At 36.3% G+C, this 71,107-nt stretch overlaps 5 protein-coding genes, 1 long non-coding RNA gene and 2 pseudogenes across 15 annotated transcripts; 4 read left to right on the forward strand and 4 right to left on the reverse strand.

The window, feature by feature from the left end:
• The first annotated feature begins 3,630 nt into the window (after positions 1-3,630).
• LOC103443978 (probable LRR receptor-like serine/threonine-protein kinase At1g53440) lies at positions 3,631-12,768 on the forward strand. 2 transcript variants are annotated; one of them, XM_070819349.1, is made up of 25 exons: positions 3,631-3,728; positions 3,822-3,913; positions 6,158-6,332; positions 6,419-6,490; positions 6,579-6,647; positions 6,742-6,807; positions 6,898-6,969; positions 7,162-7,233; positions 7,315-7,386; positions 7,907-7,978; positions 8,071-8,142; positions 8,237-8,308; positions 8,465-8,536; positions 8,653-8,718; positions 8,878-8,937; positions 9,051-9,086; positions 9,173-9,216; positions 9,471-9,838; positions 10,465-10,663; positions 10,757-10,930; positions 11,246-11,364; positions 11,479-11,689; positions 11,802-12,030; positions 12,140-12,278; positions 12,410-12,768. In XM_070819349.1, the coding sequence occupies exons 2-25, from the start codon at positions 3,835-3,837 to the stop codon at positions 12,761-12,763; spliced, it is 2,964 nt and encodes a 987-aa protein (XP_070675450.1). In that variant the 5' UTR covers positions 3,631-3,728; positions 3,822-3,834; the 3' UTR covers positions 12,764-12,768. The 2 variants fall into 2 exon arrangements, with proteins under 2 accessions (XP_070675450.1, XP_070675449.1); XM_070819348.1 differs by having other exon boundaries at positions 3,642-3,913.
• Positions 12,769-21,994: 9,226 nt separating this feature from the next.
• Positions 21,995-25,237, reverse strand: LOC108173161 (uncharacterized). Of its 2 annotated transcripts, XR_011579500.1 has the most exons (7): positions 24,977-25,237; positions 24,636-24,675; positions 24,315-24,381; positions 24,038-24,219; positions 23,615-23,671; positions 22,410-22,475; positions 21,995-22,126 (listed from the first exon to the last, which is right to left on the reverse strand). It is a non-coding gene; the product is annotated as an uncharacterized lncRNA (long non-coding RNA). The 2 variants fall into 2 exon arrangements; XR_011579499.1 differs by having other exon boundaries at positions 22,410-23,671.
• Positions 25,238-26,560: 1,323 nt separating this feature from the next.
• On the forward strand, positions 26,561-29,713 carry LOC103411687 (NADH kinase-like; annotated as a pseudogene).
• Positions 29,714-30,167: 454 nt separating this feature from the next.
• Positions 30,168-34,026, reverse strand: LOC103411694 (E3 ubiquitin-protein ligase CCNB1IP1 homolog). Of its 8 annotated transcripts, none has more exons than XM_070819357.1 (11): positions 33,802-34,026; positions 33,562-33,704; positions 32,657-32,733; positions 32,421-32,528; positions 32,235-32,307; positions 31,763-31,808; positions 31,616-31,646; positions 31,198-31,453; positions 30,938-31,104; positions 30,425-30,662; positions 30,168-30,350 (listed from the first exon to the last, which is right to left on the reverse strand). In XM_070819357.1, the coding sequence occupies exons 4-11, from the start codon at positions 32,488-32,490 to the stop codon at positions 30,344-30,346; spliced, it is 888 nt and encodes a 295-aa protein (XP_070675458.1). In that variant the 5' UTR covers positions 32,491-32,528; positions 32,657-32,733; positions 33,562-33,704; positions 33,802-34,026; the 3' UTR covers positions 30,168-30,343. The 8 variants fall into 8 exon arrangements, with proteins under 8 accessions (XP_070675458.1, XP_070675453.1, XP_070675452.1 ...); XM_070819352.1 differs by having other exon boundaries at positions 30,425-30,695; XM_070819351.1 differs by lacking the exon at positions 32,657-32,733 and having other exon boundaries at positions 30,425-30,695.
• Positions 34,027-35,936: 1,910 nt separating this feature from the next.
• Positions 35,937-37,708, forward strand: LOC103411688 (B-box zinc finger protein 22-like). Its single transcript, XM_008350323.4, has 3 exons — positions 35,937-36,228; positions 36,339-36,776; positions 37,246-37,708. The coding sequence occupies exons 1-3, from the start codon at positions 36,052-36,054 to the stop codon at positions 37,525-37,527; spliced, it is 897 nt and encodes a 298-aa protein (XP_008348545.3). The 5' UTR covers positions 35,937-36,051; the 3' UTR covers positions 37,528-37,708.
• A 1,282-nt stretch (positions 37,709-38,990) lies between these two features.
• Positions 38,991-40,534, reverse strand: LOC103411690 (protein ROOT INITIATION DEFECTIVE 3-like). Its single transcript, XM_008350324.4, has one exon. The coding sequence runs from the start codon at positions 40,331-40,333 to the stop codon at positions 39,092-39,094; it is 1,242 nt and encodes a 413-aa protein (XP_008348546.3). The 5' UTR covers positions 40,334-40,534; the 3' UTR covers positions 38,991-39,091.
• A 1,229-nt stretch (positions 40,535-41,763) lies between these two features.
• Positions 41,764-47,762, reverse strand: LOC103443970 (protein VTE6, chloroplastic). Its single transcript, XM_008382873.4, has 5 exons — positions 47,308-47,762; positions 46,555-46,808; positions 43,007-43,130; positions 42,803-42,907; positions 41,764-42,241 (listed from the first exon to the last, which is right to left on the reverse strand). Exons 1-5 carry the CDS (start codon positions 47,752-47,754, stop codon positions 42,155-42,157), a joined length of 1,017 nt encoding a protein of 338 aa, XP_008381095.3. The 5' UTR covers positions 47,755-47,762; the 3' UTR covers positions 41,764-42,154.
• A 966-nt stretch (positions 47,763-48,728) lies between these two features.
• Positions 48,729-57,787, forward strand: LOC103419116 (large ribosomal subunit protein uL13c-like; annotated as a pseudogene).
• Positions 57,788-71,107: the final 13,320 nt, after the last annotated feature.

The raw sequence follows: 71,107 nt of genomic DNA on the forward strand, positions 1-71,107 counted from the left end.
GAACATCCCTATATTTTTAGAAAAAAATTTCATGACCCCACGTACAGGCACGTGCCTGGCACACCAAACGGATTCCCTAATGGCGTTAGGGAATATTCTGTTAAAAACAAGCATATGCCGTTAAAGTTACCTGACGGCGTCAGAATATTCCGTCAAATTTGACGGAATATTCTCCTCCTTCTTCCTTGGTTCACCGGAGTCCGGCGCCGGTGCCGCTGCTATCGCCGGAAACTGGAAAATTAATCAAACCTTCATATCTTCTTCGATTCTCAACCAAAATTCATGAATTTTATACCAAATTGAAGCTTACAACGAGTAGAACAAAACCTTACCAATTTTAAGCCCTAAAATCCACGGGATCTCGCCGGAAAAACCTCGATAATCCGGCCAAAACTTGAAACTTGCGAACTGGGACTTCCCGACGTCCAAAACACTCCAACTTTCTTCCCCGAGCTTCATGAAGATATTTCAAGGCTTCCTATGACCTTAAAACTCCTTGAAAACTTCACAATCACGAGTGCATGAATAGTGACCCAAATCTGAGATTCTGGGTTCTTGGGTTTTACAAGTTCTCACGTTCTAAAAATGGCATGGATGTGTTCCTGAGCTCATAAGGAACACGAAGATGACTTCAAAAACCTTGATCTGTGAAGAAATGATCTAGTTTGAAGTTTGTCTGTACAATTGTAAGGAAAATGGAGAAAAACCGAGAGGGAAGGAGAGAGAAAGGTCAATGGGAGTTTGGGTGTGTGAGTGTGTGTGGTCCAGCTTTGGTTTACTAACACAACAAACCACTAACTTTAAGTTCCAAAAACTTAGGAACTAACTAGCTTAGTATAAAACCCAAACTTAAACCACACTACTACACAACGTCTAAGGGTACTTTAGTCTTTCCACACCACCGATAAAATAATTCAGGACGGGCTGTCACAAAACTGCTCCCAAATTGAAGGAAGTTTTTTAGAGATAATATATAAATGATGATAAAGAATATGAATGGTTCTCATATCCTTAGTGTACAGTGCAATGATATCACGTTAGTGAAGAATAAGAACTGTCTTCGTGGAAATGAAGGAGAGTATTGTTCTAATAGTACACAATGGACCAACAAATAACACAAAGGGAAGGAAAACAGGTTCCAACATCCATACCCTATTAAGCAAAGTTCTTAGTTCCACCTTCATATATGCTTGAACTATAAGATTATAAAGAAGCAATACTAGAAAATAAATCAAAACAATTATTTGTCTACAAGACAAGAAAATCTAGACCAAATGAAATAATATCAAAATCCTAATTAAATCATATAAAATTACTAATTAAATCAAATTCTAAAATACTTTTCTTTTTATTTTCCAGCACTCCGTTTATTCACGTTTCATTATTTCCAGTTCTTTTTTACAAAGGCTGGTACAAGTTAGTCAAGTTGGTTTGAGGATTGGTAACAATCACTTTTAGGGATTCATAACGTACCATCATATTGTTATGCATCAAAATAAACATTTCATAGCATACCAACGTATTGTTATGGACCAAAATAATTATTTCATAGCTTACCAACATACAAGTACGTTCCAAAATAAACATTTTATATCGTACTCAAGTTGGAAATATATAACGTATCATTAGTTTATTACGTACTAAAATTAACATTACATAACGTACTCAAATTGGAAGTATATAATGTACCAATAGTTTGTTAAGTACCAAAGTTAGCACTCTATAGCATTACCCAAATTGGAATTATACCAGTGGTTTGTTACGTACCAACAATTTTTTAGACATTCGCATTGCTCAATGTGTATACATGCATTGACCTTTGCTATTTGCTGAATTTGAATGGTATTTGAATTGTGGCCTGATGGCCGGTACGGTGCCTCTATTTGTACATGCCGACTTGAATCTTTAACAGTGCTAGCAATTTGAATCTTTTAACAAGCACAGAAGGAAAACAGGTTCCAACATCCATAACCTATTAAGCAAAGTTCTTAGTTCCAGCTCAATGGTAATTGTAATTAGTTTGGTATGAACTATATGATTGTTATAACAGTTTTTTCTTGCTAAACTACAATGGCTAGATACTTGAACAAGAAACCCTAAAGTGGATTCAAATAAAGTGGCCACGGTCCTTGGAAAGATTTTTCAATATACCCAGAATACGGGCACATATGTCATCTGTCATTATACAAGTGAAAAACATTTGAAAAAAAAAAATCTCCTCTATAATAACATATAGCGTATTGCCTACGAAAATTTATAGCTCACGGAATTCCAAGTTGTGGTCACTTGCTTATCATTTTTGGCAAAAAACAAAAATTAAGTTTCAAACTGCGTTGAATTTCTATTTTTTTTTTAGGCTTATTATATTAACTTCCCTCATATTGTTGAATACACCCCCATATACTTAATACACCACACACTTACGTTTTAAACTAAAAATTATCTCAATACACCCTACTTACTAACCAAATCTACCCTCACACCCCACATACCCCACACCAAAATCCACCTCAAGTCCTCATCTTGTACCCAAAAAAAATAAAATAAAATTTAAGTCTTTGTCTTAAGCACATTTGCAACCTCTAAATAAAACTTTGCGAAAAAGAGGAAGGGGAAATGAACATTTGCAACCTGCACAGACTACTGTATTTCTCTACTTTTTGCTTCTTTGGAGAATCACTTCGATCGAGAAGTTCATAACTACATCATACAAATTAAATTAAGAATAACTAACCAGAGAATATGAGCACTAAGGGAAAGTACAGAAAAAAAGTCAAAATCTTATTAAATGATTTGGGTTGCAGGAAGAAGATAAAGGTTTTTTTTTTTTTTTTTATAAACTTTTTAGGGCTTAAATAATCATTTTATAGAAGTCATTTAACATTAAACATGCAATGAGATGTATTCAATAATTTATAGGGTGCTAATAAAAAAACTTTTTTTTTTTTCTGTTTTCCAAACGTTGAATTTCTATTAACTTTTCTTTTCATCGGAAGCAATATGGACTCGCAACCATGCCCTCCATTTGGTTCTTCGATCCACCACGTGGCACCTACATCACCGTTCGTTCAGCAAGAAGAAGAATGTTGCAATGTGGGTCCCAAGGACAGATTACCAGGTCTAAAAATATATAGGGTTAATTTATAAATGAAAATGGGTAACCAACAAGACGTGGGAAAAATAAAAAAAGGTGTGAAAATGCCTTTGATTCCCACCAAGGTGGCTTTTCCCCGCAACAGATTTAGAAAATGCTCATTATCTGAAAAGTTCCACAGTTTCTTCTAGTAGCGTCGACCGGCTAAATGATCTGCTGTATCTAAAATGGTGTCTCCCTCTATGTCTCCTGTCTATGTATTTGACACGTTTAATTCCCTTTAACAGAAGTTTGTCCTGGGATGGTTGGTATTTTGGAGGTTTTTCATATTTCTCAATAGAAAATAATAAAGCTTACCAGAAGTTTACCACTGTTAAGGTGAACGATACGTGTCAGACAAATAAAAATGGGACACAAAGGGAGACATCATTTTAGGGACAGCAGAACCGGCCTGCCTGGTCCATCCCTTTACGGCTCTTCTCTATATTTCTCTCATGAAGATCCATGACATGCAGAAAAAAAACCATTAACCATCTAAAACAAAAACCCACACACAAAGTTAGCAGAGGTTTTTTATTATTGAGGAGACACAAAGGGAGACACCATTTTAGGGACAGCAGAACCGGCCTGCCTGGTCCATTCCCTTACGGCTCTTGTCTATATTTCTCTCATGAAGATCCATGACAAAGTTACCAACACACTCTCTTTGTTTTCTGTTTTTGTGTAGTGATCGGAGGACAATGTCAAGTTCTGTGATTGTCGTCCTGTTGATCGGGTTGCTGGTTTTGAGTTGTGCTCAGCTTCTGCCTCCGGAAGAAGGTTAGCCCAAAATAAAACCATCATTTTCCTTCTCGCTTTACATTTCTCAAGTTTTACTGCAAACATGAATGATAATTTTGTGATTTTGTGAAGATTTTTATTGCTCTTTTGACGATGGTTGCTGTTGGTTTTGTGTTGTCAGAAGTGCTCAGCTCTGTTTGGTTCCTGAGAATTTTTTCTGGGAAAACAAAGAAATTTGAAAGTTTCCTCATTGTTTGTTTTTGTATTTGTTCATCTGCATCAGTGTCTTTTCTGTTTCAGTTTCTATTTTTAGAATTTTCAGACCCTAGGAGATGGCCATCTTAAGTTAAAGCATGAAGCTTTCAAATCCTCTTCTGTTTCAGGTTCTACCACTTATATAAAACTGCAATGGACATTTTACCCGACACTAATTAGAGTTTTGGGGTTAGGGTTTGTAGTTTAGGTCTCGGCTTCCGTGTCGCCTAAAGCTGGCGACTTTCCACCGATCTGAATATCTCCGACATACCGATTTGGACCCTAATGAATCTGTGATAGAGAAACTTTGGGCTTGCACACTAATGGGCGAGATTATGTCCTCTCTTCAGCTCATGGGTCGAATTCCGGACCTGCTCAATGTTGAATCAAGCAAGCAGATTCAGATCCTCCCAATCCTTCAACCTCCTCAACCCGCTCAAAACCACCATACCCATTTCCTCCGCCGCCCCACACCGTCGTCGACCCGCCTCCGCTTCCGCCGTCTCCGCTATCCTCACCAAGCAAGAAACCTTCACAGAAGAATCCCCGAAACCCACCTTCAATTTCAAATCCTACATGCTCTAGAAGGCCGAGGCTATTAATTAACCAGGCTTTGGACGCCGCCGTCTCCCTCCGTGACCCGATTATGATCCACGAGCGATGCGGTATTCTCTTCTCGCCGGCGGCAAGCGGGTCCGACCCGTCCTCCATCTCGTTGTCGACGACGACGGAGATGTAGAACCCGGATTGAAGTTCGGGTCCGGAACCGAACTGGGCTTCGGAGAGGTCCCAGAAGACGAGAATGTTGGGGGAGAGTTTCTTGGAGCCATGCTTCTTCCAGAAGAGAAAGGACTTGGGTGGAGGTGGAAGGAAGAGGAGGAAAGCAACGGAGGGTGGGGGATTCGAATGAGTGACGAGGAGGTTGAGGTGGAGGGAGCGGCCACCTACTCCCTTCTCTCTCCTCAGACCACCAAAAAAGGTCTACTCAATATTGCAATCATAGGAAATCGCGCGCAGGCTCAATATTGCAATCATATCAAGTTTACGTATATTCGAGTTTTGCCGTTTAGGGTTTCTGGTTTACGAAAATGCACTTCACTGAGCACCAATCAGAAGATCTCCAACCCACACACGACACGTCGATACCAGTAGACTAAAAGTCCGACATTCCGATTTCCAGCCAATAATACTATTCTTATCATATTTTTGTACCACAATTGTATACCAGTGGCAACAACTACATCATCTAAATTAATTAGTATTTAATTTCAAAATGTTAATAAATAATTAATAAAAAAAATTGTTAATTAAATGATGATTGTGGTATACGAGAAGTCTTCTTCTGCCACCTAAGATTATTTAAGTGTTTTAATTAATAAAAAAATTGAAATTAAATGATGTAGTTTGTTCAACTCCTCTCTGACCTAAGATGATAAAGAAATGTGATATAAAATTATGGTAAGAATATCATTACTCTTTGGAGCGGAATGAATCTATGACAGAGAAACTTTGGGTTGCACTCTAATGGGCGAGATTATGTCCTCTCCTCAGCCCATTTGTTACCCAATCTTCTGTTTTCATTTTCTGCTAGTCCATAAAAATTGGAATTGGGCATAGAATATAATATTTATCTTTCATAAAAGTACATGTTTAAACCAATATAAAAATTAATGTCTTTTTCATAATGGTTCTCAAACAATTTATATGAGTGCAAATTGCATAATTTGGCAATAAAGGATTCATCTGTTTGATTTGTGGTACATGTCGATTGCCCCACAAGGCACCAATAATTGCATAATATGGTAATTTCTTATTACCTATACGATGTGGCAATTTCTTATTGGTGTAAACATGTACTTTTATGCTTTTCTGATCAAAATAAGTTGTAACAAGTGAAGGATTTTTAGCATTCTTTTTATTCAGTTAGGCCTTTGAAGGGTTAACATGTATGATTGACCATGTCTTTTTCATTGCGTGTGATTTTTGGCAAGTGATGAACTTCAAGAGCTGTTTTTGTTTATGTGACAGTGAAAACTCTCGAAACAATTTCTAGAAAATTACATAATCCTCACTGGAAAAATATCAGCCAAACTTCTTGCCAAGATGGTGGGGTAGGCTTCTTCAAATACTTCACTGCCCACATTTTTAGCAATGTCACTTGCAAGTGTTCCTTTGCAAACAACACTTGCCATGTCAGAATCATGTAAGGCTTTATGGGCTTCAAATTTTATTGTTTTAAGTACAACTGACTAATAAGTTTTAACTGTTGCTTGAATTTCGGTATCACAGCAAGCTGAAGGGTCTGAATTTAACCGGAGTTATACCTGAGGAATTTGGGGACCTTACTCATTTGGAAGAAATGTAAGTGATTACGTTGTTGGTTTGAATGTGTTATGCACATTAACTGGATTATGGAGATGAATTTCTAATGCTTTTTCACATTAAACAGTGATCTCACTCACAACTACATTAGTGGATCAATCCCTGCCAGCATTTCTCGGTGTCCCATTCGTTCTCTGTAAGTGACTCTGAGGACCTTAAATAATAGCCGCGTGGGTACTTGTAATATATGTTAGGCATGTCATGTAATTGTTGTTAGTGTGTTGCAGCAGATATCTTTTAGGGAATCGACTCAGTGGTTCAATTCCTGCTGGTGACTTTACATTGCTCAGAGAGCTGTAAGTTTTGTATTAATGTTATTTACTTATTGATAATTAAAAGAAAGAAGGAACATGCATAACCTTGATTGACAAATACATTTTTTGCAGGGTGTTGGAAGATAATCAATTTGAAGGGCCTCTTCCGCAGAACCTCGGGAGGTTGACTCACTTGGAAAGACCGTAAGATTGCATTCTCATTTCCTATTTTTGCCAAACTTTTTCAAAATCCAAATTTCATGAAACTTTTGCTATTATGTATGACTTCTCACCGCAAGTGCTCTGTAGTGATTAAACTCTTTTTGTAACATGTAATGTAAAACTGTCACAAATTCATTGGATTATCTTTCTTAACTAAGTCTTTACTTTCAACAGCCTTCTTTCTGCGAATAGTTTTACTGGAACGATACCAGAGTCATTCGAAAATCTGAAGAACTTAATTGATTTGTAAGTGATGCAAAATGGCTTGGTTGTACGAATGTGCATAATTTTTACACTGAATTTCTCATCTTCTTTTAATGCCTGCAGTAGGATAGGTGGGAGCCAATTATCAGGAAAGATACCTGAATTTATTGGAAACTGGAGTAAACTTCAAAAACTGTGAGTGTTGCTCTTCATTGTCGTCATCTCCCATCTTTTACTCTTTATTTCCCATCTTTTACTGTGAACGTTTCTTTTAGGATCATCTTTAGATATATTGTACCGAGTTATTCAACAGTCTTCTAAAATCTTCCTTAAAACTAATGTCATTGTATATATACATCTCTTTTAGGAGAGAACTTACATGGAACAAGTTCGCTGTCACATGACGTTCCAATCGAATATGTGCATACAATGGCATTGTTTTTAATGAGAAGACTAAGAATGTTGCTATAGGGATCATGTTATGGTTAGGTTTACTGCTAATCTGGTACTAAGAAGCTTCTTAGTCACTTTTAGTTACTTTCTAGCCTTATAAGGGCATTGAGCCATCAGGAAAGAGGATAGGGATTAAATGAAATGATTTCTGTTTTGTGTTTCCTTTCTCTGCATTTTCTTTTCATTCCTGCATTTCCTTTCCTTTCAATATACTTGTATCCTATCACTTTTCGGCTGAAGAGTTAACTTAAATTTACTGCAGTGATCTGCAAGGTACATCCATGGAAGGCCCTATTCCTTACACCATATCTTCATTGAAATACTTAAAGGAATTGTGAGACCACTGCTCCTCTATCTTGTAATCATTATGTATTCCAATTCTTCAACCATATAACAAATAAATATTTCTGATCTGTTATGTATCAGGATGATATCAGATTTGAATGGTCCAAGTATGCCTTTTCCTACTTTGAAATATATGAAAAATATCCAGATAGTGTGAGTTCCATATCGCATAAACTTATTCAAATTGTACTTCAGTGTAATCCCTGACGCAATTATTCTAATTTTTGTTCGTATTCCTGTGACACAGGATTTTGAGAAATTGCTCAATTAGTGGTACAATCCCAAATTACCTTGGCAAGCTGACAAAGCTATTAACATTGTGAGTGCTTTTCTAATCAACATAATTGTATAGATGTATACATGTACTATTGCCAAAATGAACAAGAATTTGAGTTTTTGGATTCAATAAACCTTCAAAAGTTCAAAACAAACCTCTGATGTATGTTAGTATGATGTTCTTTCTCCTTTATTGTAGAGACTTGAGCTTTAACAAGTTAACAGGAGAAATTCCACAGACGATTGAACGTGCTCGCCATCTATCTTTCCTGTAAGTCGGTCAAATGAAACATTCATTTATTGGTGCAAACAGTACACATTATTTTTAAATATTTCTCAAGTCAGCCTTATTTACATTTCACTGACCGTTAATTTTTACGTGTGCAGTTGTTTGAGCAACAACATATTGACCGGAGAAGTACCAATTGGGATATTGCAAAGCAAACGTCACCAGTCAGTCTATACTCTAACACTAATCTATGAAGTTTTGCTTTATTTGTGTTTGTTTCTTTAACGCAAAATGCTGGCAAACTTCAATTTCAATTTCACTTTTCTGTTTCTCAATTATATGAATTTAGAGTTGTCATCAATGCCACACAAAATCTGTTGCAGGGACTTGTCATACAACAATTTTACGGGTTCACCTTCCGTCAGTTGCCAACATTTGACCGTGTAAGTCTATCAATATCCAAACCTCTTTTTATGCTATTGGCTAAATTCATTAGGTACTTATTTATGCTCTTTTTCCGTCGGATATTATTTGTTAATTCCCTTTATTATTACAGGAATCTAGTTTCTAGTCATTCGTCTCTAGAAAACTCGTAAGTTCACCAAAACTTGTAATTCTGTGTTTATCAAACATCATAAGACACATGTATGACTGAGCCTTAATTCTTTCAACGCGTAGGTGGTGCTTGAAGAAGGGCCTTCCTTGCTCCTCAAAATCGAAATGTGAGTTTAAGTTCATTTAATTTTTTCTTTCGTCTATCTTTGTAAATTGGTTGGTTGTGTAGTTCAACGTTTTTTTTGTACTTTTGTTGGATGTTGCACGTTGTTAATCGAATTGATAGTTTGAGAACTCTGAGTCAATGTTCGAATGGGGTCTAACAAACATGCAAAAACTAATGAGTTTATCGTCATTATAGGTGTCATACATATGAATTGTAGAGTATAAATTTCTAATAATATTCTTATCACACATGTAGACCATTCTATATTTATCAATTGTGGAGGGAGGAAGACGAAGTTTGATGGTCATACATATGAAGAGGACTTAAGCACTTTCGGACCATCAAGCTTTTTTTCGTCGTCTCAAAAGTGGGGTTATAGCAGCACGGGGCTGTACATGCACAAGCCTAATGCAAATTACATTGCAACAAATGCGCTATCTTTGAATATCACCGGTCTAGATTTTTATCAAACAGCACGCATTGCCCCTATATCACTCAAGTATTATGCCCTTTGCATGCTAAAAGGCAGGTACAAAGTGCGGCTCTACTTTTCCGAAATAATGTTCACAAATGACCAGACATTTAGCAGTCTCGGAAAACGCTTATTTGACATCTCAATTCAAGTGAGTACAAGTGAATTTCACTTACTATTTGTGATTCTTTGCTAGTTTATTTACCCCTTTTTTGTCAAACACCACAATAACTTCAATGGGCAGCATTTAGTTTGTTTAGCGCGTTCCATTATAGATCACACTTTATGTCTTAAAACTGTACATGAGTTTTCTTTTGGTATGATTAGAGCACGACACATATTTGGAAGGTTATATGTCGTCTAGCTGCTTTATTTGGGTGTTATTTTATACGAAGTTTTAAAAGAAATGCAGAACCTTCAGATGTAAACCTGTTTTTTTAAGTTCTCTCATCTGATTGTTTAAGCCTTAAGTCAGTGCTGCTCAATTTTCCTTCTTTGCCTCATACACTTCATGTAGGCTTTCAATCATCATTTGAACAGAAGTTCATCAATTTGATCTTATTACCACCTAATTTTCTTTTCTTTTATTTTTGGGAGGGAAATGGAAGGCAGTATTTAGCTAGTCTTAGGTATATTAGTATATTATACTCATTTTTAGGAAGTTGTATGTCGCAATAGGTTTAGCTGCAGTTGGTACCCTATTGTATGACTTTTCTCGAGTGGAATTGAAATATGAAACTAGAATTAATGTTGTTACATATTGAAATTGGTGTGCAGGGGAATTTGGTCCAGAAAGACTTTAATATTATGGACGAAGCAGGAGGTGTTGGTAAGGGAATTGTCAAAGAGTTCAACAATGTTACTGTTCCTGGTAGCACACTAGAGATCCACTTATATTGGGCAGGAAAGGGAACGACTGCCATTCCTTATAGAGATGTCTATGGGCCTCTTATATCTGCGATTAGTGTGACACCAAGTAAGTTTTGCCTATGTTGTTGAATATCTACAAGTAAACTCTCATCTATTAGATTTACATTTATTCTAATAAAATTATACTTTATATTGGCAGACTTTGATCCTCCAACAGAAAGTGTAAGCACCATACCGCATGGTAGGAGTTGTCTGCCTATAAGCACAATAGTTAAAATTGGAGGGAGCGTAGCAGTTGCCATCATATTAATAGTGCTCGTTATTCTTTGGATCAAGGGATGCCTCGTAGGACTACAGAAAACATTGGAGAATGGTATTTTTTGTTTCTCCGTTATATTGCATTTTCTTTTCATTGTTCCATTGCTAAGAAAAACATTTATCCTCTTTTCTGACTTCTCATGCATATTTAAGTGCACACTCTTAAGACAATAGTTGTTCAGATATTGAACGCTCCGAGAGTACATTATATGTTTTAAACTCATGATGCAAAGTATGTCTGCCTATAGGTCCAAGTAGTTGTTAAATTATAGGCCTTCAAACCGTAATGGGATTTAAGATAAAACAATGATATTGTTCTGAAATTTTTCTTAGACACAACAATTTCTTATGAGTTTAACTTATCATGCAGATTTGAAAGGTGTGGAACCACAAACTCGCAAGTTTACCTTTACGGAACTTAGAGATGCCACAGCCAACTTTCACCAAGCCAATATGATTGGTAAAGGTGGTTTTGGTACTGTTTATAAGGTATTCTTCGAAACAAATAATTTATTTTCTAAATTGATTAATAATAGCAGTCCTAATTATGATTAATTTCTCCATAGAGAAGATATTTGTTTTAACTATCTAAGTCAAATGCAGGGCATTCTTGCTGATAGAACACAGATTGCTGTTAAGCAGCTTTCTTCCAAATCAACCCAAGGAAATCGTGAATTTTTTAATGAGATAGAGAAGCTATGTGCTTTGCAACACCCTAATCTTGTATACCTATACGGATATTGTATTGAAGAAAATCAGTTATTCCTTGTCTACGAGTACATGGAAAACAATAGCGTTTATCATGCTTTGTTTGGTAAGTATCATTTACACCTACATTTCATTTGGTCCATGCATATAGTATAAAAGATTTTATGCACAAAATTATGACTGATTTTGATTAACTTGACAAACTGAGGGGGCAAAAGTAAATCGGTTGGATTTGGATTGGCCAACGAGGCATAAGATATGTGTTGGTATAGCAAAAGGTTTGGCTTACCTTCATGATGGATCAAGCTTGAGGGTTATTCATAGAGATATAAAAGCTTCGAACGTATTGCTTGATAGACATCTTAACCCGAAGATATCGGACTTTGGATTGGCTAAACTTGCCGAAGAGGATAAAACACATATAAGCACCAATCCTGTTGGAACTTTGTGAGTCCTTGTTTTTACTTCTCTTCTTATATTTGTCCTTCCAATATAATTATATTACGGCATATGTCTATAAGTATTGTATTGATGTGATGATTTCATGATTTTGCAGTGGCTACATTGCACCAGAATATGTAAATCAGGGTCATCTTACTGATAAAGCAGATGTTTACAGCTTTGGAATTGTTCTACTAGAGATTATTAGTGGGAAGAAGAAATCAAATCAAGGAGGACTCTATATTCTTCATTGGGTAACTTCCTAATTGAACTCTAATTTGGATTTTGTTGATGTCGTTTACCACTAGATAGAAGGCTTTTTTTTTTACATTCTTCTTTGCTAAAATTTCACTTTATTTTTCTTTTGTTCTTTTCATGTTTCCAGGCGCATGCTCTCAGATCGAAGGGGAATTTGATGAACTTAGTGGATCCAAGGTTGGGCTCAGAATTCAACAATAAAGAGATGATAGCTACAATCAATGTGGCTCTCCACTGCTGTAATTCAACTTCAAGGCTTAGGCCTACCATGTCTGCAGTTATGAGCATGCGTGAAGGTAAGGCTGTTGTTCCAGAGTTCGTCTTAGGCCCCAATCCCTCATCAAGTACTGAGATGGATGAAGTTTTCCAGTCTATTTTGAGAGGGGGCGCTGGGACACTTGAAGGGCCATCGAATGATTCAGCTGCAGCTCTTGATGATAGCCATCAAGTCAATCCTCATTCAGGCCGCCAAGACAATTAAATAGGAAGAAAATGGCACAGTTATTAGGGACTTGAAACATTTGAAATCACTAATGTCTCGGGAAAATATTTACTTTGCAGTTGGACACTTGTTGCCAGAAACATCAGTGATTTCAACAAGAAATTTCAAATAAACTGTAACAAACCTCGTCCATTCCGATTCTGTCAGTTAAAGCTGATGTATATGAAGCGCTCTGGCAGGAGAGAAAATGCACCCCTGTATTCCATAGCTGTTTCAAACATAAGATATATGTTGATTCCAACTTGCTGAACAATTTCATTGAACTTCCCTTGTGTCATTTGTGAACTTCTTACGTGTTTGATATTTCATCGAATATTTTGTATCACCTCTCTCACTGCTTCCAAAACATCGTGCACAATTGAATTTAGAAGATGTGCAGCAGAGCGAATATCAAATAACTGACCATGGACCAAGAGAGGCCTGTTTTGGGAGATCTGGTCTTTGATTCTTAGAACAATTGTCATCATCGGTGGAACAACATCAAATGTCAAGGCAAACAACTTACTGTCAATGTCCCAGTCTATCAGACATTTGATAACTACTTCTGATAGCAAGTCCTCCATACGAGTAGAATCAAGTGTGACAAAATTCAGAATTTTCTTTTGTAGTTTCCAGTCCTCATCAATATAATGTGCCGTCAATTTAAGCTGACCCAAGTTTGGGTCCGTTTGGTTTTAGGGGCAATTTTCATGGTACAAGCAAAATGTAACTAACGTTTTGATGCAAAAGTCGATAACTTTCGTTTGAACACTTTGTGGGTCTGCCTGATTTTTGTTTTCCAATTCATCTTTATAAATAAGAATTGGGAAAATAAGAAAATATTACTTCTTTCAACTGAAAAAATAAAATTCAATGAATGCGAAAAATAAGAAGTAAGAAGAGAGAAAGGATTTGCACATTTTACCAATTTTGTAGGATTTTTCAAGTATTTACTTGACCGTTTGTAATAAAAAAATTTCAAGGTTGATGCATGGATTAATCAAATCTCATCCGTCCATGGATGTTACATGGTTTTGTAAAGGTGTCGTGAATATCGACGGCTTTCACGTCTTCTATTCTATACAAAATGGGGATGCCATTGAGATATCTTCTAAGGCCCCAACCTTGAAGGTTTTCTTGTCTCACCATTTACAGACAACAGTAAAGAGATGTGAGGAAAAATATTTACATAAAAAAGCAGTACTTTGTAAATGCTAGTTGTGTTCATATCACAATGTATAAGTTCAAAAGCATGATTAGTATCAATATGACTTAATCCGAAATCCAATCCAGTTTGTTTTGCCAACAAGGTTTATTCGCAAAATGGAAAATTTCAGGAAAATTTTTAGCTAACATTTGTAGTCTGAAGGGTGAAGGATGACCAAGTCGACGGTGCCACGTGACAAAAAATACCTTGGGAGATGAGGTAGTTGTAAGCGATGTTCGTTCTTTGGAGTCTACTAAATAACAAATCCCATTACGTTATTGGCCCCAACCAATCATCATCCTTGTCTCCAGGTCTTGTAAAATATAAAATCAGGATAACAGGTTACTGAGCATCCCAATGATCGAGTTATCCGACTAACGGAAATTAAATTGAAAAAAAAAAAAAGAACTATTCCAAGAACATTATAAAGTGATATCTTGAAACCAAAACTGTAGGTGCCGACTGAATTTATGGGAACCCAAGTCCCATTAGGTAAGGCCACTAGTGGTAAAGGCCGATTTGTGGTTGCATTAGTCAACGGATGACGAGATATGTGGTCAGTGGAACCACTATCCATAACCCATTGGAAAAAAGAAGGCCAACCTGCTATATTTGCACTTAGAGTCAAGGCCCAATTTTTGGCTCATCATGGACAAAAGTTGACGGAACTGTTCTGTTGTGAGTGGAACGCCACATTGTTGACCGCTAGTTTCCCGCTCAGATTGTTGTCGAGCCCACCAAAACTGCTTGAACCACTGGATTTTCCGTGAAGACGGTGACCCAGCGGATACCCATGGAGCCTCCAACATGTTTCAATAATGTGATGATCCTTATCACAGTAGGAACAGTGCAACGGTTTCCTCTCGGAGGATCTCCCTTTCCTGCCTTTGCTTCTGTGTCCACGAATCGTCTAAGGCCTAGTTTGATATTGTTGTGTTTTGAAAAAAAATTGCTTTCGCTGTACTGTGAAAATAAGCTCATTTTTGCTGCTTTACGTTTTTAGTTTTTTTTCACCTAAAATTGTGAAAATAAGCTGTTTTTGAATGTTTACCAAACATTTTTTTGAGCTTAACTTTTTTTTTATACCTATTTTTTATAAAAGCACCTCAGTACCAAACCAGTACTAAGCCCAATAAAATTTGCAACACTTTGGTTCCCGCCACTTGTTCATTGTTGGATTGAACAACCCCGCAAGAACATGGCGTAAAAGTTTGGTAGGAATCCATCTCATCCCACAAACCTATAAGCTTGGTGAAATACACGTTGATGGGTTGTTGATTATATGCAAGACTTGCCATATCACGATGGATTTCAAAGAGACGAGACACGTTTTGTTGAGAAAAACGTTCTCGAAGATCATCCCAAACGGTTTTGGTTGTCTTCATGTACACCACACTGGTGGCCAGGTTGCCGAAAAGCGTATTGAGTATCCACATGAGGATCATGTCATTGCAACGTTGCCAAAGAGCAGATTCTATGGGCTTCATCTTCACGGATGGTTGTTCGACATGTCCATCAACAAACCCTAATTTGTTCTTCGCACAAAGTGTAATTGACATGGAATGACACCAAGTGCCATAATTTTCACCTGTGAGTTTGGTTGAAACAAGCATCATTCCATGTGTGGAATGGAATAACAAATGCTAACAAGCAATAAGCAAATTCCATGTATCAGAAAGTAATTAGAATGGACAATTAGCTCATTCACATCGTTTATAAAGAGGCCGAATACTTGTTAGAGCAGCAATTTAGATTAGAATAATTAGATTACTCGAATAACAAGTGTAGCTTGTGGTTTGTTACAAAATTACAGTTTTTGTTGGTGCAAAGCTCGAGCCGAACCATCCGAGTTAGTTTTGTTTGGCTTGTTTGAACCTTTATTTTGTTTTTCATCTACGTTCAATGTTTTCTTTATCAGTTATGTTAGAGGTTAAAAAGAAAGACCTGAGACAACGAGAAGAAAGAAGAACAGTTGAGGGATGAGGATGAAAGGGAAGCGAAAGAAATGTAAACACAAAATGAAAAACAAAAAACTCATTTTAAAAATTTTGTTTTTTTTATCAAAACCACATATAAATAGAACTTTAGTTGTTAACCAAAACTGTATGAAATTACTAATATAACCCTCTAATTAAAATTGAATTGAAATAAAAATTATAAGCAATTTAATAATTACATGAACATAAATTTTACTGTTTTTAACATGAATCTCACAGTCATGTAATGATAACAGCCCTTGTTGGAAATTCAACCCTCGCCACATCCTCTGTTCTCTCTCATTGTATCTCTCTATTTTCTTTTTTGTTGACGTCATAGATCGGGATCGGGGTTGGGCTTGGTTGGGATGGGTCTCAGAGGACGGGGCATGTAGGAACAAGATCATGAGTGGTTGGAAGGAGTGGGTGGTGGGTCGAATTGCTGAGATTAGGTCGCATAGGGTGGGCTAGGTAGGTGGCAAGGCTGGCCCAGGCCCAATGCGGGCAAGACGACCTTTTGGGGACCAAAAAAATTAGAAGCTCCAAAATTATTAGTGTGACATATTTATATACGTTTTCATAATAGTATAAATTTATAAAATTTGGTTTAATGACAAAGAAATTTAACTAGAACTGGTGAATTTGTTGTTTGAAATTAATGAGGAGGACTTGGGTTCAAAACACCATGTGTACTTATTTAAATTCCAATTTTTACAAATTTCTTTTCACAACAGTATAATTTATAAAATTTGGCCAAATGATTAGAAATTTAATTAGAAGCAATGGTTTTTGTATTTAAACTTAACGAGAGGTCCTAAGTTCGAAATGCTATGTGCATGTTTATTTTTTTCAATTTTTATGATTTTTTGTTTGGTTGTTAATTTATTTTTAATTACGAGCTAGTAACTATGTATGTTGCTATTTTTAAACATATCCCTAAAAACTCAAAAATATCATTTTTTGTTTTGTTTTATATTGACGAGGTTAGTAAATAAGAAAAAACACCTCACGATTTATACAAAAACACTTTAAAAATTCAAATGGAAGACAAAACTCATAATTTATCTACTTGTAAGCCTGAAGTTTTTTGTTTCCTTTTTTCAATACAAAATAAATTAGTTTTTCTGTGTTTCTAAATTACTGAGTCTGAAGTGTTTTTCTAAATATAATTTAATCAATGTCTTACGTGTAAAAACAAATAAAATTTTTATATGAAGTGAGGGCATATTTTTTGGCATTGTCCCGAACCTCAAAAATCTCTGAACTAGCCCTAGTAGGTGGTGGAAGGGTGTGCATGTGCGATGAGTGTTCAATGAGGCCACCCTTAGATATGTTTCACTAGGCACTGTAACATCCCACATCGCCCAGGGGAGTAATCCTTAAATGTATATTCACATCTCTACCTAGCACGAGGCTTTTTGGGAGCTCACTGGCTTCGGGTTCCATCAGAACTCCGAAGTTAAGCGAGAAGGTGGCCAAAGCACTCCCATGATGGGTGACCCATTGGGAAGTTGCTCGTGAGTTCCCATAACAAAACCGTGAGGGCCTGGTCAGGGTCCAAAGCGGACAATATCGTGCTACGGTGGTGGAGCGGGCCTGGGAAGTGATCCGCCCCGGGTCGAGATGTGTCAGAATGATATCAGAGCCAATCCCTAGCCGGAAGTGTGCCGACGAGGATGTCGGGCCCCTAAGAGGGGTGAATTGTAACATCTCACATCGCCCATGAGAGTGATCCTTAATATATTATCATCTTTACCTAGCACGAGGCCTTTTGGGAACTTAATGGCTTCGAGTTCCATCAGAACTCCGAAGTTAAGCGAGAATGTGGCCAGAGCACTCTCATAATGGGTGACCCACTGGGAAGTTGCTCGTGAGTTCCCAGAAACAAAACCGTGAGGGCGTGGTCAGGGTCCAAAACGGACAATATCGTGCTACGGTGGTGGAGCGGGCCCAGGAAGTGATCCGCCCCGGGCCGGGATGTGTCAGGCACCGTTTGACAGAGGTGATGGGGTGGAATGATGGTATTTTGGGGGTTTTTTTAAGCTTATTAGGGTTTTATAAACTAAAGAATAAATGGATACTAACAATCCAGTGAATTGAGTGACAAAAATGAAAAATTGGCGCGCACACACATCAAGCTTAAAAAAAATATGAGTATGGCAGTAGATTTGATAAAAATAGGCAAGAAGGCTTCCCACCGTGGGGCTACAAAGGGCTTTCACACTTGTATTGCGTGTGCCAGTCAGCTAGTATCTAAACTACATATTAATAAAACTTTTTTTGTCAATAAAAAAAAGGTAAAAAGACAATTTTGCTTTCTATCACAACAAAAAAAGTTAAAGAAAATAAAGTAATTTTACAAAACAAATCTTGCCTTTTTTTTGTTTATGTCTCAATGACACACCCCGACCTGGAATGTCCACTAGGACTTCGAATCGAGATGTGCTGACCGACACCTGGAATGTGACGAAGCCATAAAGTGTGATGATGATGTGGAAGAATGTGAATAAATTTAAACCTAAGAGTGCTTAAATATCAGAGTACACCTGTGAGCGGGAATGAACTCACTTCACACGTGACGTTAGAGCATAAGCAAGTACAGAAGAATGACTTAAGAATCGTACCCTCAAAATAATCTCCAATACTAAGGATCGCCACGAATCTTCGACGATAAGGAAGCTCAGCTAATAAGACCTAGAGGGTAAAGACAAGACAAAGGTGAGTGGCTCTGTAAATAAAATTTTAATAGAACTCATATAAACATTATAATCCCTCGCTACAACACCTGCATAATTTCAAGAAAATATCGTAAATATACCATAATACAACATCTCATCAGCAATATCTAATAATTATGTGATTAATAAATCATACTAGTACGCAAGTCGAAGTCATCTATGGTGACCTATACGACTTACCCATCTCTCATCACATAGACTAGTTCATCACATATTCATCACATATTAGTCGTGTCTGCTAGCTCATCACATATTCATTACATATGCTAGCTCGTCACATATTCATTACATATACTAGCTCATCACATATTCATCACGTACACTAGCTCTTCATATATTCATCACATATTCTTTGTGTATGCTAGCTTATCACATATTCATTACATATGCTAGCTCGTCACATATTCATTACATATGCTAGCTCGTCACATATTCATCATGTATGCTAACTCATCACATATTCATCACGTATGCTAGCTCATCACATATTCATTACATATGCTAGCTGACAAGTCGGAGTCATCTCTAGTGACCTATACGACTTATCCATATCTTCTCATATATCTCATTAATCATTGCTAGCATACAAGTCAGAGTCACTTATAGTGACCTATACGACATATTCATATCTCATCGCATATGCAAATGATATGTCAGCCGGACCCATCTCTTGTGGCATGTACGGCTAAGTCTATAGCTCATAGCTCATTATAGCCGGAATCACTACAATGACCTATACGACACTACACTGCACACAAGTCGGAACCACTAAAGGGTTTGTACGACAAGACTGGGTGTAATATAATTATGCTCAATACTATGCTCTCATGATAGCTGGGCGATAAATCTCTAGTCACCTACGAGTCGGAACTATCTATGATGGTCTGTATGACAAGACTGTGCACTTAAATTGGATCCAATGTGAGCATAGGGTGCAAGAGGTGACATTATAAACAGACTAGTGTCATATCTCTGGCTAAATCACAATCACCCTAGGTGCAGGTTTATGAGCTCAAAGTGCATTTAATACCACATGTACGACTTATAAGTAACCTGTACGACAATATGCCGGAGTTGCCTACTATTGCAACTTGTACGACCGTGTCGGAGTTACTTAAAACATAAATGTAGTCATACCATAACCCCATCAGTTCAACTAATACCGTATACTTACTTGAACTTACCTAAATTACTTGAACTTACATGTGTGTCCTGCATTCACCTTTGCATTTCAGAGCATTCACTATAATTATGTGCAAAGAATATGTGTATGGATATGCCATAATGGAATCTAAACTTAAAACATTTCATAATATTTCCAATTATAAAATGCGGTGTACTAATTATTCATCACCAAAACATAAAGTTAAAACACACATTTTTCACCAATATCCCTCACATTGCTCAATTCCTTAAACAAGGCTATTGTCTCAATTATTATATGGCTGCATACGTCTCGTTAGACGGCCTACGTACCCTAAATAGGGATCAAGCCATTCGTAGTTCACATTAGTACTTCAAAATATTAACAGTAATCATATGCAATAATCAATTTATAAACGTTTGTGGAATTACCAATCATATCTATGTAGGCGATAAGAAGGAAAAGATCCACTCACCTAGAGTCCGTGCTACATCTTCCTAGTACAAACATCGAGGCGTCACAGATGATCGGTGCCTGTGACCAATTATCAAACCATAACTTAGAATTCTCGTCGATACAATACATAACTTACATCACGCATGAGTCTACGTAATTCGGTCCAGAAGATCTACAAATCAGATCTCTGATTCATAACTTCCAAGGATCCACATTATGCTTCTAGAATAACATACTAAAGTTTCGAAGCGATTCAATAGCTGGATCTCCGCCAATTGCCAAAACTAAGTGGCGGTTAACATTTTATTTTACGAATTTACAAATCTAATTCAAGAAGATCCGTACGTCAGATTCCCAATCCATAAGTTCCTATATTCCTCAAATATTATGGATAATAACCCATTAAAGTTTGATGACGATCTAATGGTCGGGTCGTCGATTCATATAATGGCCTATTAACATATCTTAGAGAATTTTAGTTCTAACGATCAATCTACGTCATTCAATTCTCAAAACTGAATTCAAGGCATCTTATATAGCCTAAAAATAACATTTGTGGCCCTCGGGCCACACGCTGCCGCACTCACAGCCGTGGGTGGCGGTTGGCCGGCCCGACTCACCGGAAAATTCAACTATTTCTAAAAATTATCAAAATTTGCAGATTTGAAGATATCAATGAGTAGAACAACCTTTATACCTGTGACCAAGGCCAATTTGGCCTGGAAAGGCTCCAATTTTATCAAAACCCGTCGGAACCCTAGAATTAGGTGTGCTTCAATTTGACCTCCAAACGTGTTCCGATGCCTCCACCACTGCTTGGGCTTTGATCATGGGTTCAAGGGGGGGGGTCTAATGGTGGTGGTGGTTGATGGGTTTTGCTTCAGAAATGGTGGATTGCCGCCACCCCACCTCTGGCGCACTCCCTTGAAAAACCCTTCAATTACCCTCAAATTCCTTCCAATTTTGGGTGATAATGGGAAAAGGAAGGGTTAGATGATGATTGGGAGTGGTGGCTTGGTCCAATTCGTGAGAAATCCGGTGGAAAACCACGGGAAAATATGGAGAAATGGACGGGTTTTGCATGGGTCACGGGTTGGGTACCCGTTTCCCCATTTTTCCCCCGTTCCTCACTCTCCCTCATTTCCCTCCTTTCTTCTCCCTCTGATTGGTCCCTCAATTCTCTCTTCTTTCTTTCTTCTTCTTCTTCCCCATTCCTTCTTCTTTTTCTTCCCCATTTCCGTCACATACACACACACACCCACTCGCACACACACACTTGTCCTCTTAATTAGTATACCACTAGCCTCTCTGCACGCACTAACGTGCGTGCGAGAGGCATTTTTGCATCACGGGCGCTACGCGCCCCTAAATGTTTATTGTGTTAGTTTTTTTCCATTGTAATTGTCTATGTATGTATATGGTTTAGAAAGTATGATATGGCTGCACATAATAGGAAGCAATAAATTTGAAGTTGTTGACATGGATACTCTCTCATACACAGCAGTGCCTATTACAGTGTCCTCACGCGCGTGCGAAAGACACTTTTTTCCTTACGGCGCGCTACGCGCGACTTACACATTTTAGATGTATTTATATGTGAGGATTGGTTCAATATATAGAAACATAAAATAAAGACGATTATCATCTCTAATAATACAGGTAGTAATTTAAAGTATTTATCTAGAATTTGTAAAAAAAAAAAAAAAGTAATAAATAACATAGAAGATCCTTATAATTTAGTTGCAACTAAAAGCTAAGTAAAAAGTATAAAAACAATCCAAGAACTTCAATTGGCCTTGATACACTTGACGGTTCTTCATATCATGAACTCATATCGCCGTCCTGTTGAAAATTTAATGCGTTCAGTTAGAATCAAATATTAGCATTATTTGTAATTGAATTGCATTAAAATTTGAAAACGGGAATTAAACATATTCAGTAACCTCCCACAACTACCCCGAGCCAAACACATACCACCCTAACCAAAGTTAAGACAATAGGCATAAAAAGGTGATGCCTTTGACGACATTCAAAGTAAATATTAAACATGTTGTGCGATTGTGTACCATCTAACAAAATTAAGAATGAATAGGGGAATACCTTAGTAATGAAATGAGGGAAATACCTTAGTAATGCAGTATTTCTGTTTGTATTTTTGTTTGAATGCTCCACTAATTCACTGCACCAAACCCTGTTTAACCAAAAAGAAATGAGGAGATTGTAGACATGGAATTGATATTAGTCATGCAAACCACTAAATGAAACGCATATATACCCACTACCGATTAATAGTCCAAGTCTGTAATCCCTATTTCATTTATGGGTGACATAAAAATGCATGGACAAAACAGACAGTGTCATTTGGTGAGGCAGATTAGATAATTGTGTCATAGTGTTGTGCTATAACAAATGACAAATGTTTAATTTTTCTACCTATTTACATTTTGGCAAGAAAATATATAACATCAAATGAAGAGCATTCACAATAAAGAAGTAAGGATGCGTGTCATATTTGAAGAACATATGAGTACTAAATAGAAAACAGAACAATAAAGACACATATAATATGTTTTTTTCTCATATTTTTATGGTGGGTGAATGAATTGACTTTAAGGATCACAAAGAGGGGATTATTTCACTTATGGGCGACATAAAAATGCATGGACAAAACAGAAATGGGGTCGAGACTGAAGTTTACTTCAAGTCACTTACCCTTCATGCAGTCACTTTTTGCTATTATTGTTGTTGTACCATTTCTATGCTTTCCCGTCTCTGTTTATGGTGTTTTGCCTTAGTTCGTAAGTCTTTGGGCATGACCTTCCTTTTCTATTCTACTTAAAAAAGGTCGTACCCAGTGCACAAGGCTCCCGCTTTACGCAGGGTCTGGGAGAGGTGAATGTCGGCTAGCCTTACCCCCATTTATGGAGAGGCTGCTCCTAAGTCTCGAACCCGAGACCTACCGCTCATAAGCGAAGGCACTTGCCATCGCACCAAGTGCGACCCCGCTTTTCTATTCTACTTACTGTGAAAAAAAACTCCACCTGAAGCTTCCATGACATAATCTAACAAAAAGAAGAAAAATTTGCATCCAAAATGAAACTAAAAATGAAAGAGAATGAGATACCTACCATTGGAGATACTTTTATTTGGAAACACCGTTTGGAAAGCAAAAGCAAGTACATGCTTAATATTGACCACGATGGCGTTGAAATCATTCAAATACTAAAAAGGTGAGGCCTTTGACGGCATTCAAAGTAAATACTAAACATGTTTTGCGATTGTCTTAAGAATGAATAGGGAATTACCTCAGTAATGAAATGAGGGAAATACCTTAGAAATGTAGTAATTCTGTTTGTATTTCTGTTTCCTAATTCACTGCACCAAAGCCTATTTAACCAAAAAGAAATGAGGAGAATGTAGACAGGGAATTGATATTAGTAATGCAAACCACTAAATGAAACGCATATGTACCCACTACCGATTAATAGTCCAATAGTCCAAGTCTGTAAACCCTATTTAAGATTGCCAAAATGAAACTAAAAATGAATTATGGTAAGTATACATATATGCACGTCCAAGTTTGTAATCCCTATTTAAGCTTGACAGGACCAAAACGAATGAAGTTGAGAATAAAAGATTAAGATTGAGAGTTGAAAAGTTGTACCGAGGAAGACTCTTTTTCAACCTAACATGATGTTGTTATAACAATATTATGGCAGTAGAATGCAAACAGCAAGAGAAGGAGATACCTACCACTGGAGATACTTTTATTTGGAAACACCGCTAGGAAGTATTTAACCCGCTCTCACCCGAATGCATTTTTGGCATATCGAAAACAACAGAAAAGAACATTCCTATTAATTTCACATAATTTCTTTTGAATACAGATAACAACCGCTGGGAAGTATTTAACCCGCTCTCACCCGAATGTATTTCTGGCATATCGAAAACAACAGAAAAGAACATTCCTATTAATTTCACATAATTTCTTTTAAAACAGATAACAAATTTTATAACACATAGCAGATACCTTTGAAGTCATCCGCAAGAATTTTCTTCCAACCCTTCGATTTCCATTTCCTGCTCTTGTATATAGTCTGTAAACATAGTAGTAAAACACACAGTTAAGTAAATTCCATAGCTTGAAACATAATTTAGTAAAATTTCATAGCCTTATGATATAAATCACACATTTCGATCAAATCACACATTTCAACAAAATCTCATTTATTATCAACCACAAATTATGCAATTGGAGTTTCTGGGTAACTTTAAATTCCCCAAAAAGCAATCTAAAATACCAAAATCAGTGACAAACTACAAAGCCAACATAAAAAAATCGAAAACTTACGGAAAAGCTTCGCTTTGTACTCCCAATCCTTTTCACGAATCTGCAAGGAAAAAAAATGAAAAGAGTGGAAAATCAAAACTGGACTTGGGGATTTTCCGTGGCTCTGTAGATGCCCAATCTCTTTTAACACACACATTGAGTAAGATAGTCACCATTCCCAAATTAACTGACAGAAAAAAAAAACCCTAGTTTTTAAAATTGGTTGGGGATTTTCCGTGGCTCTGTAGATGCCCAATCTCTTTTAACACACACAATCTCACACATTGAGTAAGATAGTCACCATTCCCAAATTAACTGACAGAAAAAAAAGCCCTAGTTTTTAAAATTGGGAAGTTGGGTACCTGGAGATGGCCGGGGCGTTGGTGGAGGAGAGTTCATTGGTAGGAAGAAAATTGATTATTTTCCTCCAGGTGTGGTTTTTGAGATGAGTCAAAGAGTTCCTCCGGATGTGGTTGGAGGAGAGAGAATTGGTAGGAAGAATTGGTAGGAAGAAAATTGATTCTTTTCCTCCAGGTGTGGTTCTTGAGATGAGTGAAAGAGTTCCTCCGGATGTGGTTTTTGTGCGGGACGACGACGGTTTCTTTTGCTTCCATCACGCGGATTATTCTCGCAAGATAGTGGGAAGAAAACTGCTTTTGTAATTTTGTTTTGTTTTGTAATTTTTTTTTGTTTTTATGACAAAATTATCCCTGATATTTTGTTTCTATTATTTTTAGCTAGTTGTGGATTTTTTTGTTTGAGGGGCTTTATAGTCCAATTTTTTTTGGTGAAGCCTCGAGACACCAAATTTGACTTCTGGCTTTCTAATATTAAAGATAATATAATATAATTAGAAAGGTTATTTCTTGAAAATACTTTCGGTTTGTCACTCCAAATTCACTTCCGCTTGCGCATACTTGTTTCGTATCGTCGAGTATCTCAAGAATACGCTAAAAGAATATTTAGTACATCTCACAACACGTTAGTCAATGAAAGTCAAAACCTTCGTCTCTAGGGCGTTTTTGTAATTTCACATTTTAAAATTTATAAATTAATAAAATCTGGGACGGGTTGTCACACTCAAGGTGATTTTATCTTCTGTAACTTTTTTAAAAATAAAATAAATATACCCCTCACTCTCTTCCCTTGTTCTTTAATTTTAAAAATAAAAGTAAAAAATTTACTGCTAATATTAAGAAAGAAAGGCAAATTTAGTAAAGCATTCATAATACCATAAACACCCCTCCGTTCTTACAACTTTCAAAAATAACAATTTAATTAAATAAAGACAAATTAGGTAAAATAATGAAAAGAAAACAACTCAACGCAGAGGGAGATACAAACCATTTTTATTTACTTTATTTTATTTTATCATAAACTGTAAATTTAAATTTTTTCATATAAATTAATACATTAAAAATTGAACTGAAAAAAACTAAATTGTTACATAGTTTCCATGTAAAAGATGGCAGAAAAAGAAATTAAAGACGGAACAATTTCATCACAAAATAAAAATAATATAATATAATATACAATCGATAATGGAGAGCATCAAAGGTCCAAAAGTTAAAAAAATAACTTAATTAGTAAAAAAAAAACCTCATCTACAATCGATAGTTGGGTTATAATTCTGTGAAGTTCACTAGATCATTATTTGGCCAAAGGGCCATCAAACTGGTCAAATGTAACCCCCTCTTAGCCATTTTTTGCGACTCAGCGCCTGAGTTGCAATAATTAATTCAAATTCAACAACTATATTTGAAAAAAGTTTAACTATAGTTTAGTTAAATTACGAATAAATTTAAAGTATAAATTTAAAACTAATAAATGATTAAGAGAGCTATGTTTAACTTATTCAGTTGAAAATGGTATATGTGTATGATATACTATCCATTCAAAATTATTTTTTTGTAAAACTCTCGTTCAAAATTATGTTTAGCATTTTGACTAGAAGATGGCATAGGGTCCCCGACGGTTCGACCAAAAACATAATTGAAAAAAAAAATGCTCTAACAAATTCTTCGGTGAGGCCTGTTACAGTTCCGCCACATACAAGTCTAAACGGAGCTTTGGCCGGACAACCGTCACACCGTTCACAGATACAGAGAGAGAGAGAGAGAGAGAAATGGCGAGGAGGAGACTGTTGCTGCTGTTAAAACCGTTCGACGTTTACCCAGTCGCCCAATCAGACTGTCTATCTCGCATCACCAACCCTCAGGTACTACTATGCTGCTTGTGATCCTTTCTGATTCATTGTCCGCTAGAACATGATCCTTCTCGTGGACCCTCATATTCGAACTGCTTGCCATGCTTGTTTTACTGTGTCGCTTGCAATTTTCAGCTTTAGCGTTCAAGCTGTTTGTTAAAATGCCTATGTTAATAAATTTGGTTCGAAATGCCAAGAAACTTGGAAACAGAATTGAGATTTTATTATTAAGCGAAGCCAATGAACTCAACAAGTCTGAAATTCGAGTGAAAAAGTGGGATTACAAGTGATAAAGGTAAAAAAAGATTTCTACTTTTTACCAATTTTCAAGACATTGTAGTGTTAACCATATTTGTGTTGTTTTTGTCTATTTATGTAGAATCATGTATGAGTGTATCATGCTTGAAGATGCCTATGGTTGGTTCGTGTGCTTAGGGCTTGCAGAAAAACTCCACTATTTCTTTGTCCAGGATTCTTTTTTATAATGGTAATACTAGTTTCTCGGCCCGTACTTTGTATGATCATGGCTTTTACAAGCTGAATTGATGTTTGAGAAAACTGTTGGATCAAATACAATTCGCTATAGATTTGTGTGAACTGTGATTTCACGGTAAAACCCGGTAAATAAGAAAATGCCATACCCAAAAATGAGAGAGGAGTTTATGAAATTTAAGGTTTAGAATTGTTTCACCATTAACTTTTAGCATTGTAATTGTACAGATGTGTTAGTCAAGGACACGATATCTCTTCACTAGCAATGTCTTTGTTTGTGGGAATATAAACTTTTTTATTTCTTTCTTCATTTTTCCTGTAAATGGAGCCTCGATTGAGGAGCAGAGAGCCACGAGCTTTGCTCTTCTAATTGTGCTCCGGACATTTATTGCCTTGCTGTTTCAGAAGGATGGCTTGGTTCCATTCCATCTTTTTGTGAATTTTCCAAAGGCGCACAAGTAAATCTGTGAATTTTCCAAGGGCGTACAAGTAACTCGTTTCTTCTTTATTCATCATGTTATGATTTTCCCAAAGCACCCTTGTAATTCATTTTCTTTTGGAGAAATTGCAGATACTACATTACTTGGAGAACAGGCAAAAGGTGCACAAGGATGCAATAAACTTTTGTCAGAATATTTTGCGCCAGAAGCCTGTTGAGTGGAAACCTACAGTACGTAGCAATCTATCAGAGCCTATCCGTGATGTGGACCTTGTTGTTACAGTTGGGGGTGATGGCACTCTATTACAAGGTAGCCATTTCATTGATGACTCGGTTCCAGTTCTAGGAGTGAATTCTGACCCCACACAACCTGAGGAGGTTAGTCCCTTTATTTGGCTAAGCCATAGAGATTCATTCTTTATATTAGCGTATTAGTCCACTAAGTTTCACTTAACCATGGCTTGTAATCAGTTCATCCTTCTTTTCTTTTTGCCTGGTTTTGACTTGGTTAGGTGGAGAAGCTCAGGAATGAGTTTGATGCTAATAGAAGCAGAGGCTATCTTTGCAGTGCAACAGTCAACAACTTTGAACATGCAAGACTGACCATGAGTTTGACTTCATGATGATCGGCGACTAGTGACTAGTTTCACTCTAGGGTGTCTGTAAGATCAGTCAGTACAGGAAGGAGAGAAAACATCTAACATTAACAAAAGACGTTGACATTCATCTTTAATGTAAGTTTTATGCCGTGCTCAACCTTTTAGTTGTAAGGAAATATTTGATTAAAGTGGTCCTGTTTTAAAGTAGAGTACTCAATGAAATCTATTTGCCTGCCAGAAATACGTTTCATTAAGTGTGGTTGATTGGTTGTAAGCAAGCCCACTCACTTAGAAGAGGCTTAGTTAAGTAACTTTTGTATTTTCAACTTCTAGTGAAGTAGTTCTGCATAACCTAAATGTGATGTTATTATACATTTTGGAGATATGAGGTGAAGGATTTGTAGAAAAATCAGTGATTTCCAGTGCAGCGTAGCAATTCTTTTGAAGTATCATAAATTTTGAAGATTTGCTTTTCTTTTCTTAGGTGCTGGACAACATCCTCGAGAGTAGCTAATCCGTCCAAATTGACGAGGATATCAATACATGTTAACTCAGAAGTGCTTCCAACTTATGCTCTTAATGATATTTTAACTTCACATCCATGTCCGGCAGCACTTTCGCGATTGTCATTCAAGTAAGGTTCCTCCATGGTCTCATAGTTGTATGCTCAACTTATTTCTATTGTTAACATGTATCTATCTTTATTTTTTAATTCCACAACTTCCCTCCCCGCCTACAAGCAGAATTAAAAAGGATGACCAGCCATGTTCCCTGCTGGTGCATTCTCGATCAAGTGGTCCCAGAGTTTCAGCAGCTGCTGGATCAACTGCTGCAATGCTCTCAGCAGGCGGATTTCCGATGCCCATCTTATCTCAGGATCTCCATTATATGGTAAGAGAGCCCATTTCGCCAGGCAATGCCTCGAGCTTAATGCACGGATTAATCAAATCTCATCAGTCCATGGAAGCGACGTGGTTGTCTAAAGAGGGGGTCATATACATTGACGGCTCTCATGTTTGCTATTCTATACAAGATGGCGATGCCATAGAGATATCTTCCAATGCCCCAATTTTGAAGGTTTTCTTACCTCACCATTTACAGAACATTAGTGAAGAAACATGAGGAGGGATGTCGAGATAGAAATAAATTTTTTTGTAGATACGAGCTGTGCATATCGCCGGAACTTATGTAAACATGTGTTCAGGTTGTAGGGTTTTGATTCTTTGATTTCCCGTAGAAATCTGCTAAGAAAAAGGTCTATGATTGCCGATCTTTCGTATATCTGCACCCACCAATTAATGACAATTCTATGTTCGTTGTAATCACGGAAAAGCAGAAAACGAAATAAAAAACCATTGAATCATATGGCACCTTCAAAGTAATGCTAGGAAGATTAAATATGTAGACTAATTTTGCAAACTAAATGATGTGTCACCAATAAAAATGAGCAAGTTTATCAACGTTTAAGTAAAAATCCAATCAACTTCCATGTCATTTTTAGTTTATAAAATTTAGTCCACAGATTTAGTCTTCCTAGCATTACTTGGCACCTTCGCTATCCTTGCATCACACGACACATTTTACTTGAAATGATATTGGAAATATTTGGAATCCTGACACCCTCTGCGTTTACTAGCACGCGAGTAACTTTCTCCATTCCAAGTAAATAAACATGTCACGCGTTACTAGTTATATCTACTTAAGTGAAGCAGAGTGAGGGGGGGTGGGGGGAGGGTTAGGGGCGAATCAGCTTCCGGGGTGTAACGACCATGCCTATAACCATGTCATCGGAAGCTGCTTCACCAAAAACGAAAATATTTACAGTAAATGATGTCACAATTGATGCATTTTTCTGTTACAGCATATGATTGGTTTTTAATAAGGTCTGCAAGAATTTTCTCATTTTCTCAGAGAAAAAAAGAAACGAAAATTACAGTCGCTGTAAACATAGCCAGCATGACTTTCAGCGAACAGCGAGCACTCAACTTCGAGCCTAGAACCTGAAAAACCAGGTCATGAAAATTCAGAGAATGAATAGCTATGTAAACTTGGCAGAATGTTTGTTACAACTTACGTGAACATTTGGGGACGGCGGGAGAACTGAGGCCTCTTTATTGGGGAGATTATCATGTTCCTAAGAGTCGTTGAGGGGTTGCTCGTTCCGTTTCCAAACATAGTGTGACCACCAGCCCTTCTGTTCCCAGCATCAACTGGAATAGCAGCTTGTTTTGCTGGTGATTCAAGCGTGATGTCAAAAGGTCCCCCAGAGTTTGAACTATTCTGTCTCGCCGGCCATATATCCTCCTTCGGCCCTGGAGTTTCAGGAGTGAGAACCGGCCAATCTGCTAGAAATAAATCAACTGGTTTTGGAAATATTTGAGCCAAAATTAAAAAAATGAAGTTATCATGTTTAGATCAGTCACGTTATAGAATCAAACGTCCAGAATTTAGGAGGGTTATTAAAGTTAACATGGATTTTATTTACTGCTCTAAAATTTATTTCTGGTATTTCATAGAAACTATCGCTGTGTAGAGTCAATTAGCTGATGCATACAGTATTTCTGCAACTTTAAAGGAAAAGAGTTACCTTTTCTAACAGCTTCTCTGTTATCCATCATAATGTTAGCTTGGTTTGAGAAAATATCAGGTTCGTTTCTTGAAAAGAAATTGGTCGAAGGTTGGATGGCAGATCGTTTAACTGACTCGTACTCACTCCTCAATTGATCGTACATTTCATCTAATTTTCTCTTCTGTCTGGTACATGAATAGAGAAAATCATTATACGAGGGCCCCAATCACGGGACTATATGCCTCAGGAATTAGTATCAGTAGGTATGGAAACAAGACCTGGATTTCTCTGAAAACTTTTCCTGCAGCTCCTGCTTATCCTTGGACAAGCTCTCAATTTCTTGTTCCATCATTTGGCACCTCTTTGCCATTTTCTGGTATGTGGCATGCAGCTGTTCCATTTTCTCACCAAACTTCTCTTGCATTGCTTCCAATTTCTGCCGATACTGAGCTTGTATTCTGTTCATCTTGAACTGCATTTCCAATTCCCTTTGGCCAATGTAGAACATGACACTTTTGTGTGCACTCTTCATTACTAGGAATACTGTCAAGGGAAAGATGTCCTTTCCATTGTCCCTTTACAAAACATTGAATACAATACGATAAAAACCTAATCAAGTTCCGTTATTCCCTCATAAGAAATCCACCAATCACCGTATCAGATTATTCAATTGCAGAAAAAAATAGAAAAGGATACATATCTGTGGAGACACTCCAATCATGGCCATCTGAAACAGAATATGTTGCGAGCATTATCAAAAGGATACAGAAGCTACAAACACAAAAGGAAAAGTAATATAAGGTATGAAGGCAATCTGGGTCTAGTCGGTGATTGCTTGCTTACACTTATCCATTCATCATTTGGATTGATATCAAAAGCCTTCATATGACTGCGAAGAGGAAAGCATAAATGAGATGGGCAAAATGAAAATAAGACAACTGCTATATGTACGTAGGAAATAAGTTTGCCAGAGTGTTTCCATTCCAAACGCTAAGTTTTATTGGTGGCAGGAACTGTCATATTATAGCTTGAATTTTCGGTTCTATCACGAATTGTTCAAACTAGTTGCTGCATGAAAAATGATTCTGCAGCAACCATTGATACCAGCAACAGACTAAATTTCATTTTCGGCAGTTATTCAATACTGATACAGTGCATATAATTACACTCTCATATTACTTATTAAAAAAGAAAGGATGACACCCTCTCATTTATGTTCATGTATGCTCAATGCACCTGCACACTTAATTGAAAGGCTTGAAGAATACAGATTCCCAGAAAATGCTAACATTCTAAGATCAATACAGTTTCTTACCTCTTAGAGAGCACTTGATCACAAACTGGACACGCTCCGTCACTGCCAAGGATCTTGCCCGCATCCTCTGTGCCTTTTCACACTGTTAAGGAAATTCATATTTTCATATATACCAACAACCCTATTTCCACAAGAAAGTTAAATTTATACAAATGTCGAGGAAAAATTTTCCTCTCCACAGGATACACAAAAGGTGGCCACATGTGGTAGAAACAGCTCGCCCTTCCAGTTCTCGCCAACACGCATTGCATCTCATTTCAACCTTCAAAGACAATCTCTAATGCACTGGCATATCTGGGGCACATAAAACATGGTAATCAACAACGCTTATCTTGACTGGTTTACATGCTTTCTGTTACGGGTTTCAATTCAAATGAGAAACCAGGAAGGATAAAATCATGCTGTGACTTGGAAATACTCACAAAATACCATCCTGCAAATGAGAAACCAGGAAGGATAAAATCATGCTGTGACTTGGAAATACTCACAAAATACCATCCTGCAAGTGATTTGACATGAAAGCAACTTAGTAAAAATAAGATACGGGTCTATTCATAATTGACATAAAGGCCGCATGATGGTTTCAAAATTCAGAGATAGTTTTTACAACTCACAACTGGGAATTCAAAATCAATTTAGCGTAAGACAATCTTTCCAACAAAGCAGCAACAAGTTTTGAAATCTTAACTAGATAACTTTGAAGATCAAAAAAGTAAGAGGAACTTTTCTTTTCCAGTACCTCTCATATTTTGATTATTATACACAAGTCTGATGAATTTCTGTCAAGTAATTTATAGTTTAACAATGGACAAAATTGGTTCTAAACTCAGATGACACAACTTATCAGAATTCGAGCAAAGAAAATTTTACCTGTAACTTGTTCCAACTAAGCATCTATTTAACAAATTACATGATCAGTTCTTTCCACAACTATGACTTCCATATTTATTCTCGTGCACTATATACTATCCTGTCTAAGTGTCTAGGATAAAAAGAGCTTACGGATATCTTCTATCCCTCGTCTTGTGCACTTGAAAACACCCTTGGTTTCTACGTTGCTCTAGTTAGGGTATTGTGCTCCTACACTCAAATCACTTAGTGATATCATTTTAAATAATAATCTGTCCAACTGACATATTTTCACATAAATTACACCTTTTCATTCATCGAAACGGCAAAGGAAATAACTTTATGTTCACTGACAATATGATTTCGATTTCTTCCTCAATAAATAACCAACGTAAATTCCTTTGATTTTTAACATTTTCTCAGCAACCAAACAGTGAAAAGAGAGTTGTTAAACTTTTACTTCCACAGAGAATCATACCTGAACGTTGACCAAAATTCTGCTCCAAAGCTTTGATTCCGTTGACTTCAGAACAAAACCTTCAGCTATCAAACTACAGACCGTCCGCTTGTGATCTTCCGCTCGTCCAACTCGGCCGTCTATCCGACTCGTACGAAATCTTCCTGAAACGCCAAAAAGTAAAATGAAATCGAAAATTACAGATGATAGATCGGCGATGCAATCCGAAATACGAAGTTGTAATACTTTACAGAGATTTACCGCAAAAGTTGAAAGTTTCTTTGTTCTTTTTTGCCTCTTCCAATCGGAAAGATGAAGTTACAGCTATTCGAAGAGGACGCGGGAGAGAAGTGTAGAGAAACCCTAGCGGTTTGGGAACGGATTTGGCGGGAAATGTTCTTGCTGCTGGGAAGACTGGTGCGCGTACGGCTTCTTCTGATTCGAATTAGAAATGGCGGGTACAATGTGCTTCACTGAGCTTTCTTTGTGAAAACGAGACGCTCCTTGAATTTAATTCCAAAAAAAAAAAAGCCCATCGAGATATGAGATTCGGGTCGGGTTAATATGAACGTGAAACAATGGGCTGACTCGAGCCCAAACTCTCAACACTGTCTTAACCCAGCACCGAACTTTAATTCCTTGTTCGGCAGACCCAACCGAATACTTCCCCCATTGAACTAAATTCCTGCCAATACGATGGATCATGATCTTGTTCTAGCCTCTACCCGCATCATCGGACTAACTGTGTTGAATGATCACGATTTGATTCCGTTCCATCACTCATTAATCAGTTTGCTTCTTCAAATTTCGATAAAAACTAAAGAGTTGTTTGGTATTTCGTTTTTAATTTTTAATTTTTATAGTAAAACATAAGAACATTTCATGTTTAAGACGTGTCAATATGATATTTAGATATAGTCAGATTTCAAAAGTATTAAATCTCAGCCTCATTTTTTTACCTTCATTTCAAGTAAGTGAACATTTCCAAATAAGTTCAAAATTTCAAGTCAACCTTTTTCAATGCACCATGACTTATAAGTCTTAAACAACCCATATACAAGGAGTTCAACAAATGTCCTAAAACCCTTGGAAGAAGGCAACAAGTCACCTTATTATGCCTAGGAGAATGTCTTATATAAAATATGCGTGTTGTCATGTAGGGTTCATGTTCATTAATGAAAAGCATATTTAAGTTTCTTTTCATATAATACTGCATTATTAGACAAAATAACACATAACAATATATATATTTCATGTAAGTTTTCCATCAGACGTCTAAGTAATGGAAAGAAGATCGAACTATGACTCTACTGTATCCAGCTTGATTGCTTTCACCGCCTGTCCAGGATTTGAACACTATGATTTAATGGCGTGACACCTAGAGAGCTAATTATTTATTTAAATTGATAGTTCCATTACATTATATGATTGTACAAATGACACATGAGATTAAATTATTTACAACCACACAAGTTGAAACTAGATGATATTTAAGGCAGATTTAATAAGCCTTTATAGCCTCAATAATCCTTCAACTAAGGGACACCTACCTTTAATTAGTTCCTACATCTCATCTCATAAAGTTCAAAAACTCAACAAGAGAGGTGTACCATCCCTTACCAAACAATGCCGGTCCTTCAATGAGCCCTCTCATTAATTTTGGTACCCCCCATATGTTGCCAACTTGCTCCGGCCGGTGTCCATTCTAAACTAGGCCGTTGGGGTTCCCACTCTTTCTAAGTTGCCCTCCCAATATAGACACTGAAATTTTTTTCGTTTTCGTGTTAGCATTTATTATACAACTTCGCTAATACTACTTGTTTTTTTTTTCTTAAAACAATTAGATCATTTTTATTAAACTCATTCAAATAAAAATAAAATTTAAATGTATAGGATGAGCCGATTGCTAATTCTACGTTTAAACTCAATAGACAAAAGATAAGAGCCAATCAAAACCCGACCCGAATGAAGTTGTCAATTTTTGTTTGTCGGAACGCAATGTCAGTTGAGCTCTCTGGATCCGCAAAGATATTTGTAAACGAGTAATGCTATTCATTTTTTACAACATTCTCATATCACTTTAGGTGGTATTTGATGTGGATATCTACATCATTTGAATTAATCATATTTTTAAATTTAGTTCATTATTTAATAAAATAATAATTAAGAAAAACTTGTTAATTAAACGATGATTATGGTATACGAAGAGTTTTTCTTCTTCATTTCCTTGGGTTTTGTAAATTTTTTAAATAATGTGACTCTCCACATTACTCTTTGTATTAGCATTACTCTTTGTAAACAGAAATATCGTCCAATTTACAGTTGCAAAGCAACGGCGGCCTCCTAAGCCACGACACTTGTTAAAACGCTCCACGTGTCACCTTGAAATTGCTCGTTGTCCTCATAAAATGTCACTCATTTTTAACTCTCACTCCTCATCCTTCAACTGCAGAGAGAGAATCACCAACAAACTCACAAAAGCAGAGATTTTGGAAGGGTTTAGAGAGAGAGATGAAGATACAGTGCAACGTCTGCGAGGCAGCGGAGGCGAACGTCCTCTGCTGCGCCGATGAGGCGGCTCTCTGCTGGGCGTGCGACGAGAAGGTTCACAAAGCGAACAAGCTCGCGAGCAAGCACCAGAGGGTTCCTTTGTCCTCCTCCCACATGCCCAAATGCGATATCTGCCAGGTAAACTTCAATGATTTCAAATCCCACATCGAAAAAGTTGAGAAATTTTATCGTAAAAACATGAAATTCGAATTGGGGTTTGCTTGAATTTTTGAGATAATGTTTTGCAGGAGGCAGTTGGGTACTTTTTCTGCTTAGAAGATCGAGCTTTGCTCTGTAGAAAATGTGATGTTGCCGTTCACACGGCTAATAGCTTCGTGTCAGCTCACCGGAGGTTTTTGCTTACCGGAATCAAGGTTGGGCCTGAGCCGGCTCAGCCGGATTTCGGCGACGGTGATGGGGTTGGTGTTGGTGTTGGTGTTGGTGCTGATGCGTCTTCTTCTACTATGAAGTCACGTCCTGGGTCTGGTTCTGGCTCAGTGTCTAGATGTGAAACGCAGGACTCGTTGCCGGTGGAGTGCAAGGCGGCGCTGCCCGGAGTTGCCGGGGGGATGTCGTTTACTGGGGGTTCTGCAGCTGGGACTGTTCCACAGTGTTATATAGATGAGTTTCTTGGACTCTCTGATCTTGATCAGAGCTTTGGCTACATTGATAATGGATCTTCAAAGGTGTGCGCGCTCTTTGCACCCAATGCTAATCTTATAATTATTGATTTATTTAACCATCATTATCCTATTGCAATATTGCAAATTGCATTCTTTATTTTGATTGCACTTAACAATTGATTTTGGAGAAACCTTTCGTAATTGTGGTGCCAATTTTTCGGTTTCATGAAAATTCGAATGCGAAGTACTGGATATTGGGTCTCAAAACTCTTAATGGATAAGTATATAGAGATTCGGATGATTGCACTTTATTTTTGCAAATAGGAGATGTCCTATAAGCTTGTTCTCTAGGTCATCATAAAGTGCTTTTACCGCTGTTGTGTTACAAAGGTCCTGTGATTATGGAATAACTGGCTGAAGTTAGGCCGTCGACAAAACTCTTGAATTTTCTATGACTGATGAGTGATGGCCTGCTTCTCTAGGCTTTATGGTTATACAAGTGCATAATGTTGCTTCTTTCTTGTGATGTCAGGCTGACTGCGGTAAACTTGGGGAATATGGCTCACCAGTTTTAAGATCATCTGAGGAGGAACTGGACGATTATGAGTGCATAGGTGAGGTGCCGGAGGCCTCATGGATGGTGCCACAGATACCTTCCCCACCTACAGCATCAGGACTATACTGGCCAAAAAGTCTTCAGAATCCGTCTGATTCTTCTACAATGTTTGTTCCAGACATCTGCCACTCACAAATGGAAAACCCTTTTTGTTCCCAACATAATGGTACTGTCTCAAAACATTGTAGGCAGTTCTAGTCCCTGCTACAAAAATTACCGTATGCTGGGTTTGTTTGTTGTGCTTATAATATAGTATCTGTTGTACCGTTCTTTCTCCTCTAGGGTAGAATAAGTGTTTGCAAACATCAATCTGCGATAATACAAATATGTATGACTTGTATCTGGTTACTGCATATATATTCGATTTGATTTTTACCCATTTAGATTTATTAAGGTTCTCCTTTGTTGGATAGAAAAAAAGTCTTATTACCATGCTCAAGAAATTCAATGAAGTAAATCTCGTGTTTATGTAAGACTGTCATATATTCCATTACCTCGTGACATGTTAAAATACTCATTTTTTTTCAAATTTCTCTAAGCACTTTTTTCGTTTTGATGAAAATAGAGAGATTAGTTCTTCTTCAATGTCTAAGAAACGTTGAATCTATGTTTACTTCTTGATCCCTTGGTACTTCTATGCTATAAAAAATATCTCAGTCGGGCTGATGTGAGATCTTAACTTAGACAATCTAAACAACTGATGACCTGCCCATGACTCTTTGCCTCTCATGCCATGTGCATGGCTTCTCTCTTTCTCATGCAATTGCACAGAGGCTCACAAGGGCTGGACCCTAGCTTGTTCTTTCATTTGACATTGTTAAAACTGTGATGCATTATGATTTCAGTTTCTTATACAACTGGGATGCTAAGTTGCCGGTATCATGATTCATTTGAGATACCGTCACCCTATGGCGTAATTGTTGGCGGAATTTAAATGCGCAGCCTAGAATTTTCCTTTGACTGATATCAGATATGATCTACTAGAACGTTCTGTGCTTGTTCACTGTGCATGATATTCCTAGTCCCAGCCCCATGCCTACCACTACTTTATGAACTTCCATATTGTCAAATCATGCTTTCTGTTTTTGTTTTGTATTAGGGGTTAATTTGCCACGTGTCTTTTATTGTTAGGAATGTTTCAAATCAAATTGCATCTGGAATTTGAATTATGAACAACCTGTCGAAAATAGGACAAGAGTGCATCTGTTAAATGTTTGAATTTATACTTCAATGGTTGGCCTACAAGTACCAGCCAGAAAAAAAGAAATGCAATGGAGGAAATATCCCTTCATTAGGCTTCTTGTATTGTCTGTTTAACGGGGTAGACGCGGTTTAGGTAGTTTTCATTTTCATGTAGACCAGACCAAATCAACTATTCGCGGTTTGGTTCATTTAGGCTGACGATTATGTTGTTACAGTGTAAAATTCGAACCGAACCGGTCGGATTGATTTGGTTTTGGACGATTTGAATGGTTAGGGCGGTTTTAAACCGCACCCTGTACTCTTATGTTTCTGTATCTGATGAATTTCCATTCTAATGAACGCTATATGATGAATGTGACATTAGCAATTCTGCGTTAGTGCCCGTTTGAACAAACACTAAACGTTGCATCTGTTTTATTTTTTCTTGAGGAAGGCGGACGCGAAAGGCGAAGAGAAAATAGAACCAATGTTTACCGCTGTGTGTATTATATAGAGATATACATTTGTCTGAATAACACATTTTTGCAGATAGAAATTGTGTATGAAGTTTTTATCCTTTTCATGACCGTTGTTTGTTGTTGCTGCTACTTTTCTTGGCTTCCTTGAGGATGAGTTCCAAGAGCCTCTCATACATTCCGATGGCAGATTCGAGCATATCAATCGCTCTGCTTCTATCCCTTGCTGCCACCTTCAACATCTCGTCCATTTTTAACATCTTTATCGGCATACTCGTCAGTTCTTTTCCAGTTAACCCAAATTCGCAACTCCCATTTCGATAACCCCTGTTGCTCGCGCTGAAATCTTGCCCTTTGCTGTAGTTTGTGCCCGTGGCTGCCACCAGATCACTAATGCTCCCCATCTCGTTAGCGAGAACCATAACCACCTGTCCTGCATCAACTTGCCAAACCCAGACACTCCCGTCTTCCGAAGCCGATAACAAATTCCTTCCCTCGTTCACCATCACCACAGATACAACTCCCCCGTCGTGCTTTGGACTCCAGGTGATCAAGTCCTTGCCTTGCATTACAAGCTGCCTCTTTCCAGTTCTCCATAATCCTTTGTGTACTGAACCATCTGATCCTGCAGCATAGAACTCGGGTTCTCTTGGGTTTAATGCGATAGCGAAAATAGCGCACGGAAACACAACCGTAAGCAGGAGCGCTGCGGGCAAGAGGCTCCAGAATTTACATGTGCCATCCAATGAGCACGAAATAACCTGGGAGGTGTACAATCCCACACCAGAAACAACGGCAGTCACCGAATCCGAATGAGCAGAAAACCTATGCAACACCAGGTCTTCCACATTATCGTATAATACATATCCTGAGGCCGCCACAAGCTGGAAGATAGGAACAACAACAATGCTTCCATCATCACTGCCAGAAATCAGGAGCGACTCGTCGTCGCTGATCCCGAGGCAGGACACGGATTTGTTATGCACAGCCAATGACTTGAGCACATCCCCAGACGGGATGGACAATGTATGAACACTCCCTGACAGGCCGCCGGCAAAGAGGTACGCCCCGTCAGACATGGCGGCGAGGGGGGCAACAGGTTCCGGAACTTGGAAGTTATGCAAGGCAGATGAAGAACACCAGTTGTAAAGGTGGATTGAACCAGAACCGGTGGTGGGAGATACGTGCGAGGCAGCAATGTAAGGCTTCCCAACAATGGTGAGACCTCGACGCGGGGACCTGCTGCCTGTGAACTGTGCTAGAGCAGTGCCCGAGGAAGCATCGTAGGCGATAATCGGGCCGTCAGGGGAGCTGGTGAGGACAATTTCATGGGAAGAAGAGGACATGTTTTTCAGGTAGGCTAAGAGACAATGTAAGGCATGGAATAGGGAGGGTTTAAGGGAGGTGGCAAAACGAGGAGGGCATGTTTAAAGAGAGGAACTTCAGGTGGTTGTTCTTTGGGGGGCGTTCAAAACAAGGTGCTTATCATCAAAATTTGGCTGCTTCTGATTTTGTTAGAGGAAATTGGATGGTTTGGTCTGAGTTCTTGTTTTGGTTTATATGGTTGCATGAAAGTCTGCTATGAAATGATGAGATTCCAACCGGGTTTCTTGATTGGTAGCACTATGTGACGATATGACGGTTATAGAAATTAGTCTTACTAGTACCTGTCTTATTCAATTCATTTTGACTTGATTCTAGAATTAGGTCTCATTTGGAAGGTTAATAAAGCTACTGGATATTGTAGACATGATATGCATGTGACGGAAGTTATTAAAAGAGTGGAGTTTTCGTGTGAAAGAGAGAAAGTAAGTGAGTAATGATTAAAATGTAAATACAAGATTAATTTTAAGATAATGATTTTAGGAAAAACGATTTATCAACCTTAAAGAAAACTACTAATTAATTCCCTTTTTTTTGGATTAAGCCATAAATTGGCGGCAAATACACTTTTATGTATAGAAACATTTATATTTTTGTTCCCCATTGCATATGACACCTGTGCTAGTGCCAGAAACTGTTGTCGACCACCGTCATAGTGGCCGGATTTTTTTTTTCGATTGCCGGAAAATTTTAGATGTGCAACTTTTTCATCTTCAATTTTATGTGTTGTGCGACTATTGGTTTTTACATGTATACACAATACAATTAGAGAACTTATGATAAAATTCATTACTCAACATGTTTCATTGCACGTCACTATTGAACAGTGACCTTGAGACCGAAAAATTTAATTGCATGGTTGCTAGAAAATCTGATGAACTAGTTGCAAGAAATATTGGCCGGCCAAAAAAAATGTTAGAATTGAGTGGCAATCATGTAATTGTATTGAATAGTATTTATAACATCATTTTTGTTTACTTTTCCTTTGATACCTAAACTAAAAACGTAGTATTTTAGCCGAATTTTTTTTATAAGAATTGGTATTCAAGAATTAGTGCTCCCAAAAAAAACGCTTAAATCATAAAGAAAAAAAAATATAAATGATTCCTAATACATAATATTTAGTTTTATTGTCGAAATCCCACTAAACTAACAGAATCATAGATGAAATGTGGAGAGCTTTAACAGTAGGAGGTAATTTAGCTATCAATAAAAGTTCAGGGGGTAAGTTGGCAGTGGGTACAAGTTTAGGGGGATTTTGGCAAGGTGTGAAAGCCAACTTGTGGTTAGGGGGAGACTGAAATGCCTCTGTAAGTCTTCCCGGCCCCCAAAAGAGGTGGATAACCGTGGCTTGCCACCAGTTATCCCCTTTTTTAAAAGACAAAAAATTACATTTCAATAAGAAAAGATGTTCTTGATGGAATATAGCAAAATAATCCTATTTCTGAGTTCTGACTACTACAAGAATAATTTCCATTGTATATACATTTCGACGATAAATAGTTCACCAAAACGTTTCGTGGGTAATTTTTTTCTCTTTGGGGAACGGGAGCTTCGAACCAAAGAATTTTCTGAATAACTTCGTATGAACAGAGTCTCACTAAATTGTTAATACTGCCATCTGAGCAAGGCAACATGCTTGTAATCTGTCTCCCGCGTAGAGTGCAACGGTCTTTTCAGTCACCGGTGTAAAGTATACGCATCATGTTCGATTTTGTTAACATAGCTGGTTGGCACGTCGGAGAAGCATCTTCTACCTTCATGAATTTGGCAATTTACATACTTCAGTTCTGGAGTAAAACCTGCTGCATCAAGACTGCCAAAATGCTGCCCATCGATATGTTTATGACATTCACAGCATCGTTGTTGAGCTGTAAAATAGAGCGTGGACAGAGTGTAAGGACAGAGGGAAATATGTTGCACACTGCTGAAACTGACAACAAACTACAAGGAAAAATGTATATTATGGAGCTGTAACCTCTAGGGCCCTCCATGTCCATGCTTTTGAAGGGGAATTAGTGCAATTGAAGCACAAAGAAAGTTATGCATTTTGAAAAAAAATCTGCACGATTTGGGGAGTCGCAGTGGTATGGTATCATGAAACTGTTGTTATTCAAGGAACCTCCCTGTGCTCCCCATATTGCCCAGTAATTCTATCACCAGGTCCTCAACAGGATAAAAGAGCCCCATACTTCACCATATTCATCATTAATTCACCAACATGCTCAGTAAACCCAGGAATCAAGCTCAAACATACGCAGGAGCCCCATGAAACGGGATGGCTATTGGTGCTCCTTAATATGCTAAGAGAAAACCCCCGACACCCATGGCCCAATCATACCAAACTGATTCTATTAGAGAATGAACAGAATACATAAAATAAAGGAACTAAAGTATGACATGAAAAAATCAAACATGGAATCGTTGCTTACCCATCGAAATCCTTCCTTCTCTTGAAGAGCAGCACCTATAATGCTCTCACCAAGATTAGCTATTTGGGAAGCTATTATGCATATCATTGCTTCAGGTGCACTTATCTGTTTGACCAAAAGTACAAGGAATGTTATAAACATAAAAGTTAAGTGACAGACAAATAATAAATACAAACATCGAAGGGTATATATTGTAAACAGCACCTCACCCATGGCACAACCAACAAATGCAAGAACGATAGCAGCCAAAAGTCCAGAAAAGGTTCCCTCAACACTCATAGCCCCCTCTGTTCCCCTTGGAACTACCTTCAATGTTGTAACTAAGTACCTGGTCAAGAAGCAAAATTTATGTTATTGGAATTTTAAATTGATCTGGGGTAACAGAAAATACTAAATTTGTGATGATGTCAAAGAAATCTTTGTTGATCTTTAGTTCAAAAGAAAAAAGCAACACGTTTATCCAGTTAGCAGAAAAATTAGCGCAAGACTAGTTGGATTTCTTTCCCAATGAGAAACTTGACCTATGAAGGAACAGTTACATAACTTTACAAGGTGTATCCAAAAGAAAACATCTAATTGGATTATAAAAGAGACTTTGATAGTAAGCCTTAAGATTCTTAATGAATGACGACAACACATCAGTTTAGTTGTTGACGCAAGTCACTCAACATAATTTCATGACAATCTAATTCTCCGGTTGACGCTTTTAGTTCCTAGCTTCTTCTAATTCCGTTAGAAAGCAGAATTCAAATGTAAGCCCTAAGATTCTTCATGAATGAAAAACATCAGTTTTGTTATTGATTCAACTTCAAGTGACTCAACCTAAGTCACGAGAATCTAATTCTTAATTTGATACTTTCAGTTCCTAGCTTCTTTATGTTGCCAACAGTAGTCAACAGAAAATTAAAGCTTCAAATTTCACTATGCTCCAATCATCCTGCACTAGAAACCGCACAGTAGACTAAATGATTTTGTACGTGAATGCTAAAGCATTATGCATTTTTTGTTACAACCAGACCATGATTAAGGCACTTTTATAGTATCGGCCCTTACATATTGGTTAACTAAATCTAACAAAATATAGCTTCAGTAATGGTTGTCCATTCTTTTACTGATGGACAGGACCACGCTGAATGAGAAAACTAGTAGAACCATCTTCTCATTATGTGTCAAAGTTTTGAAGGCCCGATCCCAAATAACTTAGTCATCTAAAAAGAATCCTACAAGCCAACACAAGATTCAGTTGACAACTGAAGCTTTTGACTTTCATCTGATCATAAATAGAAAAGGTTGAGGGATATAAGTAATTCATACTTTTCTTATTTTCAATATTTAAAATGCTGTGCCACATGACATTAGGTTGGGCCAAACTGCTGGAATGTTCCAGGCACAACCATTTAACTTCCTTTTTGGCACCCATTAGATACATTTCTAATTAATAATAGCTTCAGAATTTGATGCAACCTTATGTGTCAATCATACAGTGTACAAGGTTTGATAAAACCTAAATCAACCTTGACCCAAGATTGCTAAGAGATATTAACAAGAACACTAATACAACCAACTATTCATTCACCCTTTGCATCTGCACATATCTCAACTTATATATCTGGTTGCAGGCTAAAGATCTCCAACGCAACAATTGAGACACCTGGGCTAACTAACTGATGCCACTTGGAAACCTAACATTACCCCTCCCCTAGAAATCAACCTTGTCCTCAAGGTTTAACTTTGAAAATTCCAGTAGCACTCTTTTGATTATGATTTGGCAATGGATCCAACTACTCAAGGTTGATCTTGAGACAATGAGCAACGTAAGCCAGTAGTATATAGCAGCAGCATTCATAGCAACTTGCTGCAGCAAAATGCTTCCGCAAGTAGGACAAAAGACATATATATTTTTCCCTTGTAAATGAGCAACAACATATGTACTGAACTAATGAAACCATAGGCGTGTGCTTCCACCAAGAGCTCATTGCTGAAAACATTAACTCCACATTACACCTTCCCAAAAAAGGAGCAATGGTGACCATACAATCAGAATTTCTAGCACGCATAAGGATACCCAGGGCAGCTACACACAACAACACAGCCATGCATCTCAATCTCCACTTGAACAGCCTGACTTGTACATCTATTCTCAATAGCATACAACACAAAATTGTCGTCTTGCTCTTGTTTTTACTTGGGCCTGTTTGTAATGCCCAAAAGTAATACCCTCCCTGCTTTGTTCAATACTTCTCTAACAACTAAGCAATTAGAATATGTCTTGATCATTAAATGAACTACTTCAGCTGAGGGCAAGAATTTGGTATCTGTGGACACTAGAATTTGGTATCTGTGGACACTATTACTGAAATAATTCGTCCCCAAATTTCTCCACCTAAGGAGACCAACATCATATCTATTCTTTGTCTATATTCAGTAGAATTTCCAAATTCATTCATACAAGGAAAGGGCTTTGCTGTAACAAAAAAATTGTCCGCAGTAGAGGCTTTGCTGTCTCCAAAAGTTTGTCCCCAGTAGACTTCAAATTAAAGAGGCCTGGACTAGATGTTCCTCCTTTGTCACGAATCAACTCATGGAAGCCAAGCTTCAAATGCACAATAATACCATTTTTCATGAATTCACCACTAAAAACAAGAAATTTAGAACTGTGAGCGTTCAATTTATCTCCAAAAGCAGTAGCCAAGCCATTAGCAAATGCAAAACCCAGAACGCAACCTTGGATTTCATGCAATCAGAATCAAGAACTGGAGAAACTATCACAGAATCTTCAACTTTCTTGTCGAGTAAACAAGGATGAGTCTTGGGCTTGTATCTTCGACAAAATTGAGATAATAACTGATTCACTCCCTCTCGGGCTTGAATCTTTTCCTCATGGAAGGATTGAAGCTTGAGAATGACTTGATTCCATTTCACAACTGAGATATGAGATGCCATTTTGACAAACAGCGGATGCGAATTGGGTTGCATGATGCGAATTGGGTTGCATGATGCGAATTGGGATCCGAATGGGTTGCATCTGACGTTTCACCCGGAAAACCCATATCGCATTTGTCCACAAAATAGCAGTACAATTTCTCAAATTGAGCATCAGAAAAATCTTGGTGAGCTTCCATGGCGTCAAATCGCTGGATTAGCACATTGAGAGTGTCGTTAATCGCAGGCAGCAAGATGGTTCTGAGATTCCACGGCTTTCTTCGTCAACACACAAGTCATACGGCAACAGAGAAGGGATTTAAGGATCAAGACTGGCTCAATACCAATGATAGAACCTAAATCAACCTTAACCCAAGATTGCTAAGAGATATTAACAAGAACACTAATACAATCACATATTCATTCGCCCTTTGCATCTGCACATATCTCAGCTTAAGAATCTGGTTGCAGGCTCAAGATCTCCAACTCAACAATTGAGACACCTGGGCTAACTAAGTGATGCCACCAGCCACTTGGCATCCTAACAGGATTAAACCTAAAAGCTATGTAGAAAATCACCAGAGCATGTAAAGCTGAACTAATAATAAAATCTAATAAGCAAAGACGAAGAGACAGATGAACTATGACAATTTCAAAGAATAGACTATCAGAAGCCGTTCTGGGGTTGCTAATCATGTAATGCCAAAAAAAACGGAACTTATTAACCAAATATGATGTTATTAAGCATGGAATACCAATATTAGACCCATAACATCAGTTCTAACAACATGAACATGAAGAGCTTAATTCAACCAAACACAGAAACTTACGTGGTTTTGCCATATGCCTTTCCTATCTCACTCGAGACAGTATCACTTAACTTAGTGCAGAAGCTGGCAACAAACCCTAGTTGCCAAAGCCGAGAATATCCGCTTCCTCCTACTCCAAGTATTGTGAGGAAAGCACAAACACAGCCAGCAGCACTGGATCCAATGACACTGCCCGGGCCTCTCCGTCCTTTCCTCTTCTCGGCTACCCCCTCAGCCTCCTTCTGTTTCATTCTCACCTTTGTCACTGCCGTCCCCTGAAGATTTTGACAAAACCGCATTACAAAACATCAGAGATCAATACCGCTCAGAAATTAGATTCATTAATGAGCCTAAAAGCGTGGAATTGTTAAGTTTACGAAGTTACAGATTTCATGAAAATCCCCTTAGACCTGAGTATCCACTGTCACTATGAAAGTTCAGCACCTTAACTTTTGAATCCCTCACTCAAATTTCGAAGAAAAGAAAAACAAAAAATTTAACAAATATTACAAAAGAACAGAACTTTAAGGCGCAATTTTGTTTGATAGAGAAAGAATACTATATACCAATTATCATCGCTTAGTATTAAGATCTAGTGGCATTCCTGTCTTCGGTATTCCCTTGATGGCGAGTTTGATTCCAATTATCAAAAAGCTCTATGAATTTAATAGAATAACCAATTTATATCCAGGAAACAGTACAAAATAAAAACCCAGATAAAGTTAATATCCAACAAACGCTCAGGCACATAAAAGCAAGAGAAATTTTACTCACAATGACGAAGTACGTGGCCACCAGGAGAAACCCAGAAGACCCAAAAGCGCGCCAAGTGAGAGTACCGAGCAAGAAAGCAGCTCCAATGCCAGAGGCAGAGAGTCCGGAGACCAGGATTGGAAAACCCAGCAGAAATATGAGGACGTTGCTGAGGACGGCGGACTGCCAAGTCGGAGGCGACGATTGGATCAGGCTTATTGCCTGGGACACAGCACTCTGCACACTGGCTGCGGGAGGCCTGTTCATTGTTTGTTTGGAGCGATTGTGGCGGTGAGGGTGGATTGGGATTAGGAATTTTATGGGGAGGATGGGGAGGGAGGAGGAGGAGCGGTGGGATTGAGATTGGAGTAAGGAAGGAATTGGAGGGGGTTTGGTGTGATTTGAATGTGAGTTTGAGTGTCTGTGAAGAAAAAGTATTATTTGGGAAAAGTCCATATTAGTTGTCATTGAGATGTTTGTTTAATAAATGGATAACGTTAATGATATAAATAATTAATTGTTATTGGTAAGACAAATTAATGAGATTAAATTTACATTAAAATGTATAAATATGATTGTTTTTCACAACTCCACGTTAAAAAGTCATTTGCAATAATTATGATGTTTTTATTTAGATACTTGATTTTCCATTTTTTATATTTAATAACAAGTAACTAGAGAATTTTTATTTTTAATAAAAGTGACGAAAGAATTTAAACTTAAAACATCTTTTAAGTTTAACATTCATATGAGCAACATCCCAACACCAAAATCCAATTTATTGAGTAAAAAAAGAAAGTTTTAAGAAACACAATACTCAACATTAACCAATTAAAATTCCGGTTTAAACATATTTCTCTTTTTAATTCCAAATTGCTTTAAATTTGAATCACCCCATCTTGCTGATCTGGAGAAAAATATTCGGCATTTCAGGTAGTGAAAAACTTGAGCTAAGCTATGTTGGTTAGAGGAGCATGTCTCTCTTGCTGCACCCAAGTTCGAATTATTCTTTTGTAATTTAGATAAATATATATAAAGCCTGTATTTCTCTCATATAAGTTTTAAATATCTTCAACACAAATAAAATGTTAAAAACTAAAGTCGAAATTGTTGTAAAAATAACTTTGAGAGCCAGTAAAAGGGAGACGAAATAATACAGATCCTCACAATCATAATGGCTTTCAAGCCTTACTATAATACAGAACATCTGATAATTTAATATCCAATCCTATGATGTATTTTTGCACACTAATCACACCAAAAATATGATTTTTGTGCGAGAAAACAAATGTTTTGTTTGAAATGTTTGTAAAAAATAATTCGACCGATGCGTTGCGTTTTGATCCATGTTCATCTGCATCTTATCCTAATTTATCAACAAACACTCGGAAACCCAAACCCCAAAAACCCAACACAGAAACACAAGAGACTGAGAAACAAATATGTCCGTACTCTCGCTCGCAGCTTCATCTTCTTCTTCCTTGCACTCATCCTCCTCCACTTGTTCTTCAAAACCCCCATTCTCCTCCTCTGCAAAACCCGCCTTTAAAACCCCATTTGTCGGGTACTCGGTGGCGCCACCGCAAAAGCTCTGGTTTCCCTCCACCACATGTTAAATTATGGCCAAACAACAATTACTTTCGGCTATTAAAAAAAGGAAAAGAAAAAAACTTTTGGTTATAAAATTATAAAGACATCATGATGAGGAGGCATCATGATGATGTTTTTTCTTCTTTTGTGGTTTTTTATTAGCCGAAAGTGATGACTTGGTTTAAATAATAAGTCATTGTTTTGTTTCGGTAGATAGAGAAGAAAGGGAGAGCTCAATTTCAGTTTTGAGCAGAAGAGAGGAGAGAGCTGCAGAAAAAGGAGTGCAAGCTGCAAAGCATCAGAAAATAGAGAGGGTGCAGCAACCCTTCGTTGAAGAGAAGAAGAAAGTGCTCTTCTTTTTTATTAGCAATCATCCATCATAATTGTTGTTGTAATAGCTTTGAGCTATATGTGTAGAGAAGAAATTATACCTTATATTTCTTTCTCTATTGGTTTCTGTGGTGTGTGAGAGCTATTGGGTGTATTGGGTTATTTGGGTTGTGAGATTGCCAACACTTTGTAAACTCCCATTTGGTTGATAGTGGATTATTGGGTGAGCTCGTACTGCTCCGAGGACGTACTCCAGTTACACTGACTGTTGAGGAACCTCGTTAAAATCTTGGTGTCTTTTATATTTTGTTCTTGCATTTTCATTTGATAAATTTCCTGTGGGTTAGCTTGAGTTGGTTCCAACGGGTTTGGTGCTATCCTAGCACAACAATTGGTATCAGAGCACTGGTTGCTCTTGGGTACTGTCTAGTTGCCAAAAGATGTCAGACGGGCAAGATGAGAATCCTTTTGGAAGCACCTCCGGGTTTGCAAGAACTACGGTGCAAAATGCAAAGTTCGAAGTGGAAAAGTTTGATGGCACAAACAACTTCGGGATGTGGCAATGTGAGGTCAAAGATGTGTTGGCTCAACAAGATCTACTTGCCGCTTTGGGAGAAAAACCGGAAGCTATGTCGAAGTCGGAATGGGAGAAATTAAATTTGTGGGCTTGCTCTTCAATTCGGTTGTGCCTTGCAAAAACTCAGAAGTATTTTGTGATGCGGGAGACGGTAGCAAGTGTGTTGTGGCAAAAATTGGAAGACAAGTATATGACGAAGAGTGCAGAGAACCGGCTACACTTGAAGAAAAAACTCTACCGCTTCCAATACAAAGAAGGTACAAAAATGATTAGACACCTTGATGCTTTTAATAAGTTGATTGCCGACTTGTTAAATTTAGATGAGGATATTAAGGATGAAGATAAAGCCTTAATATTGTTGAATTCATTGCCGGACTCTTATGAGCATTTTGTTACCACTATTATGCATGGTAAAGAAACTGTGAAATTTGAAGATGTGTCAAATGCCTTGATGAATTATGAAATGAGGCATAGAGATAAAAATCATGATAGTACCTCTGAAGCTTTATTTGTTAGAGGTAGATCATCGGAGAGGAGGTCATCTTCTAGCAGGAAAAAATCACAGTCTCGACCTAGAGGAAACTCTAAAGGTAGAAAACCTTTGGAAAGGGATGAATGTGCCTTTTGTCGTAATAAGGGCCATTGGAAGAAAGATTGTCCCAAATTGAAGACCAAAGGCAAAGAAAGTTCTGAAGCTAATGTTGCTGAGGTTGAAACAGATTTTTCTGATTTTGCTTTAACCACTTCCTCATCATTTGATTGTGCTACTAAGTGGGTGTTGGATACGGGTTGTACTCATCATATGACTCCTCACAAAGATTGGTTTTCAAGCTTGAAAGAGTTTGATGGTGGCGTTGTGTTCATGGGAGATGACAATCCTTGCACAACAAAAGGGATTGGTACAGTTCGTTTGAAGTTGCATGATGGCATGGTTAAAGAGTTGACAGGTGTTCGGTATGTACCGAATTTGAAGAAAAATCTTATTTCTTTGGGTACTTTGGAATCCAAGGGCTTCAGGTTTCATTCAGATGGACAGACATTGAAAGTTACTTATGGTGCACTTGTTGTGATGAAAGCTCATAGATGTGGCCATTTGTATTTATTGCAGGGAAGCACTGTGACAGGTGAAGCATCTGTAGTCTCTGAAAATATGGGCACATCTGATTCAGATACTACTAGATTGTGGCATATGAGATTAGGCCATGCCGGTGAGAAAGCTCTACAAGGGCTTGTGAAACAAGGTCTTCTAAAAGGTGCCACGACTTGTAAGCTTGATTTCTGCGAGCATTGTGTCTTGGGGAAGCAAACTAGAGTGAAGTTTGGTACTGCTGTACATCAGACGAAGGGCATTCTTGATTATGTGCATTCGGATGTTTGGGGTCCTACAAAGACTCCCTCTTTGAGTGGTAGACATTGGTTCGTGACCTTTGTTGATGATTATTCAAGAAGGTCTTGGGTCTACACTATGAAGCACAAGAGTGAGGTGTTGAGCATTTTCTTGGGTTGGAAGAAAATGGTTGAGAACCAGACTGGGAGAAAGATTAAAATTTTGAGATCGGATAATGGTGGTGAATACACATCCGACCCTTTCTTTAAAGTTTGCAAAGAGGAAGGAATTGTGAGACATTTCAGTGTTTGGGGAACTCCACAACAAAATGGAGTTGCAGAAAGATTGAATCGAACCTTGCTTGAGAAGGTTAGATATATGTTGTCCCAGTCGGGTTTAAGCAAGTCATTTTGGGCAGAAGCAGTTAATTATGCATGTCACATCATCAACCGGTTACCTTCAGCTGCTATTCAGGGTAAGACACCAATGGAGGTATGGACTGGAAAACCTTCTTCTGATTATGATCATATTCGTATTTTTGGTTCACCTGCTTATTTTCATATAACTGAAAATAAACTTGATCCTAGAGCCAAAAAGGCTATCTTTCTTGGTTTTAGTAGTGGTGTCAAAGGTTACAGGTTGTGGTGCCCAGAGATGAAGAAACTTGTAATCAGTAGAGATGTGACATTTGATGAAGAAAGTATGTTCAAGGACTCTGAGAAGAATGTGAAAGATGTCTAACAGGTGGAGCTTGAGAAAGTTGCCTCTGATACTTCAAATCCTATTTCCGCTGATGTCGAAGTTACTACAAGTGAAGAAGTTGGAGACCATGAGGATGTTGAAGAAGTTGAACTTGAAGATTCTATTCAAGTTGAAGAGCAAGTTTTACCTCAAGAGTCTATTGCCAAGAACAGAGGAAAGAGACAAATTACCAAGCCAGCTCGGTATAGTGACTATGTTGCTTTTGCTCTTCCTATTATCACTGAAGAGATTCCATCCAATTTTGAGGAAGCTATTGAGAGTGAGGAGAAGAATAGGTGGTGCAATGCCATGGGTGATGAGATGAATTCTCTCTTGAAGAACAAGACTTGGGAGTTAGCTAAATTGCCTAAGGGCAAGAAAGCTATCGGTTGCAAATGGGTGTATGCCAAGAAGGAAGATGCTGATGAGAAAAGCAATGTGAGATTTAAAGCAAGATTAGTTGCTAAAGGGTATGCACAAAAGGAAGGCATTGACTACAATGAAATATTTTCTCCGGTTGTGAAGCACTCCTCAATTCGCATTATGTTAGCTCTTGTTGCACAGTATGATCTTGAACTTGTGCAACTTGATGTGAAGACGGCTTTCCTACATGGTGATTTGAATGAAGAGATTTATATGTGTCAACCGGATGGGTATATAGTGAAAGGGAAGGAGAATTTATTTTGCAAATTGAAGAAATCACTTTATGGCTTGAAGCAATCTCCAAGGCAATGGTATTTGAGGTTTGATAAATTTATGAGAGGCCAAAATTATTCTAGAAGTCAATATGATCATTGTGTGTACTTCAAGAAGTTGCAAGATGGGTCTTTCATTTATTTATTGATATATGTTGATGATATGTTGATTGCCTCAAAGAATGTCGAAGAGATTGAGAAATTGAAGAAGCAAATGAAGAATGAGTTTGAGATGAAGGATCTTGGTGAAGCGAAGAAGATCCTTGGCATGGAGATCACTAGAGATAGAGCAAAGGGTTTCGTCAGTTTGAATCAAAGACAATACCTTGAGAAGTTGATTCGGAAGTTTGGAGTTCATGATTCAACCAAACCGGTTAGTACCCCTTTGGCTCCTCATTTTAAATTAAGTTCTCTACAATGTCCTAAAACTGATAAAGAGAAGCTGCAAATGAAAAATATACCATATGCAAATTTGGTTGGTAGTTTGATGTATGCAATGGTATGCTCTAGACCGGATATTGCTCATGCAGTTGGCATGGTGAGTCGATATATGCATAATCCAGGTAAAGAGCATTGGCAAGCAGCTAAGTGGATATTGAGGTATCTCCATGGTACTCGAGATATTGGTTTATGCTTTGAGAGAGATGACTCTGGTATTGGTCATTTTGCAGTTGGTTATGTTGATTCAGATTATGCAGGTGATCTGGATGGAAGGAAGTCTACTACAGGCTATGTGTTTACTATGGCTAAAGGGCCAGTTTGTTGGAGGTCTATTTTGCAGTCGTCTGTTGCCTTGTCTACTACAGAGGCTGAATATATGGCAGTTGTTGAAGCTATAAAGGAGGCCATTTGGATACATGGGCTGATTAGAGATTTGGGGGTTGATCAGAAGCAGGTGGAGGTACATTGTGATAGTCAGAGTGCCATTTATTTGGCTAAGTATCAGGTTCATCATGCGAGGACCAAGCACATAGATGTGCGTTATCACTTTGTTCGTGAAATTGTTGGTGATGGGGAAATCATTCTCCAGAAGATTCCAACTAAAGACAACCCCGCTGATATGTTGACTAAGGTTGTTGGTGTAGCCAAGTTTGTTCATTGTTTGAACTTGGCTCACATTATGCCTATATAAAGAAGGCGTTGAGTAGTAGGAGTTTTGGAGCATTTGGCTCGGTATGAGTTGTTCTCGTACTAGTGTTTGGGAGTGATTTTTTTGTGTTGATTGTGTTGGTTGGCTTATCATGGTGTTTTCGAAATTTGGCCAAGGTGGAGATTGTTAAATTATGGCCAAACAACAATTACTTTCGGCTATTAAAAAAAGGAAAAGAAAAAACTTTTGGTTATAAAATTATAAAGACATCATGATGATGAGGCATCATGATGATGTTTTTTCTTCTTTTGTGGTTTTTTATTAGCCGAAAGTGATGGCTTGGTTTAAATAATAAGTCATTGTTTTGTTTCGGTAGATAGAGAAGAAAGGGAGAGCTCAATTTCAGTTTTGAGCAGAAGAGAGGAGAGAGCTGCAGAAAAAGGAGTGCAAGCTGCAAAGCATCAGAAAATAGAGAGGGTGCAGCAACCCTTCGTTGAAGAGAAGAAGAAAGTGCTCTTCTTTTTTATTAGCAATCATCCATCATAATTGTTGTTGTAATAGCTTTGAGCTATATGTGTAGAGAAGAAATTATACCTTATATTTCTTTCTCTATTGGTTTCTGTGATGTGTGAGAGCTATTGGGTGTATTGGGTTATTTGGGTTGTGAGATTGCCAACACTTTGTAAACTCCCATTTGGTTGATAGTGGATTATTGGGTGAGCTCGTACTGCTCCGAGGACGTACTCCAGTTACACTGACTGTTGAGGAACCTCGTTAAAATCTTGGTGTCTTTTATATTTTGTTCTTACATTTTCATTTGATAAATTTCCTGTGGGTTAGCTTGAGTTGGTTCCAACGGGTTTGGTGCTATCCTAGCACAACACCACCGACCTGAGCTTAAACAGTGAAGGAAACACACGGCGGAGCTTCGAGGTCTTCAGCAGCAAAACTGAGGACTTCGTTCGGGTCCCTTTGGATCAGCGATGGATGTTTGAAGACTACGAAGTCGACGGCCCTGTATGTACTCACACCCACTTTCTCTCTCCATACATGCATACATACATAAAGGAAGGTACTTTTTCAATTTTGTTTCTGAAAATTTTGAGTTAGAAATGTGGACCCAGAAAGCAAAGCAGAAAAATGATTTGAATTTTAATGGTAGGTGTGCTCAAGACTTGTGCTTCATGCTTAATTTCTATGTAGTCTCCAATTTCGTAAGCTTGTTTGGTATAAACTGTAACTTATTTAGTCTTCCATGTGAAATATTGAGACCAATGGATAGTTTTCTAAAGGATACTTGGTAGATTTTGAATGTCAGAAACTTCTACTGATTTCTTCAAACACCGTTATTGAGTATATGTTTTCGGCCTGTTTATAATATTACAACATGCATTTTTATTACATGTTGTTTAAATATGCTCTCCTAGAAGTTATTGATGTCGATATATACTTTTCTTTGAGGGCAATATCAAAATGTACTTAGGTCCTTATTCAGGTTTTCCACTCTTTCTCCAGGACATTTGGAATAATACATGGTATCCAAAAGCTGCAGACCACGTGAATACTGACTAACCGTGGTTTATCGTTGATGCCACAGACAAGATTCTTGGACGAATGGCATCCACAATTGCCATTTACATCCGCGGGAAAAATTTGGTGACCTACACCCCCAGTGTGGACATGGGAGCATTTGTCATTGTGGTATGTGGAGTTTCTAGTCATGCACTAGCATTTTCTTCATTATAATTGCTCTAGATGCAGACTATATTACAATCTTCCTTTTACTTATATGGTAGTGGCTGAGGAGTGAGGAGTGGCTCTTAAGGTTCTTGGTTGGGGTGGAATTAGATATTCTAGATCACTGTCTAGTTCTTACTTGAGATCATGGAAAATATATGATGGATATAATTCTCATACATTATGATGTCTCTTTTCTTTTTTTAACATGTTGGCTTGGTAAATATTGAGAGCATGGATATACCATGTGGTACGTCCTCACACAATTTACTTAGTTTATGTTCATTGGGTGGTTAGTTGTATAATTGTCGGAATCAAATAAGCATCTTCAATGTTAGATTATTATGTCATAATTATAATAGTGTTTAGTTTATTGTGCAATCCATTTGGATATACGTAACATGTTTGACCCAATGGGGAATATTGCTTGTGCTGAGATTTCTTTTCAGATCTTGTTTAAAATCGTATTTGCATGCATATGTATGCTTTCTTCCATGTGCCCATGTACATTGAGGTTGATTAGTCTCTGTCTCAATTTAATCTGCTAGTTTATTTCTGTATATTTCGATTTGCTTAGTTCCATCACCATTTTGTCAAGACTTGGGCTTCGTAATTTGTTTTGAAGGTGCTCCATGCCTGTCTGGGACGATTAGAATATTTAAAATCCCAGTAGCTGGGATTTATTTAAGCCTCTAGTTAGATGCCAACTGCCAAGTGAGATTATTATATGCGACTTCTGAGAAATGGCTTTGGTTACTGATACTGATAGTGTTAAGGAGCGAAATGGGTTCAAAATCCACAAATTGAGGTACCATCAGTGTTTCCTGGTCTACTTGTATAATTGCCGATTGAGTCTACTTTTATAGTGTCAACTATACAATGACAAAACTGATAAAGACTCAACCACAGATGCCATTTAGTATATTAATTTTTTAAAACTGCTTATGGTGTAGGTTTGTATAGAATGTAACTAGGCTAAGAAATAGCTTTCTAGTGAGAACCGCCTTTTCCTTTATTGTTCATTGTTTTCTTCTCTGCTTGTCGTTATTCTTTGGGTGAAAATGGCTGATGTGTTTATTTGTCATGTTATTGAGATTCTGGTTATTTAGGTTGTATTTCGAGTGGACTCCACTTCCCATTTCTATCAATATGTCCTTTCTGTTTGCTAGAGGAAAGGGAGTCTTTTTGAAGTGCCGGTTACTGCATGGGCCTTTGACTGTTCTCCAAATATACCTTCAATCCTTTTCCACGATTAGTGGTTTTATCTTTACGTTTCTACTTTCTTATACTTTGTCTACTATCCCCTTGGTGTTTGTTAATATTAAGCATCTACCCTGAAGGTAGTCTGAAAGAGTCTTAAAACCTTTTGGTTTTGAAAAATTAGCTTTAAATCTTTTTTGTATTCTCAGTTGTGTATGCTTTACTGTGGGCAGGTCCGAAAATGCTTTACTCAAGCTTTGGGTTTCTAGCAGATCAGTGTTTTTTTTTTTTCCGAGTGTTATATTGCTGTTCTCTCTGGTTTTCGAGGTTCTGGAATTTGCTTAACTTTTACTTCTTTTCATTTTTCTCTTATTTTGGCTTTGCAAATACTTCTATGCTATGGTGGATGATTGTGTCAAAATTTATAGGTAAATGCTGAAAAGGTTGCCGTATCTGGGAAGAAAAGGAACCAAAAACTCTACAGGAGGCATTCTGGACGACCAGGTGGTATGACAGTGGAAACGTTTGACCAGTTACAGCAGAGAATCCCAGAGAGGATTATTGAACATGCTGTTCGTGGTATGCTTCCAAAAGGGAGGGTGAGTTCTTTTACTCAAAGTTATTCTCCTATATGCATACGCATACACAAATAAAGCTAGATATTTCATTTTGGTTTTGTATGATTGAAATGCTAAACATAGAGTTTAAATAGATGGAACTTGAAACTACGAAACTCATTCACAGTGAAAAAGTATATGCAAGTGATTCTCTCTGCATGACTGTTGTGCTCGGCTTTAACATTGTTTTTCACTACCCAACTGCTCTGCATCATCTGTCTTGAATAGTTTCTTCTAAAACAAACTCTGTCGTGCAGCTTGGGAGAGCGCTTTTCAACCACCTAAAGGTATACAAGGGGCAAGATCATCCCCATGAAGCCCAGATGCCAGTGGAGCTGCCGATAAGGGACAAAAGAATACAGATACAAAAGTAGATTTGAAGCCGAACTCTACAGTACTTACTTTGGTTGTTAGAACCCGGCCTTTTCCGTGTTTATATATTTGAATGTAGATGTCCATTTTCTACATCAGTCTTGGATGGTTGTTTGCTTCCAGTCTGGTATTGGAATCTGGCCGGAAGTTTTCGTAGGTTTCATTTGCTCGTATGTAATTGAACAAAAGTTTGCAATCAATGTCACACACCTTTCAGCAGAAAAACAAGCTTCAAATGCACAAAAATTTGCATGACAGATGAGTATCGATTGTCAAAAAAGTATAGACAACATATTGCTGGCGGCCAAAAATTATCGACAACATGTTCGAGAGTCGTTAGTTTGGTTAAAAACATATTAAGAATGCATTTTCTGATTTTCTTGGTGGAAGTATGGTTAAGTAATTGTTCCAAATTCATGACAAGAAAAAGGAGCCAATATTACATGCGAAGGGAAGTGCCGATCCTGCAGTGGAGTGTTTCGTTAGGGTGGTCATGATAGGCTGTACAAAGGCCATGGTGTTGCTTTTAGAAGGTTTCACACAGCTAAGCAGGGCTTTATTTTTTATTTTTAATACAAGCGATATTAATGGAGGCAAATTCAAACTTAGAATGTCGAGTTGTAAAAGTAAATGTTCTCAACCACTTGAATTACAAACTTTTTGCATAGTTATTTTGTTTTTATATTTAAATTTTGTATTATTTGGAATTGGGATAAGCAACAAAACTGTACAAATGCTATGATCAGAATTATTTTTTCTTTATCATCTAAAAATTCTTTATAGAAACTTTTTGTTCGAATTGTTCTCATTCATAATTTTACAGTGAAGTGATATTACGTTGAAGAATAAGAACTTTTTTCAGTGTGCTAGAACACGGATACATATTTTCTATGTCATTATACAAATGGAATGACACTTGAAATTATTTTCCTCTACTTGTATAATAACAAATGGCGTACTGTCATGGGTCAATAACTCACCAAGTTCCAAATTGACGTGTGTAGCAGCTTTGATGCTTTCTTGTTCAATAGTTCATACTTTAATGTCAACTAACGTTTCATTTCTTTTATGTCAAAACAAGGCACAGATACTTCGTTACAGGGCGTCCCATACTAAAGAAATAAAGATGTGTAAAGTTTTATCTGTTGGAAATTTTATTTGGGTACTTCAGAATACTACTAGCCGTTTGACATCTATATATTTATTATGGCTTAATTCTCTTAAATATTAAAGATGATTCCAATCAAGATCCAATTCTAGCCGTTATAGTTGGTGGCCTCAATCAACCATTCTTATTGTGGTGATTACTCTTGCAGTTTATTATTATTATTATTGCTCCAAAGTTTTAATTGCCAAATGCTTATCTTATGTCTTTCTTTTCCGATGTCTTCTTGAGACGGTCTTATACAAGGTGCATTTTTGCTCACCACTATAATTATGGTGTAAGCTCAATATATCTAATCATCTGTCACTTGTCATTTCACATAACTCTAAATAACTTTCACATTTACTTTTACTTTTTCAATTTTGAAAAAAAAAAACCAAGGTTAAGTAGGACACGTTGAAATAATTAGGTATATGGTGAATATACACTATAGTTTATCATGGTTAGCAAAAGTACTCACGTCCTAGATATATACTTACTCTCATGTCCTAGATATATACATATACTCTCACGTCCTAGATATATACATACTTGCTAATCTCTATGAAAAAGATTGAAGATTACAATCATCTCCTCTTCTTTCTTCTTCTATCATTTTGATTCATCATTCGTGAAAGCTTTATTATATTCTTCACCTCCTTCGTACCAACGTAAAAATTGAGTTGTTCAACTGATCCAAGTATTGCAAGTGTATGCTTACAAGGATCACAATGTATCCTAGAGAGTAGGGCGTCACAGCCTACTATACCAAGATATTGTCTCAGATTAGCGAAATCTATTCTTAAGGAAGGTGAGTTTCCACGCCTTAACCTAAAATCTTGTTCTGATCAAGCATTAACGAAGAGCATTTTGCCTACAAAAGACAAGTATTGTATTGTTTGTGATTTACCATGTGAACATAAATTATCATTTACTAATATTTATTATTTTGTTATAGGAGAAGTAGTATCCACATTGCCTATATTTCCAACATTATCTACATGCCCTTATTTCAATATCATATGACACCATCTTTTTTATGGTATTCAATAATTAATGTCTCAAAGAATAAAATTGTAGGGAATCTCATTCCGAGTATCTGGGACTCCACAAAGACACCAATGAGGCAATGCCTACAGTCCATTCCGGTGCGGCCTCCCAACCCGTAAATTGAAGGATGTCCATCTTTACGCAGGAGTGAGAGGTTTGTTATATCCAGCAATGTCACTGGCTTTTTATTGTGCTTAACACATTCTTCAGCACACTCAGAGCTGGTGGCAAACCTCCTGGATAGGTCGACCCAAGCAAAGGCACCTTTTGCCCTACACAACTTCTTGCCCTTGGTAGCCTTTCACTGCCACTACAATCAAAATTAAGAGACTACTAATTTGATTGATGTCACTGGAATAAACCTCATAACAGTTATCCACAACAAATGATTCAAAATTTTTAATGACTTTCACGTGTATTTGGACGATTATTAGTTTATGTACTATATGTTAAATTTTATTTTTTTTATATATTCACGGTTGACAACCAATGACGACGACATCTAATAAAAAAAAGTTAAAGCTAATACTAAAAAGTTGAATTTTTTTTAGTACTTCGATATTTTTTACATTAGGAGGAGGGAGAGTTCGGCTAAGTCATACAATGAGCAACCTAGTTTGGTGTCGAATTCACCATCCACAAAATTCGAACTTAAGACCTCTCACTTCTAAGCGAAGAGGAATATTATCAGACCGTAATATTGAGTGGCCTAAAAAGTTTAATTTTAATTAATACAGTTATTATTAACACTTTAAAAAGTTTCTAAGTACATTTTTTTTACGGGACAAGTTGGTGATGAAGCCACGACAGTTCGCTCTCTCAAAAGTCGAGAGACTCACATAGGCATTTCAGTCAGAAATCAAACTCAAGATGAGTCATGTGGAATAAGGGTTTGGAATTCGCTCCAATCATTGGGCAACTCCTCTTTAATAGGAATATAATAGATAAATTGCATTACGAAGAGTCTTGCGAGTGTAAAATAAATTTTTTAGAGTGCTAATAACAATTTTGTTTTGGTTGTTATCATAAATTGGTTATATTAGATAAGAAAGTTACTTGAGAAATTCTTCCCTGGAAGAACCCTAGATTTTGGTGGATCAATGTTACCCATAACCAGCCCCAAGTAACCAGTGCCTTAAAAAGCAAACATGCGGTCAATGTCTTTGCTTACCTGGCCACCTACTTCAACACAAACTCATTATTTCATATTTTTTACACAATATTTTATAATATTAATACAAAAAGTAACGTTAAATTGTGACGCAATAAAAAATTTATAAAAAATCTCAGTTTAAAAAAAAAAATCCTCATCACATTTATAATAGTTATAGGCTTACGGTTGAGAAAGTCCTCTACGATTCCACCAATGCCACGTTTTGAAGATGAGCATGTCAACGTCCTTCTGTAACTTGCCTCCCCCAAATCTAATCAAGCTTCAAGACCCTCCCGAGTCCCAATCTTTTCACTCTTCCACAATATCTACTAGAGGAGGATTTAAGAGAAGGCATTCTCAATTTTCATAAAAATAGGGATTAATTGTGAAACTTACATCATATTGAATTTTAACGATTTGAACTGTTTATTTTTTAAGTTACACATATAGATCATTCTTGCAAAATACTAACCAAATTGGAAATATTTGAGAGATCCAATTGAGTTCACAAAAATTAACGAACATTTTTTTATATGAATACATTGAAATTTTATTGTGATAGTTAAATATGCAAATGATTTCAGATTAATTGAATTTTTACAAAAATAATTTATAAATCGATACTTATAAATTAGACAATTCAGATCATTGAATTTTGATATAAAACAGATCCCACAACAAATATTCTTTTTTAATAAAATACAAATATCTTCCCTTAAAATGCTTAATCTCCTAGATATACATTGCAGTCTGGCGTCACTTTGACTTCATGCTTCCTGTTTGGTAGAACCGGAACAAAAAATGTCAAATATTATCCGAGCAGGAAATTAAAAGGTCCAATTTGTTTGAGGTGCGATTGGACATGGACCGTCGCATCCATGAAAGGCTGCCACGACCGACTTTTTCCATGCAGCCAAACACAATATTCCTTGGGAAAACCATTGGGAGGAAGCCTGGAGTCGCTTTATATATTCAGAGGGGCCCCTCTCCCCTGCCACAATTTGTTCATGCGATTCTTTTCTAGTAAGAGAATTTGTTCATGTTTAAAATAATATTATCCTTTTCTTAAAATTAATTAATTTGGAATGTGGGATTTCAAATGTTAACTCATGTGTGATGTGTCTAAAATAAACAGAAGAATGACAAATTAATTAATTTTTATATATTTGATAGAGTTATATATAAAGCCACAAAAATAAAAATTTTAAATTCTGAGAACGCCCAAATTAAGAATAATATGACAGAACTCTTTGTTTTTCAATTTTTGATTCATGAAAAAAAAAACCTACTTTCCACTTAATGATACAACAATTTAATGACTGGGAAGGGTTATATATGGGAATGGATGCTAAAACTGGAAAAGGGAAATGATACAAGTCAAAAGTAAACTAGATTAGTGTATTTTTTAAAAATAGATATATACTTTCTGTATGAATAATTTGTTAAATTGTACCTTTTTTTAACTCCAACGTACTTGTTATGGATGTAGTGGCGTTGAATACACATTATGCTCCCACCATTTTTTAATTATACACATAAAGCTTACATTTCTAAACAAATTGTTAAAGAAATAAAATAAAATAAACAAGTGTTCACTATTTTAAAGAATTTGCTGAATAATACACATACGTATTTTTCAAATACTATATGCTTTTTCCTTCTTGATCTAATTATACTTTTCAACTTTATCCAATTTATAGAGTAAGGTTATGCCTACTCAGCTACTAATTAGTGTAAATATTCATGATAAATAAAGGAAAAATTAGTATCCGGTCCCTAGTTCTTACTGTTCATTGACTAAGACCTTATTAGTTCTCAAATTTTGATTCAAGTCCCTATCATTAATGTGATAATGAATTTACATGTTTATTATATAATTTTTAATATAAAAATTAGTAATTAATTTAGGGTTTAATACTCACACCTCTATTAAACTTCTAATTAATTTTCAATTCAAACATTTCTAAAATAATAAAAATTAAATTAAATTAAGTTTGTACCTATTAGTTTTTTTTATATATATAAAAAGATTCTCAATTTTTTAAATCTTAAATGTACCCATTCTCAAATATATCAATTTGTTATAAGTAAAATGTACCTTTTTTTTAATATAAAATCCATTCAAATTTTTTAATCCATGTTTAAACTTATATGGGTACATTCTTTTTCGTTGATTTGAGAATGCATCCATGTTTTGGTACAATACCTTTTTTTGTTAATTTTGGTTAATGTACCCATACATATATGTACACACACACACACACACACACAATATAATAGAGAGTATAATTTATATTTTATTATTTTTAATCTCATAAATTATGGGTTTTATTTAAAATCTCATTAATATAAACAATTACAATTTTTAATTTTTAATTTTTAATTTAAAAATATAGTAACTTACATTATTATATTAATGTCAGGGACCTCAATCAAAAACTAAAAACTAACAAGGTTTCAATCAAAGAATATTGATAGTTAGGGACCGCATCCAAAGTGTATCCGGTCCCTAGTTCTTACTGTTCATTGACTAAGACCTTATTAGTTCTCAAATTTTGATTCAAGTCCCTATCATTAATGTGATAATGAATTTACATGTTTATTATATAATTTTTAATATAAAAATTAATAATTAATTTAGGGTTTAATACTCACACCTCTATTAAACTTCTAATTAATTTTCAATTCAAACATTTCTAAAATAATAAAAAAATTAAATTAAATTAAGTTTGTACCTATTAGTTTTTTTTATATATATAAAAAGATTCTCAATTTTTTAATCTTAAATGTACCCATTCATATAATTTTTCAATTTTTTAAATCTTAAATGTACCCATTCTCAAATATATCAATTTGTTATATGTAAAATGTACCTTTTTTTAATATAAAATCCATTCAAAATTTTTAATCCATGTTTAAACTTATATGGGTACATTCTTTTTCGTTGATTTGAGAATGCATCCATGTTTTGGTACAATACCTTTTTTTGTTAATTTTGGTTAATGTACCCATACATATATGTACACACACACACAATATAATAGAGAGTATAATTTATATTTTATTATTTTTAATCCCATAAATTATGGGTTTTATTTAAAATCTCATTAATATAAACAATTACAAATTTCAATTTTTAATTTTTAATTTAAAAATATAGTAACTTACATTATTATATTAATGTCAGGGACCTCAATCAAAAACTAAAAACTAACAAAGTTTCAATAAAAAAATATTGATAGTTAGGGACCGCATCCAAAGTGTCCCTAAATAAAAGTATACAACTATAAGGTGGTTGGGAAAATAAATAGAGTCAAATAGGTAGTCATAATACCACTCTCTGAATATGAAAGACCCATTTTGATATTTTGCATTTTTACCTTCTTGCCACAATTTTATATTTTGGAAGACTGGAGTCTGGAGATGATTGGAATTGACAACACTCATTCCTCAATTTGAGAAAAAAGACACATCAAAACCTTAAAGAATTAATTTAATTCTCATGAAAATAATTAGAGATTGCATTCCTGTGCAAGGAGTGGCATGTCAAGTGGGAAATCTACGCAAAACGAGGGGCTCAGATATGAGCTAAAACTGTGCAATGGAAAAAGTCATCCACTGTTGTCCCATAAATTACAACTCTTTTGTCGATGATAAACTTCTATGTTTATACAACAACATAATGGTACACTAAACGTTATGATATTAAATATGGGGATATAATATGTTTTAAGGTAATATCCATCTATTTGACCAAAACAAAAAGGGTAATATTTATTTATTTATATTATGACACTCAATGAGAAGCTACTCACAAAGGCTACCATAAAATTTTTGGCTCCACCCTTGATGACACGTAGTCGTTAAATGCTTTGTATTTTGGATATATTGAAAAATTCTTCTTTGTCGATAGCCAGTTGGTGAGTAACCAGTTCATCAGCTCACTTTCGTCTCCAAGTGATTAGTCAAATGATGTTACTAACACAGTTTTACAACTAGCTAGGTTTAGGTTTAAGAGTTATACATGAAAATGAGATGCCAAAACTGGAAATGGAAATTATACAAGCCAAGTACGTTGATAGTAATGGTTCACGTACCTACACACACAATGCTGCTGCTGCTAATGACTGACTACAGAGAAAAGGATTCTCACCAGATCCTCTTTGTGGAGATCCGAGAGATTTTGCAATCATGTTCGTTCATCGTATATCGTGCGATCATTTTTTGTTAGGTACTATTTATATTCAATTTTAAATTTTAAATTTTAAATGATTTCTAACCGCACAATATATAATGAACGAACATGATTACAAGATCATCCGGATCCCCACAAAAAGGATCCGTGTAGGATCTTGTTCCTGATTACACCTCATCACAAGCTACCACGTGCTAGCCAGTCAACTAGATTTGTGCATTAATTTATCATCAATCGAAGTAATTAGGCATCTACGGTGTTGATATAAGATCATTCATGGCATGGTGAAGATATTATATGAAGAAGAAGAATGCTGCTTTTAGTCGTATCACTTGAACTATTAAGACCATGTTAGTAAATTGCTTTATTATAACTGGCCATACTTGTCCATTGCAAAATATTCATAACATGCTGACTAAATCTGTGGTTAATGATCATTTTTTATAATGAACAATTAATGTTTGTTGTAAAATTGATGCGGTAAATAAGTTGTATTCTTATAATGTTTTATCATCAATTAACGTGTGATATACACATAATTTAAAAAACGGACCATAGTCAACTACAATCAAAATTAAGAGACTACTAATTTGATTGATGTCACTGGAATAAACCTCATAACAGTTCTCCACAATAAATTATTCAAAATTTTTAATGACAACGGTTTCACATGTATTTGGACGACTATTAGTAGTTTATGTACTCTATGTTAAATTTTATTTATTTTTATATATTCACGATTGACAACAAATGACCACGACATCTAATAAAAAAAAAGTTTAATACTAAATAGTTGACTTTTTTTTTAGTACATCGATATTTTTACACTAGGAGGAGGGGGAGTTCAGTTAAGTCACACAATGAGCAACCTAATTTAGTATCGAATTCGCCATATACGAAATTCGAACTTAAAATCTCGTACTTCTAAACGAAGAAGAATACTACCAGATCATAGGGGAGCATTTTTGCTCACCACCATAAATTATGGTGTATGCTCACCATACACCTAATCAATTGACACATGTCAATTCACTTAATCTTGGTTTTTTTTTTAAATTGAAAAACTAACATTTAATGTGAAAGTTAACTAGAGTTAAGTGAAATGACACGTGTCAATTGATTAGGTGTATGGTGAGCATACACCATAGCTTATGGTGGTGAGCAAAAATGCTCCCCAGACCGTAGTACTGAGTGACCTAAAAGTTGAATTTTAATTAATATAGTTTCTATTGACACTTTAAAAAGTTTATAAGTACACTTTTTTTTTTACAGGACAAGCTGGTGATGAAGTCACGACAGTTCACTCTCCTGAAAGTCGAAAGACTCACATAGGCATTTCAGTTGGAAATCAAACTCATGATGAGTCATGTGGAATAAGGGTTTGGAATTAGCTCCAATCATTGGGCAACTCCTCTTTAATAGGAATATAATAGATAAATTGCATTACGAAGAGTCTTGCGAATGTAAAATAAATTTCTTAGAGTGCTAATAACAACTTTGTTTTGATTATTATCATACATTGGTTATATTAGATAAGAAAGTTACTTGTAATGAGAAGGAGAAATTCTTCCATGGAAGAACCCTAGATTTTGGTGGATCAATGTTACCCATAACCAGCCCTAAGTAATGAGTGCCATCTACAAAGCAAACACGCGGTCAATGTCTTTGCTTATCTGGCCTCCTACTTCAACACAAACTCATTATCTCATATTTTTATATAATATTTTATAGTATTAATACAAAAATTTAAGCTAAATTGTGACGAGACAAAAAAATTATAAAAAATCTCACTTTAAAGGAATCATCCTCACATTTCTAGTAGTTATAGGCTTACGGTTGAGAAGGTCCTCTACGATTCGGCCGGATCTTTTTTCTGGGAATTCTAGATATCATGTGATTGTGACCATTTATCGTACATCGTGTGGTTAGAAATCATTTTAAATTTTAAATTAAATATAAATAGTACCTAACAAAAACTGACCGCATGATATACGATAAACGATCACGATCGTATGATCCCTAGGATCCCCATGAAAAGAATCCAACGAGGAACATTTTCCTTACAATTCTACCAAAGTCACGTATTGAAGATGAGCATATCAACGTCCTTCTGTAACTTGCCTCCCCCAATCAAATCAAGCTTCAAGATCCTCCCGAGTCCCAATCTGTTCACTCTTCCACAAAAGGATTTAAGAGAAGGCGTTCTCAATTTTCATAAAAATAAGGATTATTCATGGGATTTACACTATATCGAAATTTAACGATTTGAATTGTTTATTTTTTAAATTGCACATCATAGATTATCTTTACAAAATACTAGCCAAATTAGAAATATTTGAGACATATAATTGAGTTCAAAAAAATTAACGACCATTTTTTAATACGAAAACATTGAAATTTCATTGTGATAGTTAAATATACAAATAATTTCAAATTGAATTGAATTTTTGCAAAGATGATTTATGAATTGAGATTTACAAAATAAACAATTCAGATCGTTAAAGTTCAATATAAAACCGATCCAACAACAAATATTCGTTTTTAATAAAATATGAATCTCTTATCTTAAAAGGCTTAGGCCTGGTTTGGTACTAAGGTGATTCTGAAAAAAGCTGGTATAAAAAAAAACTTGTGTTTGGTAAACATTAAGTTTCAGCTTTTTTTCACAGTTTTGGGTGAAAAAAAAAGCCAAAAACAAGAAGCTGCAAAACTCAGCTTTGAAAAACCGGCTTTTTTCCACATCTATTTTACATAAAAGTTTACCAAACACTATAATACTGTTTGGATATCACACCCCTTTTTAAACATAACATTGATCTACGTACTCGTCTACCCCACGAATTATTATATAAAATTGGGTTGTTCATGCGATTCTTTTCTGGTCATAGAATTTGTTAATGTTTAAATAAATATTATTCTTTTCTTAAAATTAATTAATTTGTAATGTAGGATTTCACTTGTAACTCATGTGTCTAAAATAAACAAATGACAAATTAGTGATATAAGTTCAATTTTTTGAGCCAATAGTAGGAATAGTCCAATTTGTTAAAATAAGTCCAATTTGTTATATTTAATTATTTAATTATCAATAGTTATCTGTTCAATGATAAGACTTATTGTTAAAATCAAATTTCTTCCCAATTATCTCTTTGTTTATTTCTTTTTATTTATCTTTTTGTTATTTCTCATTCTTCCTTCTGCTTTAAACCCTATTTATAGATTTTATTTTTAATTTTTATAATCAACCTATATCACAGGTTAATTATTTTTATCTACCTATATGATTGATTTTTTTTTTAATAATCAACATGTCACATATTAATGTGTCTTACTTGTAGGTATGTTATTTTTTTCTACCTTTTAATTAGGTTTCATATCTCACGTATAGGTATAATATACATTCATATATTTGTTACTTGAGTTAGGGTAGAATGTTTTGCAGATAAATTTATGTTAGTATATATATATATTTTTTTTGTTATAAGATATTAATTATATTTTTTGGAGTTGGAAAATGCATAATATTAGAAGATTTTAATTGATTTTTAATATTTTTAGAAAATATAAAATGAGTATAAAAGAAATAAAAACATATAATTAGATAATTTGACTCACTCCTAAAAACATTTTATGTTTTTGGACCTGGATCTAAAAGCCCCAAATTTTTATATATTTGATATAGTTATATATAAATCCATAAAAAATACAATTTTTAAATTCTGAGAACTCCCAAATTAAAAATAATATGATAGAACTCTTTGTTTTTCAATTTTTGATTCATGAAAAAAAACCTACTTTACACTCAATGATACAACAATTTAATGACTGGGAAGGGTTATATATGGGAATGGATGCTAAAACTGGAAAAGGGAAATTATACAAGTCAAAAGTAAACTACATTAGTGTATTTTTTTTAAATAGATATACTTTCGGTATGATAATGCGTTAAATTGTACCTTTTTTTAACTCCAATGTACTTGTTATGGATGTAGTGACGTTTAATACACATTATGTTCCCACCATTTTTTAATTATACACATAAAGCTTACATTCTAAACAAATTGTTAAAGAAATAAAATAAAATAAAATAAACAAGTATTCACTATTTTAAAGAATTTGCTAAATAATACACATACATATTTTTCACATACTATATGCTTTTTTCGTCTTGATCTAATTATATATCTTTCAACTTTATCCAATTTATAGAGTAAGGTTATGCCTACTCAGCTACTAATTAGTGTAAATATTCATGATAAATACAAGTATACAACTATAAGGTAGTTGGGAAAATAAAGAGAGTCAAATAGGTAGTCATAGTACCACTCTTTGAATATGAAAGACCCATTTTGATATTTTACATTTTTACCTTCTTGCCAATATTTTATATTTTGGAAGACTGGAGGCTGGAGATGATAGGAATTGAAGACACTCATTCGAAAGGGGTACTCTCCGGATCATTTCCATATAATCATTCTTATCAAACAATTCGGGTCCTTGAAATTTGATTCAACGGCTAAAGTTAATATAACTTTTAAAGTGAGCCCTTATTTTTAGCCGTTGGATCAAATTTCAAGAGTCCAGATTGTTTAATAAAGAGGATTAGGTGGAAGGGATCCGGAGATGATCCATTTCCCACTCATTCCTCAATTTGAGAAAAAAGACACATCAAAACCTTAAAGAATTAATTAATTTAGTTCTCATTAAAATAATTAGAGATTAAGGATTTGGATCCTCTCTTGAGCATGGGGTCTGAATCCTCTTGACCCAATAATACGGATCGTTGGATTTTGATCAAACAGTTACAAACAGGGAAACCTTCTAAAAATTATAATAATTGTAGCTATTAGATTAAAATCTAACAATCCGTGTTATTGGATCAGAAGGATTCGAACCTCCTGCTCAGGAGAGGATCCAAATCCAAAGATTACATTCTTATGCAATGAGTGGCATGTCAAGTGGGAAATTTACGCAAAACAAGGGGCTCATATATGAGCTAAAACCGGGCAATGGAAAAAGTCATCCACTGTTGTCCCATCAATTACAACTCTTTTGTCGATGATAAACTTCTATGTTTATACAACACAAAATGGTAGACTAAACATTATTGACACACCCCGATCCGAAATATCTAATAGGACTCTTAATCGAGCTGCACTGACCGACACCTGGAAGATGAAGACAAGACAAGGGTGAGTGGCCCTATAAATAAAATTTTAATAGAAACCATAAAAACATTATAACCCCCTACCACAACACCTGTATAATTTCTAGAAAAATCATAAACATACCACAACACAACATCTTATCAGTAATATCAAATAATCATGTGAATAATAACTCATACTAACACGCAAGTCGAAGTCACCTATGATGACCTGTACGACTTACCCATATCTCATCACATATATTAGTTCATCACATATTTCATCACATATGCTAGCTTAACACATATCTCATCACATATGCTAGCTTAACACATATCTCATCACATATGCTAGCCCATCACATTTTTCATCACATATGCTAGCTCATCATATATCTCATCACATATGCTAGCTCATCACATATCTCACTACATATGCTAGCTCATCATATATCTCATCACATATGCTAGCTTATCACATTTCTCATTACATATGCTAGCTCATCATATATTTCATCACATATGCTAGCTTATCACATTTCTCATTACATATGCTAGCTCATCATATATCTGAAGGAATTATTTTGTAAAACATGTTCATTTAAGCAACATCATATAGCATGCAATTAACAATTAAAGGGCGGAATCATGCTCGTATGTACTCAAAAACAAAACATGACCATGAAATTCAAAGCCTAGTAGATTGGTGAACCAATAATCAACTCAAAAACAAAGTGAGTTGAAATTAATACCTTTGTAGATTCCTCTTTGCATAAGCAAAGGCTAATCACCCAAAGAGATAAGGGCCTTCATTCCTTGCTTCTTAGATTCATGGATTTGGATGGAAGAATAGGTTC

Source organism: Malus domestica, chromosome 03 (assembly GCF_042453785.1).
Source record: "Malus domestica chromosome 03, GDT2T_hap1".
Classification (NCBI taxonomy): domain Eukaryota; kingdom Viridiplantae; phylum Streptophyta; class Magnoliopsida; order Rosales; family Rosaceae; genus Malus; species Malus domestica.

Bases quoted from the DNA above. Each gene is read 5' to 3' on its own strand.
- LOC103411694 (XM_070819351.1), bottom strand. From the start codon at position 32,490: ATGAGATGCAATGCGTGTTGGCGAGAACTGGAAGGGCGAGCTGTTTCT. The intron at 31,647-31,762 runs GTAAGCAAGCAA...ATTCTGTTTCAG, and splicing joins CAAATGATGAATGGATAAGT to ATGGCCATGATTGGAGTGTC. The intron at 31,454-31,615 runs GTATCCTTTTCT...CAGTATTCCTAG, and splicing joins TGGAGTGTCTCCACAGATAT to TAATGAAGAGTGCACACAAA.
- LOC103411690 (XM_008350324.4), bottom strand. From the start codon at position 40,333: ATGTCCTCTTCTTCCCATGAAATTGTCCTCACCAGCTCCCCTGACGGC.
- LOC103411688 (XM_008350323.4), top strand. From the start codon at position 36,052: ATGAAGATACAGTGCAACGTCTGCGAGGCAGCGGAGGCGAACGTCCTC. The intron at 36,229-36,338 runs GTAAACTTCAAT...AATGTTTTGCAG, and splicing joins CCAAATGCGATATCTGCCAG to GAGGCAGTTGGGTACTTTTT. The intron at 36,777-37,245 runs GTGTGCGCGCTC...TTGTGATGTCAG, and splicing joins TTGATAATGGATCTTCAAAG to GCTGACTGCGGTAAACTTGG.
- LOC103443970 (XM_008382873.4), bottom strand. From the start codon at position 47,754: ATGACAACTAATATGGACTTTTCCCAAATAATACTTTTTCTTCACAGA. The intron at 42,908-43,006 runs GTGCTGTTTACA...TTGGTCAAACAG, and splicing joins TTGGTTGTGCCATGGGTGAG to ATAAGTGCACCTGAAGCAAT. The intron at 42,242-42,802 runs GTAAGCAACGAT...TCTATTTTACAG, and splicing joins AGAAGGAAGGATTTCGATGG to CTCAACAACGATGCTGTGAA.
- LOC103443978 (XM_070819348.1), top strand. From the start codon at position 3,775: ATGACAAAGTTACCAACACACTCTCTTTGTTTTCTGTTTTTGTGTAGT. The intron at 6,648-6,741 runs GTAAGTGACTCT...GTGTTGCAGCAG, and splicing joins CGGTGTCCCATTCGTTCTCT to ATATCTTTTAGGGAATCGAC. The intron at 10,664-10,756 runs GTAAGTTTTGCC...TTATATTGGCAG, and splicing joins TGCGATTAGTGTGACACCAA to ACTTTGATCCTCCAACAGAA.